This window comes from Lutra lutra, chromosome 17, assembly GCF_902655055.1.
Source record: "Lutra lutra chromosome 17, mLutLut1.2, whole genome shotgun sequence".
NCBI classification, from domain to species: Eukaryota; Metazoa; Chordata; class Mammalia; order Carnivora; family Mustelidae; genus Lutra; species Lutra lutra.
In genome coordinates this window covers 36,773,888-36,845,976 of record NC_062294.1, presented here as the reverse complement: position 1 = coordinate 36,845,976, position 72,089 = coordinate 36,773,888, and the positions used below count along the sequence as shown (strand labels likewise).

General features: G+C 38.8%; 1 pseudogene; it reads right to left on the bottom strand.

Moving 5' to 3' along the window:
* Positions 1 to 42,212: 42,212 nt before the first annotated feature.
* On the bottom strand, positions 42,213 to 71,361 carry LOC125088537 (elongation factor 1-alpha 1-like; annotated as a pseudogene).
* Positions 71,362 to 72,089: the final 728 nt, after the last annotated feature.

Genomic DNA, 72,089 nt, shown 5'->3' with positions numbered 1-72,089 from the left:
TTGTCAATTTCTTCCTGTTTCAGTCTTGGAAGTTTATAGGTTTCCAGGAATGCGTCCATTTCTTCTAGGTTGCTTAACTTATTGGTATATAGCTGTTCGTAATAATTTCTGATGATTATTTCTATTTCCTTGGTGTTGGTTGTGATCTCTCCCCTTTAATTCATAATTTTATTAATTTGGGTCCTCTCTCTTTTCTTTTCGATTAGACTGGCCAGTGGTTTATCAATCTTTTTAATTCTTTCAAAGAAGCAGTTTCTAGATTCGTTGATGTATTCTACTATCTCTCTAGTTTCTAATTCACTGATTTCTGCTCTAATTTTAATTATTTTCCTTCTCGTGCATGGGTTAGGCTTAATTTATTGTTGGTTATCCAGTTCTTTAAGGTGTAAAGAGAGTTTCTGTATTCAGGATTTTTCTTTTCTTTCTTTCTTTCTTCTTCTTCTTCTTTTTTTTTTTTTTTTTTTCCTGAGTGACTCTTGCATGGCTATATATTTCCCCCTTAGTATCACCATTGCCATATCCCATAGGTTTTGGACTGATGTGTCTTTAGTCTCACTGGTTTCCATGATTTTTTTAAGTTCTTCTCTGATTTCCTGATTGACCCTTTCTTGACCAGGATGTTCTTTAGCTTCCAGGTGTTTGAATTCCTTCCAAACTTTCTATTGTGATTGAGTTCTAGCTTCAAAGCATTGTGGTCTGAAAATATGCAAGGAATAATCAGAATCTTTTGGTATTGATTGAGGCCTGATTTGTGACCCAGCATGTGGTCTATTCTGGAGAAAGTTCCATGTGCACTCAAGAAGAATGAGTATTCTGTTGTTTTAGAGTGGAATGTTTTATATATATCCATGAAGTCCATTTGTTCCAGTGTGTCATCTACAGCTCTTATTTCTTTATGATTTTCTGTTTAGATGATCTGTGTATTGCTGACAGTGGCATGTTAAAGATCTCCTACAATTCATGTGTTATCATCAATATGTCTCTTTATTTTGGTTAAAACTTGGCTTATGTAGTTGGCTGCTCCTGTATTGGGAGCATAGATATTTACAATTGTTAGATCTTCTTTTTGATAGGCCCTTTAAGAATGATATTGTGTCCTTCTGTATCTCTGACTATAGTCTTTAGCTTAAAATCTGATTTTTCTGAAATGAGAATTGTTACCCCAGCTTTCTTTTGTGGTCTGTTGGCATGAAAGATGGTTCTTCCTCCCTTCATTTCCATTCTGGTTTTAACTTTAGGTTCAAAAAGAGTCTCTTATAAACAGCATATATATGGGTCCTGTCTTTCTATCCAAACTTCAACCCTGTGCCATTTTTATGGAAGCATTTAGACCATTCACATTGTGAATGATCATTGAAAGATATGATTTTATTGTCATCATATTGCTTGTGAGGTCCTTGTTTCTATATATTGCCTCTGTAAATTTCTGTTCCATATCACTCTTGGGGTTTTGTTCCTTTTATAGAACCCTCCCTTAATATTTCTTGCAGGGCCAGCTTAGTGGTCACATATTCTTTCAGTCTTTAGCCAGTCTTAGAAGCTCTTTATCTCCCCATCCATTCTGAATATCAGCCTTTCCAGGTAAAGTATTCTTGGTTGCATGTTCTTGTCATTTAGTATCCTGAATATGTATTGCCAGCCCTTTCTGGCTTGCCAGGTTTCTGTGGACAGGTCTGACATTATTCTGATGTTCTTCCCTCTGTACATAAGTAATCTCTTCCCCCAACTGTTCTTAAGATGTTTTTCCTGAGTTTAACATTAGCAGGATTTACTACTACATGCCAGAACATTTGTCTGGTCTCCTTGATCTTGGGAGGTGTTCTGACTTCCTCTAGGACATGAATGCTTGTTCCATTCCCCAGATTAGGGAAGTTCTCAGCAAGGATTTGCACAAATATATCTTCTAGTCCTCTTTCTCTCTCCACCCCCTCAGGGATCCCAATAATTCTGACACTGGAACATTTCATGGCATCATTTATTTCTCTAATTCTGCTTTCATGGATTCTATTCTGTTTGTTTTAGCCTCCTCCTGATCCTTTTTTTCTATCAGTTTGTCTTATAAATCACTAATTCATTCTTCTGCCTCATTTACCCTAGCTGTTAAGAGTATCTAGTTTAGATTGAATCTCATTGATAGCATCTTTAAGTTCTGCCAGATAAACTTTCACTTCACCCTTAAAGAATCTATGTTGCCATTAATGGTTTTCTCTGTCCTGGCTATTGTCTGCATAGCACTTACTCTGAATTCTATTTCTGATATCTTCTTATATCTATACCCATTAGATCTGTGACAAAGGTCACAGTCTCTGAATTTTTCTTCTGTTGGGTGTCCCTCTTCCTAGACATTCTGTTGAGGAGTGGCAGAGGGAATGTACAGAATCCAAACTATTGATCACAACCCAAGAAAGATGCACCTGTTTTATAGGGACCTTAGGGTTGTCAGCCTCATTTCTTTCAGCCTGTCTTCTGGGGGAGGATTCAGCCATGCTGTTACTCAGGCAACCCTGTTTGAGCAGAATTGCCTTGTCCCCCTGTTGGGGGGGGTGGTCTCAGTGAAAACTGGTTTTAGGGAGCTTTTGTTCTCCAGCAGTTTTCCCTGGCATCTTTCTGCATCTCTTCTGAGAGTCAGAGAAGACATGTCGATATCCAAACTTCTGTCTCAGAACAGAGAGATCACCCTCCATTCTCCAGAAAGCCCACCAGGCCGCACTGACTCCATTTTTGTCTGTACTGCTAAAAACTGCAGCATCTTGTGTTCTGTGCCCCCACAGCAGCACTCCCAACCCTCATTTCCAGGTCAGGCATGTTTCTGCCTTTTCTGTTCCTAAAACCACCAGCTGCCTCCAGTTTGCACGTACACACCGGCAGCTACAGGGTTCAGTCTGGAGGGCTGCCCTAAAGTCCTTTTCCCACTGCAACCAGTTTGATAATCTGTGCCTGGTCCCCAGCGCAGGAGGCTTTTGAATTCTGGTGGCACACAGGATCCTGGAGGCTCCCTCCCCCTTCCATTTAACTTCCAATATCTGCTTGCAGAATCACCATTCCCCACTTCATACCTAAAAACCCACCACCATAGATATTTTGTTGGTATAGATCATGATATATCTTCTTACATCTCAGGCTGATTTTGTGGGTGTTTAGTGTGGTCCAGTAGTTTTACAACTCAATTCAGGGGACTTCTGGAAATAGGGTCCCCTACTCCTCTGCTAACTGGACCCCCTCTGAACTTTTAAAAATTTTTAAATTTTATAAATTTTACTATTGCGTCTCATTTTGGCTTTGTTTTTTCAGTGGTGGTTTCTGACCACTGTGGATTTTTCTATGGTACATCTTGCTTGGGTCGTGGTTGATATTTTGGATTCTGTTCATTTGGCCACCCATCATTCTCTGAACAGAATGACTAGAAGGAGGAACTCAAAAAAAAAAAAAAACAAAAAAACAAAAAACAAAAAAACAAAACAAAAACAAAAACAACAACAACAAAAAAAAAAAAAAAAAAAAAAAACCAGAGGCAGTGTTCTCTGCCACGGAGCAAACTGATATGGATATTAAAAAAGATATCAGACATAGAATTCAGGATAGCAATCATAAAGCTAATAGCTAGACTGGAAGAAAGCATAAGTGACATTATAAAATATCTAAGGGCAGAAATGAGCTCTAACGAGGCCAAACTTAAAAATGCTATGAATGAGATGCAGTCTAAAGTGGATTCTCTAACAGCTGGAACAATGAGGCAAAAGAGAGAATAAGTGGTCTAGAAAATAAGCTGATGGAAAGGAAGGAAGTTGAGGAAAACAGAGATAGGAAGCTAGCAGCCCATGAAAAAAGACTTGGAGAGATTAATGATGACATGAAATATTCCAAAAGATCAACACCCCAACATATAATAATGAAGCTTATAAATCTTACAGCTGAGAAACTACCATGAGAATAGCTAGGGAGAGGAGGTTCCTTACATCTGTAAGGAAGAACATCAGAATAACATCAAAACTATCCACAGAAAACTGGCAAGCCAGAAAGAGCTGGCAAGACATATTCATGGTACTAAATGAGAGGAACATGCAGCCAAAAATACTCTATCTTGTAAGGCTGTCATTCAGAATGGATGGAGAGATAAAGAGCTTTCAGGACAGGCAGAAACTGAAAGAATATGTGAGTCAGCACTGGAAGAAATATTAAGAGGGATTCTGTAAGCCAAGAAATACCCCAATAGTAACATAAACCAGAAAGAAACAAAGACAATCTACAGAAACTGGGACTTTATAGGCAATACAATAAAACTAAATCCATATCTTTCAATAGTTACTCTGAATGTGAACAGGTTGAATGTTCACATCAAAAGACACAGTGTTTCAGATTGGATAAAAAAGCAAGCCCCTCCCATATGTTGTCCACAAGAGACTTATTTTAGACCTTAAGGCAGCTCCAGATAGAAAATGAGGGGCTGCAGAACCATTTACCTTGACAATGGACATCAAAAGAAAGTTAGGCCTGGGTGTGGTGCACACACACTGAATTCTGGAACACTGAAAATAAATTAAAAAAAATAATAAAAATATTTTAAAAATAACTAAAGAAGTATTAAGAAGGGCATGTATTTCACGGAGCATTGGGTGTGGTGCATAAACAATGAATCTTGGAACACAGAAAAATAAAATAAAATAATAAAATAAAAAATAAAAATGTGTTACAAACTTATGAAAGATAGGCCCCAAGAACTGTAAGATACCTGGGAATAAACCTAACCAAACAGGTAAAGGATCTGTACTGGAGGAACTACAGAATACTCATAAAAGAAATTGAATAAGACAAAAAGAGATGGAAGACAATTCCATGCTCATGGACCGGAAAGATAAACATGTTAAAATGTCTATACTGCCTAGAGCAATCTATACTTTCAATAGCATTCCAAACAAAATTCCTCCGGCATTTTTCAAAGAGCTGAAATTTCTATGGAATCAGAAGAGACCCCAAATTGCTAAGGAAAGGTTGAAAAAGGAAAACAAAATTGAGGGCATCACGTTGTGTGATTTCAAGCTTTACTACAAAGCTGTGAACATCAAGACAGCATGGTACTGGCATAAAAACAGACACACAGACCAGTGGAACAGAGTAAAGAGCCCAGATATGGACCCTCAACTTTATGGTCAACTAATCTCGACAAAGCAGGAAAAAATATACAGTGGAAAAAAGTCTCTTCAATAAATGGTGCTGGGAAAATTGGACAGCTATGTGTGGAAGTATGAAACCCAACTATTCTCTTACACTATACACAAAGATAAACTCGAAATGCACAAAAGACCTCATCATGATGCAGGAATCACAGAAGAACATAGGCAATAACCTCTTTGACATTGGCCACAGCAACTTCTTTCAAGATATGTCTCCAAAGGCAAAGGAAACAAAAGGGAAAATGAACTTTTGGGACTTCATCAAGGTCAAAGCTTCTGCACAGCAAAGGAAACAGTCAACAAAACAAAGGGGCCACCCACGGATTGGGAGAGGATATTCCCAAATGTCAGTACAGACAAAGGGCTGATAGCCAAGATCTATAAAGAACTCCCCAAAGTCAACACACACAAAACAGAGAATCACGTCAAAAAAATGAGCAGAAGACAGGAACAGACACTTCTCCAAAGAAGACATACAAATGGCTAACAGACACATGAAAACGTGTTCATCATCACTAGCCATCAGGGAGATTCAAATCAAAACCACATTGAGATACCACCTTACACCAGTTAAAATAGCCAAAGTTAACAAGACAGGAAACAACATGTGTTGGAGAGGATGTACACCGTTGCTGGGAATGCAAGCTGGTGCAGCCACTTTGGAAAACAGTGTGGAGATTCCTTAAGAAATTAAAAATAGAGCTTCCCTATGACCCTGCAATTGCACTGCTGGGTATTTACCCCAAAGATACAGATACTGATGTAGTGAAAAGTAGGGCCATCTGTACCCCAGTGTTCATAGCAGTAATGGCCACAGTCGCCAAACTGTGGAAAGAACCAAGATGCCCTTCAACGGACAAATGGATAAAGAAGATGTGGTCCATATATACTATGAAGTATTATGCCTCCATCAGAAAGGATGAATACCCAACTCTTGTATCAACATGGACGGGACTGGAAGAGATCATGCTGAGTGAAATAAGTCAAGCAGAGAGAGTCAATTATCCTATGGTTTTGCTTATTTGTGGAGCCTAAGGAATAACATGGAGGACATGGGGAGATGGAGGAGAGAAGTGAGTTTGGGGAAATTGGAGGAGGAGACAAACCATGAGAGACTATGGACTCTGAGGAACTAACTGAGGGTTTTGGAGGGGAGGGAGGCGGGAGGTTGGGTGAGTCTGGTGGTGGGTATTATGGAGGGCATGTATTGCATGGAGAACTGGGTGTGATGCATAAACAATGAATTCTGGAACACTGAAAAGAAATTTTTAAAAATTAAAATTAAAAAAAAAAAGAAACACAAAGGTAAGAGAAAAAAAAAGAGGTCACTGCCTATGTTCTTCTAGAGGATTTTGATGGATTCCTGTCCCACATTTAGGTCTTTTCATCCATTTTGAGTTGATCTTTGTATATGGTATAAGAGAATGGTCCATATTTATGCTTCTGCATGTGGCTGCCCAATTTTCCCAGCACCATTTACTCTTTTTCCATTGGATATTCTTTACTGTCTTTCTCCATTGGATATTCTTTACTGATTTGTTGAATACTAGCTGACCATAGAGTTAAGGATACAATTCTGGATCTCTATTCTGTTCCATTGATCTACGTGTCTGTTTTTGTGTTAATACCATGCTGTCTTGATGATCACAGCTTTTTTTTTAAAGGTTTTATTTATTTATTTGACAGAGGGATCACAAGTAGGCAGAGAGGCAGGCAGAGAGAGAGGGTGTAGCAAGCTCCCTGCTGAGCAGAAAGCCCAATGTGGGGCTCAGTCCCGCAATGCGGTCCCTCAGTCCCCCGAGATCATGACCTAAGCAAAAGGTACAGGCTCAACCCATTGAACCACCCAGGCGCCCCAATTGCAGCTTTGTAGTATAGCTTGAAGTCAAGCATTTTGATGTCCCAGCTTTAGTTTTCTTTTTCAACATTTCTCTGGATATTCAGGATTTTTTCTGGTTCCATATAAATTTTAGGATTGTTTATTCCAGGTCTATGAAAAATGTTGATGGTATTTTTTTTTAATTTCTTTTCAACATAACAGTATTCATTGTTTTTGCACCACACTCAGTGCTCCATGCAATCCGTGCCCTCTCTAATACCCACCACCTGGTTCCCCCAACCTCCCACCCCCCCGCCGCTTCAAACCCTTAGATTGTTTTTCAGATGACGATGGTATTTTGATAGAGATTGTATTCAAAGTGTAGATTGCTCTGAGCAACATAGACACCTTAACAATGTTTATTCTTCCAATCCATGAGCATGGAATGTTTTTCCATTTCTTTATGTCTTTCTCAATTTCTTTCATAAGTGTTCTATAGTTTTTCTAAATACACACCCTTTGCCTCTTTGGTTAGGTTTATTCCTAGATATCTCGTGGTTTTGGGTGCAATTGTAAATGAAATTTACTCCTTAATTTCTCTTTCTTCTGCTCATTGTCAGTGTATAGAAATGCAACTAATTTCTGTGCATTGATTATATATCCTGTCACTTTGCTGAATTCATGTATGAGTTCTAGTAATTTTGGGGTAATGTCTTTTGGGTTTTCCACATGGATATCATGTCATCTGCAAAGAGTGAGAATTTGATTTTTTCTTTGCAGATTTGGATGCCTTTTTTTCTTCTTGTTGTCTGCTGAAGCTAGGACTTCTGGTACTATGTTGGACAACAGTGGTGGGGGTGGACATCCTACATTTTTTCTGACTGAGAGCTTTTCCCCACTGAGAATGATGTTCGCTGTGGGCTCTTCAGAGATGGCTTTCATGGTATTGAGGTATGTTCCATTTATCCCTTAACTTTGAAGTTTTAACCAATAAAGGATACTGTGCTTTGTCAAATGCTTTTCTGCATCTATTGAGAGGAGCATATGGTTCTTGCCTTTCTTTTACATATGTAGTGTATTACATTGATTGATTTGCAGATGTTCAACAACCATTGAAGCCTAGGAATAAATACTCCCTACATTTCTTACAACAATCTTTTGTTTAAAATCTAATTTGTCTGATATGAGAATTGCTACCCTAACTTTCTCTATTTTAAATTTTAATTTTTAAAAATTTCTTTTCAGTGTTCCAGAATTCATTGTTTATGCATCACACCCAGTTCTCCATGCAATACATGCCCTCCATAATACCCACCACCAGACTCACCCAACCTCCCGCCTCCCTCCCCTCCAAAACCCTCAGTTAGTTCCTCAGAGTCCATAGTCTCTCATGGTTTGTCTCCTCCAATTTCCCCAAACTCACTTCTCTCCTCCATCTCCCCATGTCCTCCATGTTATTCCTTAGGCTCCACAAATAAGCAAAACCATAGGATAATTGACTCTCTCTGCTTGACTTATTTCACTCAGCATGATCTCTTCCAGTCCCGTCCATGTTGATACAAGAGTTGGGTATTCATCCTTTCTGATGGAGGCATAATACTTCATAGTATATATGGACCACATCTTCTTTATCCATTTGTCCGTTGAAGGGCATCTTGGTTCTTTCCACAGTTTGGCGACTGTGGCCATTACTGCTATGAACACTGGGGTACAGATGGCCCTACTTTTCACTACATCAGTATCTGTATCTTTGGGGTAAATACCCAGCAGTGCAATTGCAGGGTCATAGGGAAGCTCTATTTTTAATTTCTTAAGGAATCTCCACACTGTTTTCCAAAGTGGCTGCACCAGCTTGCATTCCCAGCAACGGTGTACATCCTCTCCAACACATGTTGTTTCCTGTCTTGTTAACTTTGGCTATTTTAACTGGTGTAAGGTGGTATCTCAATGTGGTTTTGATTTGAATCTCCCTGATGGCTAGTGATGATGAACACGTTTTCATGTGTCTGTTAGCCATTTGTATGTCTTCTTTGGAGAAGTGTCTGTTCCTGTCTTCTGCTCATTTTTTTGACGTGATTCTCTGTTTTGTGTGTGTTGACTTTGGGGAGTTCTTTATAGATCTTGGCTATCAGCCCTTTGTCTGTACTGACATTTGGGAATATCCTCTCCCAATCCGTGGGTGGCCCCTTTGTTTTGTTGACTGTTTCCTTTGCTGTGCAGAAGCTTTGACCTTGATGAAGTCCCAAAAGTTCATTTTCCCTTTTGTTTCCTTTGCCTTTGGAGACATATCTTGAAAGAAATTGTTGTGGCTGATTCAGTAACCTCTTTAACATGAACCACAGCAGGTTTTTTCAAGACACGTCTCCAAATGCAAGGAAAACAAAATTAAAAATGAGCTTTTGGGACCTCATCAAAATAAAAGCTTCTGCACAGCAAAGGACACACTCAACTACACCAATAGACAACCCATGGAATGGGAGAAGATATTTGCAAATGACATTACAGAGGGGCTGGTATCGAAGATCTATAAAGAACTTCTCAGAGACCAAAAAACCCCCAAATAATCCATTCAAGAAATATGCAGAAGACATGAACAGATACTTCTCCAAGGAAGATATCCAAATGGCTAACAGACACATGAAGAAATGTTTCACATCACTTGGGATCAGGGAAATACAAATCAAAACCACAAGGAGATACCACCTTATACTATTCAGAATGGCAAAAATTAACAATACAGGAAAAAACAACTGTTACTGAGGATGTAGAGTAAGAGAAACCCACTTACACTGTTGGTGGGAATACAAGCTGGTACAGTCACTTTGGAAAACAGTGTTAAGATTCCTCAATAAGTTAAAAATAGAACTACCCTATGAACCAGCAATTACACTGCTAGGTATTTACCCCAAAGATACAGATGTGGTAAAAAGAAGAGTCACTTGAACCCCAATGCTCAAACCAGTAATGTCCACAATAGCCAAATTGTGGAAGGAGCAGGATGTACTTCAACAGATGAATGGATAAAGATGTGGTTCATATATACAATGGAATATTACTCAGCCATCAGAAAGGATGAATACTGGGATGACTGGGTGCCTCAGGGGGTTAAGCCTTTGCCTTCAGCTCAGGTCATGATCTCAGGGTCCTGGGATCAAGCCCCATGTTGGGCTCTCTGCTCAGCAGGATGCCTGCTTCTCTCTCTCTCTGCCTGCCTGTCTGCCTGCTTGTGATCTCTCTCTCTGTCAAATAAATAAATAAAATCTTTTAAAAAAAAAGGATGAATACTTACCATTTACATTGACATGTTTGGAACTGGAGGGGATTATGCTAAATGTAATAAGTCAAGCAAAGAAAGACAATTATCATAGGGTTTCTCGCATATGTGGAGCATAAAGAATAGCACAGAGTACCATAGGCGAAGGGAGGGAAAAGTGAATAGGAAGAAATCAGAGAGTGAAACAAAGCACGAGAGACTCTGAACTCCAGGAAACAAATTTAGGATTACAGAAGGGAAGCGGGTGGGTGAATGGAGTAACCAGGTGATGGGTATTAAAGGAGGACACATGCTATAATGAGCATCGGGTGTTATACACAACTAATGAATCATTGAACACTACTTCAAAACCTAATGATGTACTATATGTTGGCTAATTATTTTTTTATATGTTGGCTAATTAAACATAATAATAAAAAAGGGCATATCCCTGGTCCTAAAGGAAAAAAAGAGAGACTGTTATATTTCACTAGCAGTTGAGAGAATATCTTTTGCCCTAATATCCCTCTATTCCTTGGCATCTTAAGCCCCAACGGGAGGCATGGGATGCCTCTCCTACCAACAACAGTATGGTAATTATTACAGCCAAGCTCAGGTCTCCCTGCTGCTAAAATTCCACCCAATAGCTGACTTTCTCTACTTTTTAGCACTTGCAAGCATAGTAATTGATCAATGTTTGCACATATTGATGTAACCAGAAACTCTTTTGAATGACAGATTTCCAGTTCCACAGCGACTATAAATTGTGCCAAAATAAAATGGAAGAATCTTTAGATTAGAGACTAGACAACAATGTGATGTGTTGCCATCAACAGCTGAATGTGGAGCTGCACATGTGGCCAAGGAGGACTGTAGAAATTTTGAGAAAATAAAGCTTAACATAAGATATGAGTCATCCACTACAGTTACCACAGTGTGGGACCCTCTTTTTTGATGTTTATAATAGACCAGCAATTAAAAGGGTTTTTTGCTTAGAAGTAATAGTTCTCCTTTGTACCATGGCTGGAATTGTTACTTTTGCTTTTGGAAATCTCATGAAGGAAGCATGAAATTGTTTTCATTCATATAGTCAATATTTATTGAACTCTGTCAAGTACTCTTATATGTGCCATGAAGCCATGGATTCGTGGATAGAAATCCTGGTTTCATGGAGTTTAAATGCTAACTGAGGAGGATGGACAGTAAAAGCAAAAAAAAAAAAAAAAAAAGTTCACATAATGGCAAGAGTGCTGAAGCAAACTAAAATAAGAAAATGAGAAATAGGGTAGGGCAACAGGATCAAGAAGTGGGTGGTGTACTTAAGTGAGGCCCCTAGGAAAGCTCTCTTTGAAAAAAGCAACTCTGGAAGACCAGAAGGAAGAAGGAAGAAGAGCCAGCTATAAATGCCACCATCTGCCCAATAAAAGCATTAATCATATCCAGTTCTTTATGTTGATTAGTTGCACATGTTGATTCTCTCATTATCCCATCTCCTTGAGGGCAAGGATCACATCCACAGTGTGTCTCCATAGCACCCAGGTCAAAACAGAGCAGAGGATTGGACAACATTTTGCATTGAAAGAACAAATAATGATGGGTTAAATGTGTGTCTATTTGAATGAATGAATAAATGAATGAATACATAAATGAATACATGAATGCATGAATACATGAATAAACAAATTCCTAATCCTTACTGGATTTATAGATAGGAAACGAGTTATGATTCAAAATCCTTTCTATAACTATAAATAAGCTTTAAGTTTCAATGGATATTTGAACTTTAAGTAATCAGAAAAGACATGTAAGAAACAATTAAAATGTCCAGTCACTTTAAAACAGTTAACTAACAACTACTATATCAAAGCTATTGTTTTAGGTTCTGAATAGTGAACAAAATAGTTTTTGTTATGTTGATTATAAAGTTAGAGTAATTTCTGTTCGAAAATATAAATTTGATATGGTGACAATTTTGTAGAATTTTGTACTTGGAAACCATGATTATTTCTGCATGATAAAAAAAATAATTCTTACTTTATTCTTTCTGTGGTTGTTAAAAATGTTCTAAAATTCAGTAAAACTATTGTTACAAAAAAATTTAAAAAACTATTTTAAAACCTTAAAAATAAATAAATAAAACAGTTAATGAAACAATCCCAAGACAGCAATCCAGCAGAGACCAAGCCCTCTTCCTTCTGATTCATCCAAAACAGGTCTAGAGAATGCACTTAGAAATAGCAGTATGCCTCCTACAGGAACCCTGACTGGAGTTCTCGCCCTGAACACCCCCATCCTTAGCACCCACTTATATTTGAGTACATGCAGTTGATCTCTTTGACCTATGGAGGATTCCAGTGATTTTTAAACACAAGAATAAAGTCCTCGCCCAACACTTCCCTGCCACTTCAGGGCCCAGCAATCCATGAGAAATTGATGATGCCTACCTTCCATGCTGTATCAGGAGCTTGTCAAATACTAGAGTCAGGAATGCAGAGAACTTGAAGCCATTTCTGACAGCTTTGATATGATATTCTTCATTAACCTTTCTAAGCCTTCCCTCCAGTTTTGAGGTTACCTGGATATCAGCCTCATACATACTGTCCCTTCTCTTACATGTCTTACAAAGATGTAGATTATGGCCAGCTCCACCAAGAAAGCACACTGGCAGATGGTGGCTACACTTGTAGTGAGCACAGCATAGCATAATATATAAATTTACTGAAGAGCTATGTTTTACACCTGAAACTAATGTATCATTGTATTTCAACTATAGTCACATTAAAAAAATTAAATTGAAAGAAAGTGCACCTGTACTCCCAACCTTACCACTGTTTGCTCGTGTCTGCTTGGAACATAGGGAAGGAGGGTCATGGCTTCTGTGGTAGAAGAGATGCCATGGATGCCCAACTGGCATTGTACTGACCAGGATCAAGGTAGGAGTTTCCCCATCCATGTGATGTCCCAAGGGAAACCAACCATGTTCCTAAATTATATTCTCCATCCATAGCTGAAATTATTGTGACTTAGGGTTTGTGGAACTTATTTTATTCATTTGACTCATATATTGTACACCAAACACTGCTCTTAGCATTTTATAAGTATTAACTCATTTAATTCTCATAAAACCCTATGAAGTAGGTACTATTGTTATTTTTATTTTACATACGAAAAACTTGGGCCCAAATAGGTTAAGTCACTCACTTATGGTAATTCAGCTAATAAGTGTCAGAACCTGGATTTGGACCCAGTCAGTCTGTGCTGTTAACTCCATCTGATTCTGCCTACATAAATTAAGAGCAAAAACTTCCTGGTGCAAGACCCAAGGCCCAGAAATTATCCCTCCTATTTCCTTCTCTCCTCCAAAAGTCCTGTTAGTCTGGGACATTCTAGTGTTCATGGGAACACTAAAGACTTTGTGACCTAGTTAGTACAGAAACCAATGTAGGACTGCCTAGCTTTGGAAGCATGTTTCTTTCCCACAGGTTTCTCTGAGTCGCTGTACCTTAGTTAGTACTGTTAACTGTACAAAAGTAAAATAAAAATAAGTCCTATGTGGGATGACTGTAGTATTCCACAGAAACAGCAATGGAATTTCTCCAAGGTAATACATGTAAATAAAGTACTTAAGGCAAGGCCTAGAATCCAGTAAATGTGAGATTAATGTTAATTGTTGTTGTTTGCCTGCAACTTCTAAATATAAGGGCACTTAATCTGGTGGTCCATGCACCTTACAAAACATAAGAATAACCATGGGAGTTTGATAGATGTACATTCCTGAGTCCTACTCCCTGAAATTATGATTCAGAAGGCTTCAGGGAGTAGGAGGGAGCAGGAATTTATGGATCTTGATGTAGTAGTTCTCAGATTCTATAGATTCTCTGAAACTATAGAAACAAACAGCAACAGCAAAACAGAATGAATTAATGAAATTAAGAGCTGGTTCCTCAAAGGAATTAATAAATTGGCAAACCCATAGCCAGACTTATCAGAAAGAAATAACCTAAATAGATATAATTATGAATAAAAGATTAGAGATCACAACCAATACCACAGAAATACAAACAATTATAAGAGAATACTGTGAAAAATTATATACCAACAAACTGGGCAAGGAAGAAATGAACAAATTCCTAGAAACCTACAACCTACCAAAACTAAAACAGGAAGAAACAGAAAATTGGAATAGACCCATAACCAGAAATAAATTGAGTCAGTAATCAAAAATCTCCCAACAAGCAAGTCTTGAGTCAGATGGCTTCCCAGGAGAATTCTACCAGAAATTTAAAGAAGAGTTAATACCTATTCTCCAACTGTTCCAAAAAAATAGAAATGGAAGAAAAACTTCCAAACTCATTCTATGAAGCCAGCATTACCTTGATTCCAAAACCAAAGACCCCAGTAAAGAAGAGAATTACAGGCCAATATCCCTGATGAACATAGATGCAAAAATTCTCCATAAAATACTGGCAAATTAAGTTCAACAGGACATTAGAGAATTATTTATCACATTAAAAGAATCAAGTGGGATTTATTCCTCAGCTGCAGGAATGGTTCAGTGTACACAAACCAATCAATGTGATACACCACATTAATGAAAGAATGGATGAAAACCATATGACACTCTCAGAGGCAGAAAAAATGTTTGACAAAATATAGCATCCATTCTTGATAAAAAAAAAAAACCCTCAGCAAAGTAGGGATATATGGAACATACCTCAACATCATAAAGCCATATATGAAAGACTCACACCTAATATCATCCTCAATGGGGGAAAACTGAGATCCTTTCCCAGTTTTTTGTTCTAATTCAGGAACAATAAAAAGATGTCCACTCACCATTACTATTTATCATAGTACTGAAAGTCAGCCTCAGCAACCAAACAATGAAAAATTAAAAGACACCCAAATCAATAAGGAAGAAGTCCAACTTCCACTATTTGCAGATGACATAATACCTATGTAGAAAACCCAAGACTCCAACAAAAAAATTGCTAGAACTAATACATGAATTCATCAAAGTCACAAGATATAAAATCAATGTTCCAGAAATCTGTTGCATTTCTACACACCAATAATGAAGCAGTATAAAAAGAAACCAATGAATTGATCCCATTTGCAATTACACAAAAAACCAACAAGATACCTAGGAATAAACCTAGCCAAAGAGATAAAAGATATGTATCCTGAAAACTATGAAAGAAATTGAAGAGGACACAAGGAAATGGAAAGACATTTCATGGTCATGGATTGAAAGAACAAATATTGTTAAAATATTTATACTACCGGGGCACCTGGGTGGCTCAGTGGGTTAAGCTGCTGCCTTCGGCTCAGGTCATGATCCCAGGTCCTGGGTTCGAGCCCCGCATCGGGCTTTCTGCTCAGCAGGAAGCCTGCTTCCTCCTCTCTCTCTGCCTGCCTCTCTGCCTACTTGTGATTTCTCTCTGTCAAATAAATAAATAAAATCTTTAAAAAAAAATATTTATACTACCCAAAGCAATCTACACATTCAATGCAATCCTTATCATAACACCACCAGCATTTTTCATAAACATGGAACAAACAATCCTAAAATTTAAATGGAACCAGAAAAGACCCTGAATAGCCAAAGAAATCCTGAAAAAGAAAAATAAAGCTGGAGGCATTACAATTTGGGATTTAAAGCTATATTACAAAGTTGTATTCATTAAGACAGTGTGGTCTTATATAGAGAGATATAGACAAATATAGACAGAGAGATCAATGGAACAGAAAAGAAAACCCAGGAATGGACACACAACCATACGGTCAACTAATCTGTGACAAAATAGGAAAGAATATCCCATGGGAAAAGACAGTTTCTTCAACAAATGGTGCTGGGAAAACTGAGAGTCACATGCAGAAAAATTAAACTGGACCACTTTCTTGCACCAAACATAAGATTAACTTCAAAATGGTGAAAGACTTAAATGTGAGACAGGAATCCATCAAAATTCTAGAGGAAAATACAGGCAGTAACCTCTTTGACTTTGGCCATAGCAACTTCTTACTAGACACGTCACTGGAAGCAAGAGAAACAAAAGGAAAAATGAAAAAAGCTTTGAACACCAAAGAAAACAATCAACAAAACTAAAAGACAATTTATGGAATGGGAGAAGATATTTGCAAATGACATATCCAGTAAGGGTTAGTATCTAAAATTTGTAAGTGTTTATCAAAATCAACACCCAAAAAACAAATGATCCAGCTAAGAATGGATAGAAGACATGAATGGACATTTTTCCAAATAAGACACCCAGATGGCCAACAGATACATGAAAAGATGCTCAGCATCATTCATCATGAGGGAAAAACAAATCAAAACCACAATAAGATACCACCTCACAGCTGTCAGAATGGCTCAAAATAACACACAGGAAACAACAGGTATTGTTAAGGATGCAGAGAAAAGGGAACCCTCTTGCACTATTGGTGGGAATGCAAACTGGTACAGCCACTCTGGAGAACATTATAGAGTTTCCTCAAAAAGTTAAAAATAGAACTACCCTATGATGCAGCAATTACATTACTAAGTATTTACCTAAAGAATACAAAAATTCAGGGGTGCCTGGGTGGCTCAATGGGTTAAAGCCTCTGCCTTCAGCTCAGGTCATGATCCCAGGGTCCTGGGATCGAGTCCCGCATCGGACTCTCTGCTCAGCAGGGAGCCTGCTTCCTCCTCTCTCTCTGCCTGCTTCTCTGCCTACTTGTGATCTCCATCTGTCAAATAAATAAATAAAATCTTAAAAAAAAAAGAATACAAAAATACAGATTCAAAGGGGTACATACACTCTGATGTTTATAGCAGCATTATCAACAATAGCCAAACTATGTAGAGAGTCCAAATGTCCATTGACAGATTAATGGGTAAAGAAGATATAGTATGTATGCATGTAGTATGTATATGTACATGTATATGTCTCATATTTATATGAGATATATGATATATAATGGAATATTACTCAGTCATCAAAAAATGAAACCTTATCATTTGCAGCGATATGGATGCATCTAGAGCATATTATGCTAAGTGATATAAGTCAGTCAGAGAAAGACAAATACCATATGATCTCACTCATACGTGGAATTTAAGGAAAAAAATAGATGAACATATGGAAAGGGGGGAATGAAAAAAAAGAGAGAGAGAAACAATCCATAAGAGACTCTAAGCGATATATAACAAACAGGGTTAATGGAGGGAATTGGGTGGGGGATGTGCTAGATGGGTGATGAGTATTAAAGTAAAGTGAGTTTGGGGAAATTGGAGGGGGAGAAGAACCATGGGAAACTGCGGACTTTGAGAAACTGACTACTCACCAAAATGACTAGGAGAAGGAACATTCAACAGAGGAAAAATTCAGAAACTATGCTCTCTGCCACAGAACTATTGGATATGGACATAAACAGTATGTTGGAAAGGGAATTCAGGGTAACAATTATCAAGGCAATGGCTAGATTGGAGAAAACCGTTAGTGGCAATATAGATCCTCTAAGTACACAAGTGAGAGCCGAGCTGGCAGAAGTTAAAAATGCTATCAATGAGATCAATCTAATCTAAATACCTTAACAACTAAGGTAACCAAGACAGAAGATCAAATTAGTGATCTAGAAGACAAACTGATAGAAAAGAAGGATCAGGAGGAGATACCTGGAACAAACAGCTTAGAAGCCATGAAAACAGAATTAGGGAAATAAATGATGCCATGAAACGTTTCAACATCAGAATTATTTGGATCCCTGAGGGGGTGGAGAAAGAAATAAGACTAGAAGATATAGTTGAACAAATTCTGGATGAAAATTTCCCCAATCTGGGAATGGAACAAGTATTCATGTCCTAGAGACAGAAAAGATACCCCCCAAGTTCAATGAATCTAGAAAGACATCCAGACACTTAATTGTGAAATTCACAAATCATAATTTTAGACAAGCATTCCTAAGGGTAGCTAGAAGGAAGAGATTCCTTACATACAGAGGAAGGTCCATTAAATTAATATCAGATCTGTCCACAGAAACCTGGCAAGCCAGAATGTACTGGCGAAACATACTCTGCACTAAATGAGAAGAACATGCAGCCAAGAATACTTTATCCAGCAAGGTTGACATTCAAAATGGATGGAGAGATAAAGATCTTCCAAGACTGGCATGGTTTAAAAGAGTATGTGACCACCAAGCGGGCACTATAAGAAATATTAAAAGAGGTTCTATAAAAGAAAAAAGAACCCAAGAGTGACATAGAAATTTACAGAGACAATCTATAGATACAAGGAGTTCACAGCCAACATGATGTCAATAAAAACTTATCTTTCAATAATCACTTTCAACCTGAACAACCTAAGTTGTTCCCATAAAATGGCACAGGGTTGCAGACTAGATAAAACGACAGGACTTGTCCATATGCTGTCTACAAGAGACCCGTTTGGAACCTAAAGATACACTGAGACTGAAAGTGAAGGAATGGAGACACATCTTTCATACCAACAGGCCTCAAAAGAATGCTGGTGTAGTGATTCTCATATCAGATAAATTAGATTTTAAGCTAAAGACTGTAGTCAGAGATACAGAAGGACACTACATCATTCCAAAAGTATCTACCAAGAAAAAAGATCTAACAATTGTAAATATTTATGCCCCCAACATGGGAGCAGCCAACTACATGAGACAAAAGTTAATCAAAATAAAGAGTCATATTGATATGAATACATTCATTGTAGGGGATCTTAACATGCCACTCTCAGTAATAGATCATCCAAGCAGAAAATCAATAAAGAAACAAGAGCTCTGAATAACACATTGGACCAGATGGACCTCATAGATATATACAAAACCTTCCACCCTAAAACAACAGAATACCCCTTCTTCTCGAGTGCACATGAAACTTTATCCAGATTAGACCACATACTGGGTCACAAATCAGGGCTCAACCAATAGCAAAAGACTGAGATTATTCTCTGCATATTCTCAGACCACAATCCTTTGAAACTGGAAATCAACCACAAGAAAAAGTTTGGAAGGAATTCAAACAGTTGGAAGCTAAAGACCATCCAGATCAAGAATGTTTGGATCAACCAGGAAATCAAAGAAGAACTTAAACTCTTCATGGAAACCAAGGAAAATGAAGACACATTGTTCCAAAACCTATAGGATATGGCAAAGACAGTCCTAAGGGGGAAATCTATAACCATCCAAGCCTCATTCAAATAGCCTGAAAAATCCCAAATACACCAGCAATCTTTTCACCTCAAAGAACTGGAAAATTAACAACAAATTAAACCAACCCCACCCACAAGAAGGGTAGTAAGATTAGAGCAGAGATCAATGAGTTAGAAACTAGAGATATAGTAAAACACATCAAGAAACTAGAAGCTGGTTCTTTGAAAGAATCAATAAGATGATAAACCATTGGCCAAACTAATCCAAAAGACAAGAGAGAGGACCCATATTAATAAAATTATGGATGAAAAGGGAGAGATCACAACTAATACCAAGGAAATAGAAACAAACATCAGAAACTATTATCAACTGTTATATGCCAATAAGTTAAGCAAACTAGAAGAAATGGATGTATTCCTGGAAACCTATACACTTACAAGACTGAAAAAGGAAGAAATTGACAATCTGAATAGACCAATATCTAATGACAAGACTGAAGAAGTGATCATAATCCTCTCAGAAAACAAGGGCCCAGGACCTGACAGATTCCCTGGAGAATTCTAATAAACATTCAAAAAAGAAATAATACTTTTCTCCTGAAGCTATTTCAAAAAATAGAAACAGAAGGAAAACTTCTAGACTCTTTTTATGAAGCCAGCATTACATTGATCCCCAAATCAGGCAAAGACACCAACAAAAAGCAGAATTTCAGACCAATATCCCTGATGACTATGGATGGATGCCAAGATTCTCAACAAGATCTTAGCTAAGTGGATCCAACAGCACATTAAAAAGATTACCCACCATGACCAGGTGGGATTCATCCCTGGGTTGCAAGCGTGGTTCAACATCACAAATCAATCAATGCAATAGAACAAACCAATAAGAGAAGCGAGAAGAACCACATGGTCCCCTCAATTGATACAGAAAAAGCATTCGATGAAATCCAGCATCCATTCCTGATTAAAACGTTTCAAAGTATAGGGAGAGAGGGAACATTCCTCAACTTCATAAAATCTAAGTATGAAAAGCCCACCAGGAATATCATTCTCAATGGGGAAACCTGACAGCTTTCCCTTTGAGATCAGGAAGACGACAAAGATGACCGCTCTCACCACTGTTGTTCAACATAGTACTAGAAATCTTAGTAACAGCAATCAGAAAACGAAAAGAAATAAAAGGTATTCAATTTGGCAAAGAAGTCAAACTCTCTCTCTTCACAGATGACATGATACTTTATATGGAAAATCCAAAGACTCTACCCCTAAACTATTAGAATTCATACAGCAATTCAGTAAAATAACAGGATTCAAAATCAATGTACACAAATCAGTTGCTTTCTTATACACTAACAATGAAAATATAGAAAGGGAAATGAGAGAATCAATTCCATTTACTATAGCACCAAAAACCATAAGAGACCTGGGAATAAACCTAACTAAAGTGGTAAAGGATCTGTACTTAAGGAACTACAGAACAGTCATGAAATAAATAGAAGATGCAAAAAGATGGAAAAGCAGTCCATGCTCCTGGATAAGAGGAATAAATATTGTTAAAATATCTATACTCCCTAGAGCAATCTATGCTTTCAATGCCATCCCAATCAAATTTCCAGTGGCATCTTTCAAAGAGCTGGGGCAAACAATCCTAAAATTTGTATGGAATCAGAAGAGACCCCAAATTGCTTAGGAAATGTTGAAGTAGAAAAACAAAATTGAGAGAGTAAATTATCATATGGTTTTCTTATTTGTGGAGCATAAGGAATAACACGGTGGACATGGGGAGATGGAGAGGAGAAGGAAGTTGGGGGAAATTGGAGGGGGAGACAAACCATGAGAGACTGTGGACTCTGAGAAACAATCTGAGGGTTTTGGAGGGGAGGGGAGTGGGAGGTTGGGTGAGCCTGGTGGTGGGTATTATGGAAGGCACGTATTGCATGGAGCGCTGGGTGTCATACATAAACAAGGAATTCTGGAACATTGAAAGGAAATTTAAAAAATAAATAAAAATTTTTAAAAAGAAAACAAAATTGGGGCATCATGTTGCCTGATTTCAAGGTTCAGTACAAAGCGGTAATCACCAAGACACCATGGTACTGGCACAAAAACAGACACATAGGCCAGTGGAACAGAGTAGAGAGCCCAGATATGGACTTGCACCTGTAGGGTCAAATAATCTTTGACAAAGCAGGAAAAAGTATCCAGTGGATAAAAGACAGTCTCTTCAATAAATGGTGCTGGGAAAATTGGACAGCTACAATGAGAAGAATGAAACTCGACCATTATCTTATACCATATACAAACATTAACTCAAAAATGCATAAAAGACCACAATGTGAATCAGGAATCTACCAAAATCCTAGAGGAGAACATTGGCAGTAACCTCTTTGACAACGGCCACAGCAACTTCTTTCAAGATATGTCTCCAAAGGCAAAGGAAACAAAAGGAAAAATGAACTTTTGGGACTTCATCAAGATCAAAAGCTTCTACACAGCAAATGAAACAGTTAACAAAACAAAGAGGCAACCCACAGTATGAGAGAAGAAACTACATGTAGAAGACACATGACACTACAGACAAAGGGCTGATATCCAAGATCTATACAGAACTCCTCAAACTCGGGGCGCCTGGGTGGCTCAGTGGGTTAAGCTGCTGCCTTCGGCTCAGGTCATGATCCCAGGTCCTGGGTTCGAGCCCCACATCGGGCTTACTGCTCAGCGGGGAGCCTGCTTCCTCCTCTCTCTCTGCCTGCCTCTCTGTTTACTTGTGATTTCTCTCTGTCAAATAAATAAATAAAATCTTTAAAAAAAATAAAAATAAAAAAATAATAAAAAAAAGAACTCCTCAAACTCAACACTCAAAAACCAGATAATCACTTCAAAAAATGGGCAGAAGACTGAACAAACACTTCTTCAAAGAAGATTTACAAATGGCTTATAGACACATGAAAAAATGTTCATTATCATTAGCCATCATGGATATTCAAATCAAAACCACATTGAGATACCAACTTACACCAGTTAGAATGGCCAAAATGAACAAAACAGGAAACAAAAAGTGTTGGAGAGAATGTGGAGAAAGGGAAACCCTCTTACACTGTTGGTGGGAATGCAAGTTGGTACAGCCACTTTGGAAAACAGTGTGGAGATTCCTTATGAAAGTAAAAATAGAGCTACACTATGCCCCGACATTTGCTCTACTAGGTATTTACCCCAAGGAAATAGATACAGTGAAAAAAAGGGCCATCTGTACCCCAAAGTTCATAGCAGCAATGGCCACTATCGCCAAACTGTGGAAAGAGCCAAGATGCCCTTCAACAGATGAATGGATAAAGAAAATATGATTCATATATACAGTGGAATATTACACAGCTACCAGAAAGGATGAATACCCAACTTTTGTATCAACATGGATGGGACTGGAGGAGATTATGCTGAGTGAAATAAGTCAAGCAGAGAGAGTCCATTATCCTATGGTTTCACTTACTTGTGGAACATAAGGAGTAACATGGAGGACATTAGGAGAAGAAAAGGAAAAGTGAATTGGGGGAAATCAGAAGGGGAGATGATGCATGAGAGACTGTGGACTGAGAAACAACCTGAGGGTTTTTGAGAGGAGGGTAGTGGATGGATAGGTGAACTTGGTGGTGGGTATTAAGGAGGGCATGTATTGCATGGAGCACTGGGTGTGGTGCATTAACAATGAATCTTAGAACAGAAAAGAAAAGATAAAAAGAAAAGAAGAGGACAAGCATCAATATCATCTACAGGATTTGCAGAGAGAATCTGTTTGTCTGAGCTTATATTCAGTGCCTAAGTGCCCACTAGAGCAGGGTAGGACACCCTGAATCAAAGCCCCCTCAAGACTGCCTGCAAGGATTGAGAAGTGATTCTGCAATAGGAAAGTAGGAGATTGGTGCAAAAGAAGGAAGTTGGAGACCAGGAAGCCCCACATAACTAATAGTCAATACAAATACCAAAGAGCCTTGTCTGGGAGGGCAGATCCTGCCCACACTGACAATAGATCTAATCTTGGGACATGAGAAGATTAGGGTGTCAGGATTATCAGGATTAACCAAACCTTTTTTTTTTTCCCAGCTCCAGAGACTGACCATCAGTTTTCCAGAAATCCTGCTTGGTAGATGCTGTTGACCCTGGGGCCACTCCCTTATCAGGGCAGTGCAACTACATCACTGCTTCCAGCTGGGCTCTTCTTTGGAGAGCATCCTTGTCCAGTGGGGTTCTCCTGACCCAGAAATGCCAGAGTAGTTATACCCTGTCCTTGGATGCATTCATGTAATTCTGTGGAAAGAGAGAAGTGAAAGACCTTTTAAACATTTATACCTAGTGAGGAAGAAAATAGAACCTATAGTTTTCTTTAAGAATCAATGAATTAAATAAAATATTTATAATCCTATAGGGATGTTTTCACATTCCAAATATCATGAAAGAGGCTAAAAGCTAACATTTTGACCCATTTGCCCAGCAGTGAATGGAATAACCAAGTAACTGTCACTTTGGGAAGTAGCACAGAAGACCATCACATAACTGATCTGATAACCAGAGCAACCTAGATACACCTCACCCCAAATTTCACTAAATAGTAATTTGAACAAGATAAAAATAATTATGATATTTCCTTTAAAATCAAGAAACAAACAGTTCTTTCTTTCAACTTTGAAAATAGTCCTTTTTTTGCATATTTTTAATTATTTTTTATTTTGTTATGTTAGTCACTATACAGTGCATCATTAGTTTTTGATGTTAAAAGCTTAAGAAGGGACACAAGAAATTGGTTTTTATGAGAATGACCTCCAAGGACAGACATTTTTTTAGAAGTTAAAAGTAGGGCAACAGATTACCTCGTGCCTGACCCATAGCCCCTCAAAAGTGCAAAGCATTTAGTACATGCTGAGAGAGACTTATTTTTTAAATATCCCAGGAAACCAATAGAGTTCTCCACTCCATGTTCCCTCTCCTCGAGGTAAAAATTCAACTATTTTGGCATCAAAAAAGAACATCCTGAATTATCCACTTGGCACATTCAAGATATTAATTTTCCAGAGGAAAAATAATTCCCAACCCTCTTGCTACAATAATAAAGGAGTCTGTTGTTTCAGCTGGAATGGATTCCATGAAAGTTTGATGTTTCTGACTTAGCTAATGGCATGAGAGGGCAGCAGTTCTTTGCTGGTAAAGTGAAGCAACACTGCCACCATCATTCAGTCTGAGTCAGAGCCAGGCCACAGAGCTCCCTAAGGCTGCTTGCCAAGGCCAGGAATAAATGATTTTCCCTCTTTATTTTCTATGCCAAAGAAAGATAATGCAACACATTCTGTTAACATTTGTCACTGAAGCACAGTCCCCTCCAGGGACAATATATGGGAGTATCAAGGACTAGGTGTTTCCAAATAATCAGGGTCAGAATTATTCACTCAAAAAAATGAAAGGAAAATTTTAATATTTGGAAATGGAGTGAAAGCAGTAACCAGGCCTAATTAAAGTATCCTGTTGTTTTGCACATCAAGCACTGTTGTTCATTCTCAAATGCAGCACCTAGAACTCTGCTGTTGTTTCAAGGTGCAAACCTGACAACCCTTAGGCCAGGGCACTGTTTGTGATAAATGGGTGGATTGAAGTAGGCTTTTGCCTTGAATGCAGTATTCCTTTCACTGGGACCCTGGGGATTGCAGCAATGTCATGCCATAGCCAAGAGGCTCCTACCAAGAGGCAAACTAGTATACAATATGTAGTCCTGAGCAAACTAAGCATAGACAGGATTTGTTGTAGCTAATTAGTTTTATTACTTCATAAAATAAAAGCCTAGGTCCATGGTTTTCAGGGAAATAATAACAGTTGCAAATGATGTGACAAAGGTCTTCAATGCAAAAGTAACTACAGATTCCTCAGCACGGCCATTCTGGTTCAAGTCCTGACAGAGCTCAGCTTTTGGCATTTGGAAGCCCTATTATCCCCTGGGGTGCCAAAATATGTAGTGGATGATGTACATATGCATATCCATTAGCCTTGTCTTTCTCTGAGTTCACAAAAGATGTCTCAGAAGGTCAAATCTTTAATACAGAACTGGACCAGATACACTAGTAGATCCTGATTGATCTTCCAGAGCCTCAAAACACAATGGGCATCTACAGATATGTTCAAATGGAAGATTCTGGCCTTGGGAAAGATACAGAAATTTCAGGCAGTCATAAACCAAGGCCAGGGTCATTTCTACTGTGACCTATGAAGTTTTCTGAACTTTCTGGATGTTAAGGAGTAAAGAAAAGATAAAAAAGAAAAAAGAAATAGGCTTTTTTTCTGAGTAAATTCAGACATTTAAAAAATACTCTGGGGTGCCTGGGCCGCTCAATCAGTTGAAAATTTGTATTGGACTCAGGTCATGATCTGAGAGTCCTGGGATGGAGGCCTGAATCAGGTTTCCTGCTTAGTGGGGAGTCTGATTCTGTCTCTGCCTCCCCCTACCTGTGCCCATGCTCTCTATCATAAATAAATAAATAAATAAATAAATAAATAAATAAATAAATAAAATCTTTAAAAAATAACTAATAATAAAAAATAATAAATACTCTGATTATAAATACTTGGAGTATTTATATGGAGTTAAATAATAACTTAAAGTGAGTTTTTACTTTTCAACTGATGCAATGACTAGTAGAGAGGGAAGGAGAGTAGGGATACCTCTAGACATCTAATTATATCTCTATGTAGACATATATCTGTATCTATATGTATATATCTACATAGCTTTATGGGTATAGATAGAGATCCATTTCCATTTCCATCTCAATATAACTGTGTGGACCCTCTCAATTAAAATTATTGTCGCTGCTTCCAGGCCATCTTTAATGATGCCTGAATTCGAGAACACAGAGACACTGTCAAATAGTCCAGTGTGGGTGCAGCATTACATTAGATTATAATTTAAAATGAGTCATTGTCATCTATTTTTCTCTCAGAATCTTAGGAGAAGCTCCTTTGTTTTTTATTCTGACCTAGCCCCAACCTACTCTCCACCCTAGCTTTGAGCAGTAACATCAGACTTTTGGACCACTGCTTCTCCCTCACAAAGAACACAAGTTGAAGACTGTAGTTTTTTGTTGTTGTTGTTTTGTTTTTTGTTTTTTAACATACAATGTATTATTTGTTTCAGGCGTACAGGTCTGTGATTCATCAGTCTTACACAATTCACAGCACTCATCATAGCATGTAGCCATCACCCCTCCATCCCATCCCTCCTAGGGCCCCACTCCAGGAACCCTCAGTTTGTTTCCTGAGACCAGGGTCTCTTAAGGTTTGTCTCCATCTCTGGTTTTGTCTTGTCACTTTTCCCTCTCTCCCCCATGATACTCTGTCTTGTTTGTCAAATTCCTTGTATTGGTGAGATCATATGATAATTGCCCTTCTCTGATTGACATATTTCATTTAGCATAATACCCTCTAGTTCCATCCATATCATTGCAAATGACAAGATTTCATTTCTTTTTACGGCTGCTATATATATATGTATATATATATATATACATATATATGTATATATATATATATTCACATCTTCTTTATCCATTCATATGTTGATGGATATCTAGGCTCTTTCCATAGTTTGGCTATTGTAGACATTGCTGCTATAAACATTGGGGTGCATGTGTCCCTTCAGATCACTGTATTTGTATCTTTGGGGTAAATACCCAGTACTGCAATTGCTGAGTCATAGGGTAGCACTATTTTCAACTTTTTGAGGAACCTCCACACTGCTTTCTAGAGGGGCTGTACCAGCCTGCATTCACACTGTGTAAGAGGGTTCCCCTTTCTCTGCATCCTCAACATCTGTCATTTCCTGACTTGTTAATTTTAGCCATTCTGACTGGTGTGAGGTGGTATCTCATTGTGGTTTTGATTTGTATTTTCCTGATGTTGAGTGATGTTGAGCATTTTTTCATGTGGAAGACTGTAGTTTTAACAGCCCAGCAGACAACTTGACCCACCCTGGTCAGATAGGGACAGAACTGGTTCATTAGAGAAGGTCAGCCAGGAATCTGCTTGTCTCATGGGTGGCAGAAAGAGCCGTATTGACTACACATTACCACAGATTAGAGAAAACCCATCATTCATTTGAAGTTTGAAATTTGAATTCATTTGAAAAGGGGAAAATAAGGACATTGACATTCAATAGCCCCACTGGGAAAGGGCACTTACTTTTCCTCTGTTTTCCCCAGATAAGAAGCAACTCCCTTCTTGACCTTTTTGTAATTAGAAGTGCCCTTCCTCACACAAGATTGCTTTGGCTGCCTGTGCCCATCACCTAAGGCCTCAGACCTGACTCTTTCTCAAAGTAAAGTTCAAAGTAAAGTAATAAAGTTCCCAAAGTAAATTTCCTTTTGCCCCAAACCTACCAGCTGCTTGGCACCAAATCTCCAGTGGCTGCTATTTCCTAACATCATAGGAACCATCGTCTCATCACCCTATTTGCTCTACCCAAATAGATAGCACCTGAGACAGAGCAAGGGATCATGACTTCCTCAGGATGTGCCCTCAGGGAGCACAGATCTTAAGGTTGAGCTCTGAGTATCACCCCAAATCCTGCCTGCTCCAGGGAACAACAGACAGAGAAAGCAGATGAAATTTACTCTTGGCATGTATCTCTGAAACTTCCCACTAGAGAACACTTCTTAGAGGGGAAAATGAAAAATATATAAACTTGAAGGTTGGAGTTTAAAATCTGAATATTGTAAAAAAAAAAAAAGTTGGAAAAACTGTTTATTCATAGCACTCATTCTGATTACTCTCATTACCTCAAAGCAGCCAATATTATCCTCCTTAACCTTTCAGTGTCTGGACATAGATCTCTGTGGGGATTTTAGAGTGCTGATGTCAAAGTCACCAGGTGATGTTCACTGGGGCATATAGAAGTTAAATTCTTCCCCACATTTTCATAGATGTCAGTCCTTGACTATGCCTGTTGTATAGTTCATCAGCAGTACCTTCCCACCCTGGGAATGTCTTGACCAACATGACTCCATCCATCCCTGTCAAGGGGAGGTAGCAGACTGGTCCTCTGTGGTGAGCTTTATACCAAAACGATTTCTTTTTTCACATTCTCTGGATAAAACAATTTGAATTCATTTCAATAGTTTGTACTTCCTAGTCCATGCAGACTGCTTATAAATCAGAATGCTGTGAGGAGAGGAGAGAGAGCTTTTCTGAAATCAAAATAAATTTCATCTATAATTTCACCTTTCTTTACACATTTAATAATGTGCTCCCCACACCTGATCACACAGACCACACTGCAGCATCCATCACCCATAACTCTGCCATGGTCCACTTTATTTACAAACAGATCCCATTTCTTGTTTTTGTTAAGTGTACCCATCCTCCTCCATGTACTGTTCCCACCTGATAGACCTCAGAGAGGTGGTGCCTGAGAGCTGACCTTTCCCATATGATACCCACCTCTCTTGCTCTGCCATTTCCTTCTTCCTCAAAGTATGTTTTATCTCTCAGGCTGAGATGCATGGCAGCCCACACCAGCCCTAGAGTTTCCTACTAGGTCACCTACACACTCTGACCTCATCTAGAATTTCTATGGTGTCTGTCATCTGACCATGTACACCCCTACGGTTTTGCACCATATTCCATAACATGCAGAAAAGATCATATAATGAAAAAGGACATGTGAGGGGCACCTGGGTGGCTCAGTGGGTTAAAGCCTCTGCCTTCGGCTCAGATCATGATCCCAGAGTCCTGGGATCGAGCCCCGCATCGGGCTCTCTGCTCAGCAGGGAGCCTACTTCCCTTCCTCTCTCTCTCTGCCTAATTGTGATCTCTGCCTGTCAAATAAATAAATCTTTAAAAAAAAAAAGGACATGTGAAATATGGCAAAAGTATGTAGGACCATGCTTATGAGGTCTGAAGTACTTCTCAGAAAGTTGCCACCATCACACCTTCTAGGCTACTGCAATGATTGCATCTTCTTCAGCTATGTCTCTTTCTCATCACCAAGCATGGAGTTTAATTGATACCAGCTGTTCAGTAGGAATTTACTGAGTGAATGAGCCAATGAGAATATTGGACTGGAGTGGCATGTCTGTCCTTTCATTGGTAATTATGGAAATTATAAGTTTGGAGCACCCTCTACTTGAGGTTTAATTTAGGGTTATGTTTCTCTCTCATAAATTGATTGTAAGCTAAAAGTCAGTTTTGTTTTGGAGATTTCCTTGCACCTTCATGAGATGGTAAGATACAGGTGGCTTCAACTTGTAGCCAAAATCAGTGTTTTATCACTCTCACTGGCCTAAACTGACAAGATCTCTGGTCCTATGTAGACTTGTCCCCAACATGACCAGAAAGGGTCATAGATAGATCAAAAGGAAGAGAGTAGGTGAACATCAGTGAAAATGATAGAATATAGTCCTCTGACAAGTATAGAAGTCACTATTCCATAAAAACAATGAAAAAATGGGCAAACATTGTCAGAATCAAATTTTTCAGACCTCTAAAAACTAACCCAAAGCTTATAGCAACTCACAGCTGAATCTCAGTAAGAAGAGGAAGCTTTGTAGCATTTTAACTTACCTTAGTAGCCAACTCCCTTTCCAGCTCAGTAGAAGACTTGAAAATTGTTTGCATTCCCTGTACTGGAGGGAGCAGAACAGATCTCAGTCCCCAAAAATTGTCATTATATTACCTGTCTGGTGGTTCCCTGAGGCAGACTTGTAACCTGCCTGTCTCAGTGTTGAAGGTGTGCCCTAACACTACCATCTGTAAATGCTAGATGTTTTGGTTCCAGAAATTTTTTTTTTAATTTTAATTTATTTTTTTAAATTTCTTTTCAGTGTTCCAGAATTTATTGTTTATGCACTACACCCAGTGCTCCATGCAATGCATGCTCTCCATAATACCCACCACCAGGCTCACCCAACCTCCCACCCCTCTCCCCTCCAAAACCCTCAGTTTGTTTCTCAGAGTCCACAGTCTCTCATGGTTCATCTCCCCCTCCAATTTCCCCCAACTCCCTTCTCCTCTGCAGCTCCTCATGTCCTCCGTATTATTCCTTATGCTCCACAAATAAGCAAAACTATATGATAATTGACTCTCTCTGCTTGACTTATTTCACTCAGCATAATCTCTTCCAGTGCCATCCATGTTGATACAAGAGTTGGGTATTCATCCTTTCTGAGGGAGGCATAATACTCCATAGTATATATGGACCACATCTTCTCTATCCCTTTGTCCATTGAAGGGCATCTTGGTTCTTTCCACAGTTTGGTGACTGTGGCCATTGCTGCTATAAACATTGGAGTACAGATGGCCCTTCTTTCACTACATCTGTATATTTGGGGTAAATACCCAGTAGTGCAACGGCAGGGTCATAGGGTAGCTCTATATTTAATTTCTTAAGGAATTTTCACACTGTTCTCCAAAGTGGCTGCACCAACTTGCATCCCCACCAACAGTGTAAGAGGGTTCCCCTTTCTCCACATCCTCTCCAACATAAGTTCTTTACAGTCTTGTTAATTTTGGCCATTCTAACTGGTGTAAGGTGGTATTTCAATGTGGTTTTGATTTGAATCTCTCTGTGTTCCAGAAATTTAAGGAAATCTCTTTCCAATAATTAGCTACCAATAAACAGAGTCTCTTCTTTGTTATGTGGCAGCACATAACAAAAAATAAAAATTATATAGAATTAATTCAGAAAAGTCACTAGACAAAAACAACTACAACAAACCACAGCAACAAATCCTAGGGTGAGGGAAGAATCTGGTTTCCAAAGTTGTCACATTGTGTTATGTTATTTAAAAATCTGACTTTCAACAGCAATAAAATATTTGACATACAAAGAAATGAGACAGTATGGCCCATGAATAAGAAAAAAAAAACTTAAGAAAAAAAAGAAAAGAAAACTTAATCAATAGAAATTATCCTCAAGAAAACTCAAACATTGGACTCACTAGACAAAGATTTTGTCAACAATTTAAAATGTATTCAAAAACCTAAAGAATATAATGTCAAATTATATATATACACACATTTAAATGTTATCAAATAGAAAATATTGATAAAGAAGCACAATAACTAAATGGGAAAATCCACTAGAGGGATTTGAGCAGGCAAAAGGAAAAATCAGCAATCTTGAAGACAGATCAACTGAAATGATCCAGCCTGAGAAACAGAAAGGAAAAAGAATAAAGAAAAATAAACCTCTGAGATCTGCCAGACATCATCCAGTGTATGGAGTTTTGTTTTGGAATGATGAAAATGTTCTGGAATTAGATAACAATAAGGGTTACACACCTCTGTGAACATACTAAATTGTACATTTTAAAAATGGTGAATTTTATGGCATATGAATTATATCACAATAAAAAGTAACTTTTAAAGTGAGCAAATATTTTGATTTCACAATACCTGCAAATGTGAAAACACATCATGGCAGGTGTGTCCTTTACTCCCTTCCCCTGCAAGTTTTCTGGCTTGTAAACTTGTACAATAAATTCCTAGTTTACTATTACTGATTGTACTTTTCCTTTCTATTCTCACTTTTAAAGAATTGGATGGTAAAATACAATAGGAAAACTTACCTAGAATAATGGCAATTATACTTATATTAACATAGTATTGGCAATTCACAATGCTTTCACCTTTATTTATACTCCTCCCTGTGGAAAGATGAATTTTCCTTTGTTCAAAAGCAAGAAACAAAAGCGCAGAGTGGTGATTTGACAGGCCCAAGATCACACAACTGGTAAATGGCTTAGCAGGGACTTATTTGATGCAGGCCCACAGACTTCACAGCCCAATGGGGTCTTATAACACCCCCATTTTGATAAGGCAGAGTAGACAGTAAGTTGCTTTTCAAAGTACAGAAAATTGTTCCAGGAATGCTGGTTCTAGGGCTATAGGGACACAAAAGCCATGCTCAAACTGGAGGACAGGTTGATGATACTTATAGGTTACAGTCTGTGCCACAGGACAGAGACTGGTTTCCATAGAAGGGGAGCAAAATTTTAAAATGGGACTCACCTTAGCTTAAAGGTTTGCACTAGCAGTCATATGCAACCCCTTCAATCACCAGAACCTCTGCAGAACCCAAGTCCTTCCATGGCAATAGTGGCATAAGTTAAATAAGATATTAAGATGACTTGGGAATGATCTAACCCAGAGAGTGAAAGCAATCTTCCCCATAGCAGTCAGTTCTCAGGGTTTATTGAAAGGTAGGTAGGTATCTTATTAATTTTGTTGCCATCATGCCTACTTTTCCAGAAAAGATCTTTCCAGCCTTTGTCATTCCCCAGAAACCAACATGAGCAATGTTGCAGGGGTGAGGTGAGCCACTTGGCAGCTACACTGAGACAAAAAAATTTAGGAACTTTGGGGGTTCCAGAATCATAGTCTGGATGGCCCCTTCTGTGGCAACCCTTTTCTAGGTTTGAAATGAAAGTAATCCTTCCTTTTGAAAAAAAGTTGGAAAAAAACTTCCCCAATAGCAAAACTGCTTAGTATGACAAGCAATGGTAGTCACAGCCTCAAAAAGACAAAATTTCATTTCTACTCTCCAACACAAGTATGGACAGAAACCTAGCAAAATTACATGGTGCAACAATGCCATCCAGTGACCAAATGAGAAAAATAGCCAACCCTGAAAAAAAAAATCTTTCCAAGAGTAAAATTCTGAGTGAAAATGCTTAGAAGAGAATCATTTCTATCACCCTGATTCTCCTCTTTGTCCAGGTAAACATATCTAAACTCCATATTTTTAACTCTAAGTCACTCAGTTTCTTTCAAGAAGTCAACCACAATCTCAACTCAGGGCCTTTGCACTTAGCTTGACCTCTATTTGGAAGGCACTTTTCTCAGAACTTTTAATAAGGCATCATTCTTGTCATTCAGATATTGGCTGAAAGTCCATCTCCTCCAAATATTCTCCTCTACTCATTCCATTTAGAGTGCAACCCCACCCACAAGTCACTTTCTCATAAGACAAAGCTTTAATTTTTATTCAAAGCTCTTTTCACATTCTGAAATTAGCTTATTTATTTACTTACTTACTTATTTACTTGTTTCTTACATACATACCTTCAAACCCCACACCTTCATCATACCCCAGAATGAAATTTCATGACAGTAGGGTTTTGTCTGTCCTCATCAACCTACCATCTGGAACAGTGCCTGGATGAGAGGATTCTCCAATGCAACACATGCTGCTTGGATGGATGGATGGATGAATGGATGGATGAGGGACATATAAATAGATGGGCAGGCAGATGGACAGATGGTTGGATGAATGGATGAGTAAATGAATAGGTTATATGGGTAGTCAAGTGAGTGGAAGGATGGATGGGAGGATGGAAAGAAGTATAGACAAATGAGAAAGGAAAAAGGCCAGTATTTTACACTGAAAGACCAAGTAATACCACCTCCATTAGCAGTTCCATGACCAACATTTGGGTTTTTTTTTTTTTAAGATTTAATGATCTTGAATGCTAGGATTGTCTGAATTACTTATTCATATTTAGAGAACACCTGCAATCAGTTAACTTGGCTTTTTAAAAAAACTCATGCTTTCTACCAAGGTTCAGAATTACCCCAGGTATTGTACACAGGCTGTGCTTTCCTTTCAATTGCCTCTATACTCAGAAAGTTGGTATTAACACAAGAAGTCTTTAAATTATTCTTTCCTGTGTCAATTGAGAGCACTTGTGCTAAAATGTAGATGATCTCCTGCAACTAAAAAATAATGCACATTTGCCTACTGAATATGGCAATTTTCTAGAGTCAAAGGCCTCTCTCATGGTAGTTTGCTGATGTTTTATGCCTGTAGATTCAACTTACAGATATGGGCTCATCAATGTACCCTGTCAACAATAAACAATAAAATCAAAACCTATAGGCAAAGTTGCCAGAAGTAGCATTTTTCAGGGGCCTTGTCCCTACTGTTGATGTTGAATTATGTTCTTATTCATATATAAATAGCTTTGGCAGGTCATAGCAGAGGTGGCATTGCTAAGGGACTGGGCAGTGTCTCCTCAAATTATCACAACACCATCTTAAGAGGCAGACAGATAGTCTGTAGTAACTGTGCAGAAAACTTCAAGCTTCTGCTTAGATCCTTAGCCACAGCTCTGGATAAGCAGTTTGGAAAATTTTCCTTCTGATGCAGATAAAGGTGGAGTTTTCTGGGTGAATTACATGGCAAATCTGGGTGAAATCTCCCAGTAGATAAGAGAAAGTTCTTTTAGACTAGTTGCCAAGCAGAATTTTCAGGAAAGGTTTGGGAAAAAAAAACATGCAAACTTGCAAAGATGGTATTTAGCCTCAAGACTAGAGAAATACCCTCTTATCTAGTGACAACCTTTCTGGCTTCACTGTAAGCACTCATGACTTGCTTTTTAGCTTACATCCAAAACTATAACATCTGCCTTATTCTCCTCCAATCTTTCCAAGTAAATATGAACTGTGAATACATCCCATCTTCAGATTCATGTGTTTATTCCTTCATTCAACAAATGTTTTACTATGCCAGGGGAGACAGGTGATACTGAGATAATACCCAGCCCTTGAGGTCTAGAGGAGTTACGACACAAGGAAGACTATAACTAAAAAAGAAAATCTGAATCACAGTTAAGTGCTCTACCACTACCTATGTTTGCAAAGTAACTTAAACTCTGTAAGCCTCAGTTTCCTTATCTATAAAATGGGGGTAATAGCAGAACCTACCACTTGGGGATGCTATAATCCATGTAAACTCTTCAGGACATGTCTGCGCTATAGGAAGCACTTAAACTGGGATCTTCAAGGATTCAGATTAGAGACAGGGAACACTTCCAGGGATCCCTGGTCATACAGCTGGTAGGTAGGATCAGAAATGCCTTATGAATGTCTAATTCTTTGACTGAGTCATTGCCTGGATCCAGGACTAAGTTTCCTCTTTTTTTAAGATGAGGAAACTGCATTATAGATGATCTTCTCCAGGTCTTATTTTCAGCTGTTTGATCTGGGTCACTGAAAAAAATGAGTAAGATTTAGACTTGCAGAGATAAAGGAGAGAAGATATTCTCAGTGGAGACTAGAAGAGAGTATGCTTTAACTTAAAATATCACCCTTGCTGACCTCTATCCATAGAACATTTAATTCAATAATTATTTCCTGGGTACCTGCTCTGTACCCTGGAATGATTTTCAAAATACTTAACAATCAGCCATGGGCTCCCACTGACCTACAGGAAAGGATAGATGTTAGCCAATGGACTTAGGATCCAAAGGCTTCTTATGGGCCAGCATTTCCTAATGGTAGATTTTGGAGAGGTTCTGATAAAGGAGCAGGTATAGCTGGGACAAGAAGTTAGGAAAGGGTGTGATACTTTGTTAGTTCATGACAATAGCCTATTACTAATCAACACGGAGAAATTTCAGTACTCACCTTCCTATGTGTCAGAGTTGAATAAAACTCAGCCCCTGTCTTCAAAGATCTCTCAGACAAGTAATGCCCCCCATGGGCAGGTAAGTTCAGCAGTGAAAATTGTGATAAGTTTGATTTGGCTAGCTAGCCCATTAGAGGTTGGGGTCAGCTCTCTCCAAGCTCTCAGCAAAGTGGGATCAGAAACAGTCTTCCTCTACAGCTCTACTCCTACCTAACCTAGTCACAGCTGTGTGCTTGGGGAATAGGACAGAAATTTCCCTCTGTGTGGAGCCAAGGGGCAGACTGAGGACCAGAGGTCTCACTATCTCAAACACAAATGCAGAATGGCAAATGGAGGCAAGGCCAAGATTGTGTGCCAGTGGATCCTCAGTGATAGATCTCCTGCGTCCAGATGACCCAGTCTTAATCTGCTAGAACTGCTATACAAGATATCATAAACTGGGTGGCTTATAACAGCAGAAATTTATTTATCACAGTTCTGGAGGCTGTGCACCCAAGATTCAGGATGCCAGGTTGATCAGGTTTGGCAAGGTCCTACTTCCCAGCTGTAAACTAGAAATTTCTCATTGCATCCTTACATGGTGGAAAGAGTACAGAGAAGCAAGCTCTCTTCCATCTCTTCTTATAAGGGCATTCCATTCATGAGGGCTCTAACCTCATGACCTAACCTCCTAATCACCTCCCAAAGATCCCACATCTAATATTGTCATATTGGGGGTTAGAACTTCAACATATGCATTTGGGGAGACACAAACATTCAGTTAATAACATACATCTACTCCCATTAATAACAATAATCTGAAAAGACGGTGGCCATAAACAACTAACACATATCAGCTGAAAATGGGCTGTATCCAACACTGATAGAAGAGTCACTGTGGGCCTGATGTTGTCTGTGCCAATGCATTATCCAAATGTGTTATCTCATTTGATCTTCAGAACAACTCTACAAGGAAGGTATTTTATATTCTTACATTAGAGAAAAAGAAACTGAGGCTTTGGGGTTTGTGTATCTTGCCCTAGTTCACAGAGCAAGTAATAGCTTGAGCCAGGGCTTGCACTAAGGCCCAACTTACTTGAGCCTACTTCTTAACCACAATGCTAAGCTGCATTCATAAACCTGGAAAGTGAATGTGTAACCCTGCCTTTAACTGAGAACACACCCACCCATGTGCTGGCTGACAGATCCTTGCTCCTGCAGGCACCGTGAACATTTGCTCATTCTGTAGTTTTTCCAGACTCTAAGATCAGAAAATGGAAACACAGTGCTCCTGCCCATAAAAGATGTTAGTCCCCAATAACTAAGATTACTGGGATAACACTTTAACATATTAAGTGAACATTTTTTCCACAGAACTTTATTTTATCTCTTTCCTTTCTCCCATTCCAACTAGTAGGTCATTTTCTGCTATTTGCCTGAGGGTATAACAGACAGATGAATGAGAAAGACCAAGGCTGTTAAAGTACGTGCTATAGGTACTGTATCCATCCATCTTTCGAGGCCTTACCTTTTCCACTGTTGGTCCCATAATTGCATTTCTTTACCTGACAGCTGAATACCAGGGAAGCCCCAAGTGTTGAGGAACAACTTTCCACCTAACAATGAATAGAACCCATGGATAAATTCCCCAGCTGCCTCCCTTGGGCCCCAGTGTTCTCTAGTAGGAGTAAACTCCAGTTACTTACAGTGGTTCCTGGTTTGACAATGTATTTTGTTGACTTCCCATTTCACTTCCCCTCTACTCTATGGTACTTCCTGGAATCATCTCCCAAATAAACTACAACTGATCTTTGAACTGCATGGTTCCACTTACTGTTGGGTTTGTTTGTTTTTATATAAATACAGTAGAGTACTGTAAATGTATTTTTTCTTCCTTATGATTTTCTGAATAACATAGAATATGTGTTAATCAACTTTACGTTATCATTAAAGCTTCTGGTCAACAGCAGTTGAGTTTCATTTAGTTTTGGGGAAGTCAAAAGGTACACATGGATTTTTGAATGCAGGTGGTGGGAGGAGGCACCTCTAACTCCTGCATTGTTCAGGGTCAACTGTATTTGCATTTTTTTTAAGATTTTATTTATTTGACAGAGATCACAAGCAAGCAGAGAGGCAGGCAGAGAGAGAGGAGGGGAAGCAGGCTCCCCACTGAGTAGAGAGCCATATGGGGCTCAATCCCATGACCCTGGGATCATGACCTGGCCTGAGCTGAAGGCAGAGGTTTTAACCCACTGAGCCACTCAGGTGCCCCTGTATTTGCATTTAAATCCTGGTGTCAGAGTCTGCTTCTATGAGGAAGCTAGCCCAAGGCAGGGGTGAATTCTTCATTTTTGAATCTTAATGTTTAAGCCACAAGGAAGTCAAGGCATGGAATAATAGCAATGGGAGAAGGGAGTTTGTTTTGTTTTGTTTTGTTTTTTAATCCTCAGAACTTAGATATTTAGGAAAGATCCTTGATTTTAAATAAAGAAACACCAGGAGCACCAGGACCTTGGGATAGCTAAGATAGTACCAGGACACTCTGTCACAACCTCCCTACTTCCTGTTCTGATCCAAGTAGAGAGAAAACTAGATGCCAGAGATTGGGGGGTTTCCAGAAGAAAGGTGGCCTGAGCTGCCTCCTCTGGTGAGAACCAGGATACCTCAGGACAATAGAAAAGAAATAACATTACCTGGAATGTCCAGCCTGACTACCAGATAGCCTTGTAGAGCTCAGCCTTATTGTGCTCAGTAAGCACAAAACCACAACCAGAATAGAGCATTCTCCTGCCTTTGGCAGGATTTGGCACAAGAGACCTGAGACCAGAGACAGGGCCTAGACAGGGTAATTTGTCACGTATGCTGAATAGGATACCCTGTGTGCCTGTCTCAGACCCTCTTGGCCACACCTCTTGTTTCACTGCAGCTTTGACCCACTTGGGGCTGAAAGCATTTTGGCCCAAGTGCACACTGTACTTCCTTAATTTTGTGTGCTTCTCCAACACTGCCAGCAGGGGGAGTATGAGGGCTGGCAGAAGTGTGGTCCTGCTTGAAAGCATGAACAAGGAGTAGCATAGAAGTGGAAGAGAGACTTGCACACACACTCAAGACAAGCCTCAACCAATGTAGAGAGACAGAAATTAAGAAATGGTTAGTGTTCAAATGGATAATTCATGGAAGCCTTCCTCACATTCTTCAAAGTGTCCTGATGGGATTGAGCTCTACTGCCTACAATGTGACCAACTCAATAATACACCATGCTCTGATCCTTTGCTATGTTATTCATTCCTTGACATCAGCTCCCAAATAAACCACCTACACACACTTCCTTATCTCAAGTCTCCTTCCAGGGGGAACCCATGCTAAAATATATGCTCAGAAGAGGCCAAACAGACAGTGGCCACAGTGAGGACCTTATCTCTTAACACTATAGAAGCCCCTCTGAACCAGATTCAACCCTTGAAAGTGCAAAAACCCTGATTGACTGGAATTTCCATTAGCTTCAAAAATGGGGACTCACAAAATAAAGTTTAATTATTTTAAAAAGACAAAATTGCATTTATAACACATATGAAAAAAAGACCTGCAATCCAACCATGAAACAAGACTAGACAGCATTCCTGCTCATCCCTCCCATGAAGAGTCAGTTACACAGACTTTAGTGAAGACCTGGAATACTTGTTCTAATTCTTCATTCACAAGTGACTCTGAACATGATGAGCTAAGTCAGCTGCACCTGTACATAGGCAATTAAGGGGACATTTGAGGCACCTGGCTGAGTTCTTCCAGAGGCACTGGCTGGCTGCCACCACCCAGTTTTCCTGGCCCACTCAACCAACCCCAGCACAGTATCTTTACCCAGCTTATCAGCAAGGCTGCCTTACCATGCCTCATCCGTGGGGAGCTGTACAACATCTACTTTGTCTCCATGTGACACTGAGGCCACCAAGGCTTCCAATGGTTTAGTCCTCAGCTTTTCACTTTTATAGGATCCTTAGAAAGAGTTGATGAGGCCCCAAGGACCCTGCAGTCGGATCTAGGGCTTTCAGGGTGCTGATATGGGGCCAACTTCTGGCATAGGTGGGGAGGAGAGATTCCTTCTGTCTAAACTTTGCTTCTAAGAAAAAATCTTCCCATTGTCCTGTCCCTGCCTGAACCCCCAGTTGCCTGCTTCTTGCCTAGTCATAGATGCTGAGCATTGCCCATTTGTGTGGGCACGTTGTGTGTTGGAGAGACTAGGGACATGGGTAGGGAAGCCAGTTACCTCAGACCTAAATTCTCAGGGCTCCACCCCCTTTTCCTGGTCCCAGGTAGCTAGTGGGATGAAGATCATTTGGGTCAAATTTGGGGGGGTCAGGAAGTAGCTGGTCAATTCTGTGGCCCCGTACCTCCCAACCCCCCCCCCAACTCTGATCTGGAGATAGGTCCATGGTTGCACCCCTCATGGAAGACATGAGATTGGGTTTTCTTTTTTTTTTTTTTTTTAAAGATTTTTTATTTATTTATTTGACAGAGAGAGATCACAAGCAGGCAGAGAGGCAGGCAGAGAGAGAGGAGGAAGCAGGCTCCCTGCTGAGCAGAGAGCCCGATGCGGGGCTCGATCCCAGGACTCTGAGATCATGACCTGAGCCGAAGGCAGCGGCTTAACCCACTGAGCCACCCAGGCGCCCCGAGATTGGGTTTTCTGATTTAACTTCATTTCTGTCTCTTCCACACACACAACAAAGGAGGGTATATGAGTATAGTCTCCAAGTATATCTGGATAGAAAAGATATTTTTTTAAGTTTTAATTTTAATTCCAATTAGTTAACATGCAGTGTTATATTTGTTTCAGGTATACAATGTAGCGATTCAACAAGTGGATGCAACAATTCCATATCACTCTGCACTCCACACAGTAAGTTCACTCCTTAATACTCATCACCTGTTTCACCCATTCCCCCCCCACCTCCCTTCTGGTAACCATCAGTTTGTTCTCTATAGTTAAGAATCTGTTTCCTGAGTTCTCTCTCTTTTTTTTCCTTTTGCTTGTTTGTTTTGCTTCTTAAATTCCACATATGAATAAAATCATAAGGTATTTTTCTTTCTCTGACTTATTTAACTTGCCACTGTACTCTGTAGTTCCCAGAGGGAAAAGATATTGATGAAGCAAGCAGGTCAAGGGACATTGCTGCCTACGTAATGTAAAAATTTGACCAGGTTTTCCCTTTCTCTTTATTTATGTCAGGGGCTCACATGAACTAGTCTCCAGAAATCTCCATTTCTACACAATAAAGGGTCCTGGTGCTTGGGTTTTTCATCTGGCCCTAGCATTAACTGAAACAGACTCTGGTGAAAACCAGGGGCTCTGTCAGTAATAGGTTGTCATGGCTTTCCTGCTTTTCCATGTGAAAATGGAAGAGATAGAGGAGCAAATGATGAATGAAAAATGGCCTATAGTATTTATAGCCAAATTCTGGGTAACTGAGCCAAAGATGGAGGAAAAACATGTTCTTAAAGATGCTTTAGGGGCGCCTGGGTGACTCAGTGGGTTAAGCCTCTGCCTTCGGCTCAGGTCATGATCCCAGGGTCCTAGGATCGAGCCCCGAATTGGGCTCTCTGCTCAGTGGGGAGCCTGCTTCCCCATGTCTCTCTGCCTGCCTCTCTGCCTACTTGTGATCTCTCTCTGTCAAATAAATAAATAAAACCTTAAAAAAAAAGAAAGAAAATGGTAAGTGATTCTATAGCTCCAGAGGGTGATTGATATCACCCAGTCATAATTATTTCACTTACCTTTTCAGATATTAGTTAGAAGTAGGTCAAATGCCCACCCTTAAACAAATAAGTGATGGAGAAGCTTGTGACCCAGTTCTTAACAATAGTATGTGAGAAATCTGTTAGGTTGCTTTTGAGGAAAGTTACAAAGAAATATGCTTAAAAATCCCTTCTTGCAGCTGAAAAATATTGTCTATGTGTGGTACCTGGAATACCAGCATTTTTGTGTCCTTGATGAGGGAAACCTAAGGAGTAAGCCAATATTCTCTGGATGACATAACAAAGGTTTAAAAAAAAAAAAAAAGCCTGTATTCTTGAAACCATTGTTGAGCCACTGAATTATTCTATAACTGCCCTATTTTTTTATTTTATCATTAACATAACAAGTCCTGTATTGCTTAAACAATTTTTTTTTCTCATAAAACTTCTGTTTTAATGGATCTCAAAATTCTGTGACAGATTTTTGGTCAAGTTGTTTCCATTAAAAAGTGCTGATTTTAAAAACTAATAACTTAAAACTGCCATACACACACACACACACACACACACACACACACACACACACAAAATGTTCCACAAAACATTCTCCTTTCCTTCTGAAGGTTTTACAGTGCATTGTTATCACTAACTAGTCTTTTACTATTAAACTTAAATGGCTAATTGACACAAACAGTTCTGAGACCGTTCTTCCACCACTCATTAAGACTGGGGTGGCAGGTATTGGGGATAATATTCATTTAGCCTTCTTAGCTCTCTGGGCAGACATGGTGACCTTGCCAGCTCCAACTGCCTTCTTGTCCACTGCTTTGATGACACCCACAGCAACTCTCTCTCTCACGTCATGAATAGCAAAATGGCCCAGAGGAGAATAGTCAGAGAAGCTATCAACACATGTAGGCTTGCCAGGAACCATATCAACGATGGCAATATCATCAGATTTCAAGAACTTAGGACCATCTTCCAGCTTTTTTCCAGAACTACAATCTATCTTCTCCTCAGCTCAGCAAACTTGCAAGCAATATAAGCTGTGTGACAATCCAGCACAGGTGCATATCCAGCACTGATTTGGCCTGGATGGTTCAGGATAATCACCTGAGGCATGAAGCCAACTGCTTCCATTGGTGGGTCATTTTTCCTGTCACCAGCCACATTGCCACAACGAACATCTTTAACAGATACGTTCTTGACATTGAAGCCCACATTGTCCCCAGGAAGAGCCTCACTCAAAGCTTCATGGCACATTTCAACAAACTTTACTTCAGTTGTTACACTGACTGAAGCAAAAATGACCAGCATGCCAGGTGCTTAAACCATTTGTAATTGAGATTTCAGTTTCATGTATGATCAGATGAATTAAAAAAATAGTAGTTTAATAAAATTGAACAATTTATGACTACTGGTATTTCAGAAGCTAAGTATTAAACACAAATGTACATCATGAATTTTCAAGAATAAAGCACATCTAGCTTGGGATGATATTAGGTTACTGGGTTTTCTAGGCCAGTGGAAATTATTGTATTGATTTCCCAAGACATCTTAATTTCAGATATATAGATAGATAGATAGATAGATACATATTTTTTAAAACTACAGTATTATTTAAACAGAAATTCTCAATTTTCTTAGAAAGCTTTTTATACTGAAATAATTATAACAAATTATAATTTTTAAATGTTAAAAGTTAAATTCACTTTTTAAAATTCACTTTTAAATGTAAAAAAAACAGTATTTTAATATAAATAACATTCAATCACCAAAAATTTTTAAGTTAAAATAAATGTTGGAGGAGGGTTAAGATGGTGGAGGAGTAGGGTGACCCTAAGCTTGTCTCTCCTTCCTCGAACACAGCTAAATAAATATCAAATCATGCTTAACACCCAATAAATCAATCTGAGGACTGAAAGAATAAAGCTGCATGTCTATAAGCAGAAAAAATGACCACCTCATGGAAGTTGGGAACTGTGGAGAGATCTGGAAAAGAACCATGGGCATTCAGAAGACAAGAACCCAGGACCTCCAAAGAGAGGAGTGAGATAAAAAGAGAGGGAATAAAAGTGAAAACACGTGCAGCAGATTGCACAGGAAAACTCTCCCTCAAAACCATTGACTGGGGAAAAAGAGAGGATTGAAATACCAGCAGAGCACTGATTCTGAAGTTTTGAAGGTTGCACCTGGCAAGCTGAGTGGGTTCCAGTGGGGAAGGAGGGCAGAGACTCAAGAGCAAGAAGAATGGTCTGAGGATTGTGAGTCACATGGAAATTTGAAAGAGTTCCCTTGCTTGGAGTGAGCTTGGTAGAGGTGACATGGGCTCTCCAGGGGCAAAAATCCTGGCAGGTGCCATTGACCTGCCCCCAGGATAGGAACAAAGACACTGGCTGAGAGCAGCAAATGTTGGCACTGGCATTGTGCTGCATAAACCGTAAACTCCAGGCCACTGCATGGTCATGTAATCATTTTCTGGGAAAGGCTGACATGAGCCACAGCTCAGTGAGGCCCTACCCTCAGAGGATCAGTGTGGGTCCACAACACAACACAGAAGTCTCTGAAGTTTGAGGCTTTGAAAAACAGACACACCTGAGATAAAACACAGGACTGCTATCCACCTGGCAGGCAGACAGTTTTTTCACAGACTGGATGAACTGGGTATTTAACAGAACCCTAGAACACAGGATGGGTGATTATTTACTCATCTGTGAGGTATTACTGAGGAGTGGAGGCATGAGCTCCCCACTCCAGAGACAAGAGAGTGGGGCAAAGCCATTTTCACCCTTCACTCACCAGTGCTGACCTAACTCAGTGAGAGTGACAACAGCACCAAGTGGAGACCAGAGTTTGTTACACCAAGCCCCACCCCCACACACACACTCTGCAGGTGCATCTCCACTAGGGCAAGCCCACCTGAGAATCAGAAAAGCAGGCCCAATCTGCAGAATATGAACACAAACCCCTCACTCATACCAAATCTACTGACCATAGAAAGCTGCAAAGTTTCAGCAGCACTGGGGAAAAAAACAAAAAAAAAAAACAAAAAAAACTACCTCCCTTTGTTGGGAGGAGGGACAGAGAGGAAATACAGAAAAGTAATTTCTTATTTTATTATTTTTTTAATTTTAAAAATTTTTCATCTTATTTATTTTTGTTATTTATTTTTTGGATCAAGCTTCTCTTAACAAGTGGACCAAAACACACATAGGATCTACCTTACTTCTTTTTTTATTTTTCATTTTTTAATTTACTTTTTATGATTTACTTTTTAATGTTTACTTCTTAACCTCCAAAATGACATGAATTCACCCCAAAACTAAGAACAGGAAGAAGTCATGCCCAGGGATTTAATCAATATAGATATAAGTAACATGTCTGGACCAGAATTTAAAACAATTATAAGGATAATAGCTGAACTTGAAAAACAACATAGAAGACACAAGAGAATCCCTTACTGTAGAGATAAAAGAACACAAAACTAGTCAGGCCAAATTAAAAGTGCTACAGTTGAGATGCAAAATTGAATGGATGCAATGACAACAAGGATGGACAAAGCAGAAGAGTAAATAAGTGAAGGAGAAGATGAAATTATGGAAAATATAATGAAGCTGCAAAAAAAAAAAAAAAGGTAAAAAGGTATCAGATCACAAATGTGTGCTTAGGGAAATAAATGACTCCTTAAAGTGTAAAACTATTTCTATCCTATTGGTGCCAGAGAAAAAAAGAAAGGGAAAGGAGCAGGTTTAATTGAGCAAATTATAGCTGAAAACTTTCCTAATCTGGGGAAGGAAACACACATTGAAACCCAAAAAACACAGAGAACTCCCATTAAATTCAACAAAAGCCAGCCATCACCAAGACATACTATAACCAAATTCACAAAATACACAGACAAGGAAAGAATCCTGAAAGCAGCAAGGGGGAAAATGTCCTTAACCTGCAAGAGAAGACTACTAAGGTTGGACAAGCTGTGAACAACAGATCTGTCCAGAGAAACATGGCAGACCAGAAGAGAGGAGCAAGATGTATTCAACATGCTGAATGGGAAAAATATGCAGCCAAGAATACTTTTTCCAGCAAGGTTGTTATTCTGAATGGAAGGACAGAGTTTCCCAGACAAACAAAAACTAAAGAAATTCATGACCACTAAGCCAGTCCTGCAAGAAATATGGAAGGGGATTCTGGGTAGGGGAAAAAAGACCAAAAACAACAAAGACTAGGAAGTGATCAGAGAACATCACCAGAAACACCAACATTACAGGCAACACAATGGCACTAAATTCATATCTACCAATAACTAATCTGAATGTTAAATGGACTAAGTGCTCCAATCAAAAGACACAGGGCACCAGAATGGCAGAATGGATTAAAGACAAGAAAAACAAACAAAAAAAAACAAGAACCTTCTATGTGCTGCTTACAAGAGACTCATTTCAGACATAAAGAAACTTGCAGATTGAAAGTGAGGGGATAGAGAACTATCTATCATGTGAATGAATGTGACAAGAAAGCTGGAGTAGCCATGTTTATATCAGACAAACTAGATTTTAACCCACAAATTGTAAAAAAGAAATGAAGAAGGGCATTATGTCATAATTAAGGGGCTTATTCATCAAGAAGACTTTATAATTGTAAATATTTATGCCTCCAACTTGGTAGTGCCTGAATATATAATTCAATTAATAACAAACATAAAGAAACTACAATAGTAGGGGACCTTAACAGCACTTAAAACAGTGGACAGATCATCTAAGCAGAAAATCAACAAGGAAACAATGGCTTTGAATGACACACTGGATGGGTTGGACTTAACAGATGTATTCAGAACATTTCCTCCTAAAACAGCAGGATACACATTCTTTTCGAGTGCACATGACACTGCCTCCAGAACAGATCACATACTGGGTCATAAATCAGCCCTCAACAAGTACAGAAAGATCAAGTTCATTCCATGCATATTTTCAGACCACAATGCTATGCATCTTGAAGTGAACCAAAAGAAAAAATTGGAAAGACCATGAATACATGGAGGCTAAAGAACATCCTACTAAGGAATGAATGGGTTAACCAAGAAATTAAAGAAAAAAACCAGAAAATACATGGAAGCAAATGAAAATGAAAACACGACAGTCCAAAACATATGGGATGCAGCAAAGGCAGTCCTAAGAAGGAAGTATACTGAGTACAGGGGTACCTCAAGAAGCAAGAAAAGTCTCAAACACACAACCTAACCTTACACTTAAAGGAGCTAGAGAAGGAACAGCAAATAAGCTGAAAGCCACCAGAAGAAAGGAAATAATAAAGCACAGAGCAGAAATAAATGATATAGAAACAAATAAACAAAAGAGCACAGTAGAACAGATAGACAAAATTGGAAGAATCACTAAAATTGCTAAAGCCCTAGCCAGACTTATCAAAAAGAAGAGAAAGAACCCAAATACATAAAATCATGAATGAAAGAGGAGAGATCACAACCAACACCACAGAAATACAAACAGTTATAGAGAATATTATGAAAAATTATATGTCAATGAACTGGGAAGTCTGGAAGAAATGAACAAATTCCTAGAGACCTACAAACTACCAAAACTGAAACATGAAGAAATAGAAAATGTGAACAGTTCCACAACCAACAAAGAAATTGAATCAGTAATCAAAAATCTCCAAGTGAACAGAAGTCCTGGACCAGATGGCTTCTCAGAGGAATTCTACCAGGCATTTATTATTATTATTATTATTATTATTATTACTATTATTATTATTATTATTATTTTACATGGGGAAAGATATGTAAGCCTGCTTCTTTTTTTTCATTTAATTTTATTTTTTCAGTGTTCCAAGATTCATTGTTTATATACCACACCCAGTGATTCATGCAATATGTGCCCTCAGACATTTAAAGAAGAGTTAATACTTATTCTTCTCCAACTCTTACAAAAAAATAGAAATGGAAGGAGAACTTCCAAACTCATTCTATGTGGCCAGCACCACTACTTTGATTCAAAAATGAGACAAAAACCCCCTAAAAAGAAGAATTACAGGCTAATATCCTTGATCAACATGGATGTAAAACTTCCCAACAAGACACTAGCAAATCAAATCCAACAATACATTACAAGAGTTCCTCATCAGGATCAAGTGGAATTTATTCGTGGGCTGCAGGGGTGTTTCACTATTTGCAAATCAATCAGTGGGATACACCACATTAATAAAAGAAAGGATAAGAAACATACAATCCTCTCACTAGACACAGAAAAAGCATTTGAAACTAATGAGGTACTATATGGTGGTTAACCAAATATAAATTAAAAAAAAAAAAGAAATTACAGGAGAAACTCCATGTGATATCAATAAATTCAGAAAAAGAAAAAAAAGAAAAAGCATCTGACAAAATATATCATCCATTCTTGATTTAAAAAAAAAAAGGCCTCAACAAAGTAGGGATAGATGGAAAATACCTCGACATCATATGCAAATATCCTCTTCAGTGGGGGGACACTGAGAACCTTTCCCCAATGGTCAGGAACAAGACAGGGACATCCACTCTCACCATCACTATTTAACAATACTGGAAGTCTTAACCTCAGCAACCAAACAAAGAAAAAATAAAAGGCATCCAAGTCAGCAAGAAAGAAGACAAATTTTCACTATTTCACAAGATACTCTATGTAGAAAACTCACACAGCTCCACCAGAAAATTGCTAGAATAAGAGAATTCAGCAGTCACAGGATATAAAATCAATGTGCAGAAATCTGTTGCATTTCTATACACTAATAATGCAGCAGAAAAAGAAATCAAGGAATTGGTCCTATCTGTAATTGCATCAAAAACCATAAGATAGATACCTAGGAATAGAACTAATGAAAGAGGTGAAAAATCTGTACTCTAAAAACTATGAAAGAATCTGAAGAGGACATAAGGAAATTAATAGACATTTCATGTTCATGGATTAGAAGAACAAATATTGTTAAAATATCTATACTACCCAAAGCAATCTACACATTTAATGCAATCCCTATCATAAGAACACCAGCATTTTTCACAGATCTAGAACAAACCATCCTAAAATTTGTATGGAACCAGAAAAGGCCCTAAATAGCTGAAAACAATCCTGAAAAAGGAAAAACAAACCTGGAGGTATCTCAATTCCAGATTTGACGCTATATTATGAAGCTGTAGTTGTTAAGATAGTATTGTGCTGTCACATAAACAGACATACAGATTATTGGAAAACAGGAGAAAACCTACAAATGGACTCACAACTATATGGTCAAGTACTCTTCCACAAAGCAGGAAAGAATATTCACTGGGAAAAGTCTCCTCAACAAATGGTGGTGGGAAAACTGACAGCCACATGCAGAAGATTGAAACTGGACCACTTTCTTATACCACACAGAAAAATTACCTCAAAATTGATGAAAGACCTAAATGTGAACCAGAAGTCTATCAAAATCCTAGAGGAGAACAAAGGCAGCAACCTCTTTGACCTTCATAGCAATGAAGGTCATGCTATGACCTGTCATAGCAACTTTTTACAAACACATCACTGGAAACAAGGGAAAGAAAAGCAAAAACGAACTATGGGGACTTCATCAAGGTAAAAAGCATTTGCACCCTTGAGAAGAACAAAGGCATTAACCTCTTTGACTTCAGCCACAGCAATTTCTTCCTAGATACATTGCCAAAGGCAAGGGAAGCAAGGGCAAAAAGGAACTAATGGACCTTCATCAAGATCAAAAGCTTTTGCATAGCAACGGAAACAGTCAACAAAACCAAAAGACAACTGACAGAATGGGAGAAGATATTTGCAAATGGCATATCAAATAAAAGGCTAGTATCCAAAATCTATAAAGAACTTATCAAACTCAATTCCTGAGGAACAAATAATCAAGAAGTAGACAGAAGACATGAACAGACATTTCTGCAAAGAAAATATCCAAACGGCTAACAGACACATGAAAAAATGTTCAATATCACTCAACATCAGGGAAATACAAATCAAAACCACAGTGATATAACACTATAACACTTCACACCAGTCAGAATGGCTAAAATTAACCAGCCAGGAAATAACAGGTGTTGGTGAGGATGTGGAGAAAGGTGAGCCCTCTTACACTGTTGGTGGGAATGCAAAGCTGCTGCAGCCACTCTGGAAAACAGTATGGAGGTTCCTCAAAAAATTGAAAATAGAGCTACCCTATGACCCAGGAATTGCACTTCTTGGTATTTACCCTAAAAAAATAAATGTTTTGATCTGAAGGGCATGTGCACTCAAATGTTTATAGCAGTAATGTCCACAATATCCAAACTATGGAAAGAGCCTAGAATTCCATTAACAGATGAATGGATGAAGAAGATGTAGTGTGTATGTATGTATATATATGTGAGTGTCTGTGTGTGTGTGTGTGTGTGTGTATAATGCAGCCGTCAAAAAAATGAAATCTTGCCATTTGCAATCATGTGGATGGAACTAGAGGCTATTATGATAAATGAAATAAGTCAATTAGAGAAAAAATTATCATATGATCCCACAGATATGAGGAATTTGAGAAACAAGACAGAGGATCATAGGGGAAGGGAGGGAAAAATGAAACAAGATGAAACCAGAGAGGGAGACAAACCATAAGACACTCTTAATCTCAGGAAACCAACTGGGTTGCTGGAGGCGAGGGAGGTGATAGGGATGGGGTGGTGGGGTGATGGACATTGGGAAGGGTATGTGCTATGATGAGTGCTGTCAATTGTGTAAGACTGAGGAATCACAGACCTGTACTCCTGAAACAAATAATACATTATATGTTAATTTTTAAAAAGAGAGAAAAAAATTGTATTTTAAAATACAAATTCTGACTTCAGGAAGAAAAAAAGCTTTTGCACAATATAGGAACCAATCAACAAAACTAAAAGGCAGCCTATGGAATGGAAAAGATATTTGCAAATAACATATCTGATAAATGATTAGTATCCAAAATCTATAAAGAACTTATCAAAATCAACACCTACAAAAGAAATGATCCAGTTAAGAAATGGGCAGACGACATGAATAGACACTTTTCCAAAGAAGACAACCAGATGGTAACAGACACATGAAAAGATGCTCAACAAATCAAAACCACGATGAGATACCACCTCAGAGCTGTCAGAGTGCCTCAAATTAACAACAAAGAAATAACAGATGTTAGTAAGGGGATCCCTTTTAAACTGCTGATGGGATGCAAACTGGTACAGCCACTCTGGAGAACAGTACAGAGGTCCCTCAGAAAGTTAAAAATAAAATTATCCTATGATCCAGCAACTATACTACTAGTTATTTACACAAAAGATACAAAATACAGATTTGAAGGGACACAGACACCCCAATGTTTATAGCAACATTATCAACAATAGCCAAACAATGGAGAGATTCCAAATGTCCATTAACTAATAAATAGGAAAAGAACAAGTGGTAGATATATATATGTGTGTGTGTGTGTGTGTATTAATATATATATATGGCTAACTATATATATAGTTAGAAAGAATGAAAACTTGTCATTTGCAATGATGTGGATGGAACTAAGAGTGCATTGCGTTAAGCAAAATAATTCAGTCAGAGAAAGACAAATACCATATGATTTCACTCATGTTCAATTTAAGAAACAAACATGAACATATGGGAAGAGGAAAAATAGAAAGGGAAACAAACCATAAGAGATTCAACAATGGAAAACAAACAGAGTTGATGGAGGGAGGTAGGTGGGTAATGGGTTAGAAGGATGATGGGTATTAAAGAGGGCACTTATTGTGATGAACACTGGCTATTGGATATAAGCGAAGAATCACTGAATTCTACTCCAGAAGCCAATAGTGCACTGTATGTTAACTAACTAAAATTTAAATTTAAAAAATTTTAAAAAATAAATGGCAACATAAATAGCCATGAGTTGGACTAAGAAGGTAATTTGAGTAAAGTTCTAGATCTTCCGAACTGCTATTAAAATAGGGGAAGGAATTTAAAATGGGCAAAAATGTACATTGAAGCCAAAATAAAGGAGGATGCCATTCATATTCTTAATACCTCAAGGAATTTCTGGAGTTGGATTAAAAGAAGATATGCTAGAATCCATCCTTTACTGATAAAGATGTCCAGCATTATAACAATAAGGAAAAGAGACTCTGACCAAGTCCCATTAACAGTCCTAACTTAGGTGAGAGCTATCATTGAAGAATAGACATGTTAGAGTATGTTATCCAATTCAAAGTATGATTTTTATAGCAACAACCAGCAAACTTTTTTGTAAACATGGTAGGTTTTACTGGTCACACAGTCTCTGCTGCAATGACTCACCTCTGCCACTGTAGCATGAAAGCAGCCATAGTTGACATGCAAATGAATGTGTATAGCTGTGTTCCAATAAAATTCTATTAATGGGGGGAAAGGAAACAAAACAGATGAGCATATGGGAGGGAGGGAAATAAACCATAGGAGACTCTTAATGATAGAGAACAAACTGAGGGGAGTAGGAGGGAGATGGGTGGGGGATGGGCTAGATGGGTGATGGGGATCAAGGAGAGCACTTGTTATGATGTTATGATGAGCACCAGGTGTTGTATGTAAGTGATAAATCACTGAACTCGACTCCTGAAACCAATATTGCACTACATGTTAACTAAGTCAAATTTAAATAAAAATTAATAAAATAAAATAACCATCAAGCCTGTCACATCCTCAGCCAAGAGCCAGGATCATTATTGTTGTCATAAACCTTGAACCAAAGTTGTTGCAGAAGCTGAGCATGCAGCAGTAGATAATGTTCAGGTCACTGGTTTTGGCTCTGTCATTACTATCTGGGTGTCCTTAATGTTTCTGAGTCCAGACCCTCATTTGCAAATTGAGGGTGTCATTAGTATTGACTCCCTACAGGTGCAGAGTAGAGAAAATAAGAGAATGCATGGGAAGATGTATAGTGCTTAGCAGTGCCTGGCACATAGTGAAGATGCACCCATGGTAAATGTCACTCTTTCTTAACCATCTTTCCACTCTCTCTGTTAAGCCTTCCTTTCCACCTCTAATAAACTTGCTTCCTCCCTTCAAAGAGGGCTAAGAGCTAAATTGTCAATAAGAGCTTACATCATGCCCCAACACTGAGGCTGCTGGGGTAGCAGTCCGTCTCAGAGTTCTGAACCCAAGAGGGAAGGTAAAGGATATTTTCACTTCCTGCAGTGGACATCCACTGGTTTGGGTGATCCAGCCTTGTTACAGCACTTCAGTTTTCTTTTTGGGGAACACCTCTCCCCATGTGAATGGACTCTCCTCCCCTCTCACATCCAGAGATGAACATGTGATCCAAACAAAGCCAAGTCACACCAAATGCAACTAAGTGCAGGGGCAAATGCAACGAAGTGCAGTGCTCCCAAGAAGCACTCCCTTTACTGTAATTGGAGATTGCAGAGGTCACCATGTGCGGAGAAGCTTCCCTTGAAGGAAGCACAGGAGAGGGAAACAACCAATCAGGTCAGAGCCCTCGAGTTTTCAATTACCTTTGCAATCAAATTCCTTCTCATGCTTTCTCTTAAATTTTTATAGTAATTTAAGACATTTTGAAAGAGCTTCCTGTCACCTGAAACTTAGAGTCTGAGTAACAAAACTTCCAAATAAATAGAATATAAATTTCAGTTAGTAACAAAACATTACAAAATCACCCTTTATTTTGTGAAGCTATCTTCTATGTATTGTCTCATTTCATCCTTGGGCAGTACATCAGGGGTTTAGAGCCTTTATTTTACAGGTGAAGGACCTGAGGTCCAGAAGGCTAAGTGAGTTATGCAAGATCCCTTGGTGTTGGCTAAAGAGCCAGCCACGCTTTAGGGTTATGTGTACCAGGTAATTCTCACCTCTGTAATTTCTACAAAGCATCACCTTCAAGATTTACAAGGTCAAGATGAATTTATTCCTTATCAGTAACACCACTCAGAGCACCATTTTTCTATTATGGCAACTGAATTGAGATAAAGCATAGGTGAAATCTTCACAAGCAGCTTCTTTTCTAACATATCGCTCTCACAACCATGTGCTGTGCAGTGCTTCACTCACTGATTTCTTGAATTCACTGGGAGAATAAGAGGATTAGTAAGAGATTAGTTTAGAGATCTTGAATTTCTGTAGAAGAAACAAAACAAATCAAAACACAGTCATTCATTCTTTAAGTTCCTAAAGATCCCATATCTGGGGAGGGAGAGGAACATCAGGATCTGGCCAATGTTTTGTTTCACTATCCTTCTTGGCTTCAACTTGCAATTGAAAAGGTTTTACAAATTTTGGGTGATTGCTAAATGTGCTTTGAACTCTACAGTTCAAAACTAGTCTTCAGGGAATTATTCTTACTAGGTTTCCAGGGGTATGGGCTTCAGCAACTCTAGAAATGAGGAAGAAGTTTCATGGATAATGTGGATGATGTTTGTTGTCACTAGACAACACTGTACTAGTTAGGATGGTCTAGGTCTTGCTGTAATAACAAACTTAATATCTCAGGCCTTAACACAACAAACCTTTATTTATTGATTGATTTTATTAAGCTCCAGGACAGTTTGGTTTTGCCAAGGTCTCTGCTCATAATCTTCACTGTTAAACCCAGGCTGACCAGGAGGTGATTTTTAAATGTGCTTCCACAGTCACTGCAGCAAGGGAGAAAGAATGTAATGAATTGTGCACTGACTCTTAAAATTTCCACTTAGAAATGATACGTATCACTTCCACAGACATATCATTGGTTAGTAAGGCACATGGCTATGCCCAGCTTCAAAAGAGACAGGGAAGTTGACCTACTGTTTCTGGAAAGAGAAAAGAGGAACACACACACACAGTTTTAACATCTAGTGATACCCCACCGCCAAACAACTCTACAAAGTTGGAGAATCAGAGATAATTCTTTCCATTTTAGATGGAGAAACTAACAGAAAGGCTATATATAACAGGAAGAGGGCATAGGTAATAGTGTCTTTGCTCTAAATCCACTTTTCTTTTCAGTATGTCATGAACCCTTTATCATCAAAAACTGGGATTTCCAGCCATCAGTCAATTATAGGCAAGCTAGCTAAGGGAGATGAAAATGAATTTTAAATATATCATTTTAGTTTACAGAAAAACAAAGCTGTGTGGGATAAAAGGAGCAGTGCTTGAAAAGAACTAGATCATTTCACAATGTATGTAAATCACATTCTTATGCTTTACGCCTTAATATTTACAGTGCTAGATTTCAATTATACCTCAATAAAACTGAAAATAAGAAAGAAAAAAAGGAAAACCACTGTACTAGATGACATCTGTGTTTCTCAGAAAGCAAAATAGAATGACCTGTTGAGATTCTGAGGGAGAAGGAGTTACCTTGACATACAACCCTCTCACCAGGTCAACTCAGAATAGCTTTGCCTTAGCAGTTTCTAGGTTAAAGGTTTTATTTAACTTTCTTTTTTTTTTTTTTTTTTTTTAAGATTTCAGGAGCACCTGGGTGGGTCAGTTGGTAAAGTGATTGCCTTCTGCTCAGGTCATGATCCTGGGGTCCTGGGATAGAGTCCTGAACTGGGGTCCCTGCTCAATGGGGACCCTGCTTCTCCCTTTGCTCCCAATCTTGTGCCCTCGTGCTCTCTGTCTCAAATAAATAAATAAAATCTAATAAATAAATAAATAAATAATAAATTATTTAGGGTGCCTGGATGGCTCAGTTGGTTAAACACCTGTCTTCAGCCCAGGTCATGATCCCAGAGTACTGGGATCAAGTCCCACATTGGGCTCCCTGCTGAGCAGGAGTCTGCTTCTCCTTCTCCCTCTCTCCCTCCCCCTGCTTGTTTTCTCTTTGTCTATCTCTCTCTCAAATAAATAAATAAAATATTTTAAATAAGTAAATATTTTATTTATTTGAGAGGGAGACAGCATGAGTAGGACAGAGGGGCAGAGAGAGAAGCAGACTCCCTGCTGAGCAGGGAACCTGATGTGGGGCCCAATCCCAGGACCTTGAGATCATGACCTGAGCCAAAGGCAGATGTTTTAAGCAACTGAGCCATCCAAGAGCCCCTCTAGGTTGAGTTTTAGCACAAGATTCACTGGAAGAAAATTTTCTTCAACTTAATTATACTTTAAAATTAAAACTACTGATTCCAGTCTGAGTACTTCATTATGCAGATGGAAAGAATGAGGCTCAAGGAAATGAGACTCCCCAAAGTGAGATGGTGGCAGAGTGGGGGCTAATCCTTAACTTGCACAAGTCTGGAGGGAGAGTCAGGATCCCACTCCCCAGCTGTGCCACCACAGGCAAGACACTTAAATTCTCTGAACCTGTTTTCTCATTTGCAAAAGGAGCATATAAATGTCTGTCCTGTCAAATGTAACTAGAAAGTAAACATAGAGAAAAAATTAAGTAATAAGACTTTAAATGAGAATAAAAATGAAAAATCATTTTTTCTGTATTAAATTAGTAATTTCTAAAAAATCACATTTCCTGGGGCGCCTCAGCCAGTTAATTGTCCAACTTTGGCTCATGTCATGATCTCAGGGTCTTGAGATAAAGACCTGCATTGGGTCTGTGCTTAGCAAAGAGTCTGCTTCTCCCTCTCCCTCTCCTTCTGGTCCTCCCCTGTTCATGCATGTGCTCTTTCTCCTTCTCAAATAAATAGACAAAATCTTTTTTTAAAAAATGATTTTTTAAATTTCTGATAAGCATGCAGAGAATTGGTACATACAAACCAGTATGTATGCTGCCTGCACAACCCTTTGAGAAGCACTTTGATAATAAAAATCAAAAGTCACTAGAAATGTTCATTTCTTTTGCCCAATTTCCATTTCTAGGAATTCAGCCATGGGGTAAAAAATTTTAAATACCAAAATTATGTCTACAAAAATTTTCTTCTTGATATTGTTTAATATAACAGAAAAATTGGAAATGAACAAAATGTAGAGTAAAATAAAAGTACATAAAAAATTATGACTACAGAGAGCATAGAAAAACACAAGCAAATGCTTATGTGACCACATTAGGTTAAGAAAACAAGATTCTGGGGTGTCTGAATGGCTCAGTTGGTTAAGCGTCTGCCTTGGGCTCAGGTCATGATCTCAGGATCCCGGGATCAAGCCCCGAATCAGCCTCAAAGGAATTACATTCTTTCTCCATTTTTTTGAGGTATAATTGAAATCTAGCTGAGCAGGGAGTCTGCTTCTCCCTCTCCCCCTGTCAGTCCCCACCCACTAATGTTCTCTCTCTGTCTCAAATGCATAAAATCTTGAAAAAAAGAAAGCAAGATTCAAATGATTACAATATAATAAGAAACATTAAATTTTTAAAAACTAAATTAAAATAATGAAATGCTGCTTTATTTACCCTGTCCCCTATTTTACACATTTTCTTGTATGCAAATACATTGCTTTTATAATAAAATATATATGTAATAAAAATTTCTTAATATTTATTCTTCTATGAAGGTCCTGGCAGAAATAAATTATATAATGGGTGTGAAAGTACTTTGTCCTTTCTTAAAATGTGGTCTGTGAGTAAGAGATCATTATGATCAGTGTTAAATTATGTTTGGTTCCGAATTGTTCACTTTAAGTAGAACACTGCCATCTCATTTTTTTCTTTTCTGGAATTAAACTAACACCATAAGAAAATAGATTCTCACCCAATTCTATATTTAATTAAGCTCTTAGGGTACATTCTTTTTCCTGTACGTTTGATTAACTGCAATTCACTGGAGGCTGATCCTTCTGTAGAACACAGTACAGGAGATAATTCTTTATGGTTATAATTTGTGTGATTAAAAGGATTTGTAAGTAACCTAAGTATTTGCAGCATGAGGAAGAGGGTCCTCCAGGCATTTCCTCAAGTCAGGGTCAGCACATACATCGATGCTGGGCCTTCACTTTCTGAAGTTCAGAACAAGTCAAAATGCTCTGAATAGCTCTATATTTTGGAGGCAAATAGAATATTGGCAGAGCAAGCTTGTTACAACTAGGTGCTGGCACGAGGTTGTTCCTCTGTCAACTGGAGAGTCTCAATCCAGACATATATGTACTTTGCTTTCCCCCCCATAACTGTCCATTCACTCTAGTTTTTTGTTTGTGTGTTTGTTTGTTTGCCTCCAAGCATCTGAAGAGCTTCATTTGTGTTTCTCATAATGGCTTCATTTTCACTTAAATAATACTCTAAAAAAATTATCTAAATATTTAGGATTTACCATACAGCAAGTAAGCCCGAGAATGAAGAAATGCCCAAATTATTGCCCCCAGGTGTTTCCATCCATGTATAGTTCACACTGCATCAAATGTTTTATATCAAACACAGTCTAGGAAATTTTTATACTGTTTTTTTTTTAACTTTTTATATACATACTTAGATTTTCTAGAAAAATGGAGCAGAGATCCTACTAATGAACGGGTTAGCTCTTGAGTCAACAACCAAGCACCAAGCTACTCGTCTGGCACTATGCTAGGTGTTATGTAAGTTACAAAAGAAGGGAGACAAATGGTCTTCACCTGCTAAGAGTTTATAATTAGCAAAAATATAAAACATTTACATATAAATAAAGGGAAATAATATGACAGAGTTTTAGCTACACAATTTGACACCTGAGGAAAAAAATCAAAGTGTTAGAAAAGATCAGAAGGGCACCTGGGTGGTTCAGTGGATTAAGCATTAAACTCTTGATTTCAACTCAGGTTATGATTTCAGGGTCAAGAGATCAAGCCCTGTTGGGCCCTGCACTGGGTATAAAACCTGCTTAAGATTCTCCCCTCCCCCTCTCTCTCAGTCCCCCAGCTCACACTATCTCTGTCTCTCTCAAAAATGAACAAATCTTTTTTTAAAAAATCAGAGTGAGGAAGAAACATTTAGAGCTAGAAAGATTATGGAGGGTTTTCTGGAAGAGGTGGAAGTGTAGTTGGGCATAGGCGAATGAAGTTTGGCTGACAGAGGATGGGAAGAGGTTGGAACATAAGAACCAGCCTGTAGGAACAGGGGTTGAATGTAAACTTGGGAGATGGGTGTGCTACTTAGAGGGGAGTAGATGATTTAAAGAAGTTCAAGAGATTGGACTTAAAATAAACAGAAGCCAAAATGCTCCTGGGATTTTTTTCTTAAATGAAATACCGCATCTCAGCTTGTGTTTGATATAAGAACAAATTAGCCCTAGCAAAGTGTAGTGGGAAGATGGAAATGGTTCAGACTTGAAAGCCAAGAGAGCCAAGCACCCAAGACAAAAAGAAGCAGCATGATTACCAAAAGGCTGGCAGGCACAGTAATGAGAAACTATGCTTCACCAAAACTACCTCTAATTATTTTTTGAAACTATACCTTTCCTCCTGCCCATCTTCCAGCATGTAAAGAGAATGTTAACTTTCTGTAGCCCTAACCCTCATGACCCCTCCCAAGAGGAAAGCAAGCTCACCAAACTCAGCAGCACTAGGGAAATTTTAGGGAAATAGGGTCTCTAAACAGAAGAATCCCTCCTATGAAATGTTCCTATTCAGGAAACTCTTAGATGAAGAGCAAGTAACAACAAAGATAAGCTGAGATCAGGGATTTTATTGTAGAAAGAAATTTACAGAATTATTTTGGTGCACATTTCCAGTAAGTCCAATCTCTTTAACATTTTCATTTAAATCTACACAACTGGACAAACCCGTTGATTTCCTTAGTGATAATCAAGAGACCCTGGAAGAAGGAAATGTCTGCTATAGAAGAAAGAATTTTTATAACATGGTTTAGACAGCAGGGATTCCATCTAAATTATCTAGAACTCCAGGAAATTTGGAAAGCTGATTCCTTCATCTGATCCTCTGTGTGAAAGTGTGATCCCTTTGCGTCAGGTACAATATTTGCTACAAAGAGTAACTCACTTGATCTGCACAAGTTCAGAGATGAGAAGGCTGTGAATAGTAGTGATAGACAAAAATATAACTTGACTCCTTTTTTTTTATCTAGCTACATGGGTCAGTTTCTCAACAGGAAATAATTTATCCCAAATGTCCCCAATGGAGAAATGACCATTTGTGAAGTTACGGTTTTCTTTTGATTAAGAAAATAAACAAGAAAGATTGAGGGAAACAGAGACTAAAAGGAGCTGGGAGTTGTTCCCAGACCTAAGGCTGTAGAGGCAAAGGGGGGAAACTGATGTTACCTGACATTAGGAGCCATGGTGAAGGGGCTGTCCAGAAGAAGCTATAGATATGGAAGGACACAAACTGCTGCCAGAGACATGACATTGAGCAAGAAGGAAGCAGGGACATTATACGTTTCTTACCTCTCTTCATTCTACACTCTGGTTCTTTGCTGATACCTCCCATTGGCCAAATATAACCAGAAACCAGAGGTAAGGGGAATCCCAGGTAATGATATTGACAAGGGTTAGAGTCCCAGGGCACAAAGCAGAGCCAAAAAATGGAGTAGAAGAGATTTATGGGTGTTGATGGAGAATAACCAGATCATTATTAAGAGATCAATTTTCCGCTCAGAACCTACTAAGAATATTTATCTTGTAACCAAGGAGAGAGCAGTACAAAAGGCATTTCCTTTGCTCCAGATGTTAAAAAAAAAAAGAAAGAAAGAAAAAGAAAAAATAAAGGCCCCAATGTTCCTAACATAAAGCATGTACACACACACACACACACACACACACACACAGTTCAAGTTGAGTTTCAATAAAGAAAACAGGAGAAGTATATGAGTTAACATTCTAAATATTAAGGACCTCAGCATTCTTTCTTTCCTGCACCCTCAGAAAACTGGTCACCATGATTATACTCTTAGAAAATTGAAAGATCCTTCTCTGGGGCGTCTGACTACCCCAAGAAAAGATACCTAAAGATACAGACATAGAGGTTCCTGAATGAAATGGTTTACCATTTAATTAAATCCCTGCATTAAAGTCCAAATGCAAAAAGCAGGAGGGAGTCAAGATGGCAGAGGAGTAGGGGACCCTATTTCAACCAGTCCCCTGAATTGAGCTAGATATCTGCTAGACCACCCTGAACACCCACAAAATCAGCCTGAGATATAAGAAGATATATCTGGATGTATACCAACAGAATACCTCTGAAGACAGTTTTTGAGGTATGAAGCAGGGAGCCATAATTCTGAAGGCAGATATCTAAAGGGAGGGAGAAGCCATAAGCACTGTCACTGGGAACGTGACATAACACAGAAGTGCAAAAGCATCCCACACTAGGGCCCAGATACAGACTCACAGACCAGTAGCCATGGGGAAAGGAATTTAGGGCAGGGCTCCAGGCTGAAACCTGGGGCTGTGGGGGCACACGTGTGAACTGGGGGCAGCTGGCAGTTTCAGAAGCACATAGGCAGAGACATGTCTGGACCTAGAAGTGAGGGCTGGGAGTGCTTCTGTGATGTGCACAACTCAGATCATTACACTTTTTCAGCAGCACAGACAAAAACGGAGTCAGTGTAACTTAGAGGGCTTTCTGGGGAACTCTGTGATCTCTCTGCTCAGAAGTTCGGACACAGTCACATCTGCTCTGACTCGTGGAAGGGACACAGAAACCCACCAGGGAAAGCTGCCAGAAAACAAAAGCCCCCAAAACCGGTTTTCACTGAGCCTATCCCCCACCACAGGTGGCAAGGCAATTCTGCCTAAACAGGGTTGCCTGAGTAACAGCACCTGGCAGTCCCCTCCCCTTAGAAGACAGGATAAAAGAAAGAGAGGCAAAGAACCCTGAAGTCCCAATTAAAACAGGTCTATCTTGCTTGTATTGTGGTCAATATTTTGGACTCTGTACATTCCTTCAACCATCTCTCACCAGAATGACTAAAAGAAACCTCCAATAGAGGAAAAATTCAGAGACTGTGACCTCTGCCACAGAACTATTGGATATGGACATAAGAAAGACATCAGAAATAGAATTCAGGGTAACAGTTATCCAGACAATGGCTGGGTTGGAGAAAACCATTAGTGGCAACATAGAAATTCTAAGGGCAGAAGTGAGAGCTGATCTGGAAGAACTTAAAAATGCTATCAATGAGATCCAATCTAATCTAGATACTCTTAACAACTAGGGTAAATGAAGCAGAAGATCGAATTAGTGATATGGAAGACAAACTGATAGAAAAGAAGGACCAGGAGGAGGCCTGGAACAAACAGCTTAGAATCCATGAAAACAGAATTAGACAAATAAGTGACACCATGAAAAATTCCAATGTCAGAATTATTGGGATCCCTGAAGGGGTGGAGAGAGATAGAGGACTAGAAGATAAATTGAGCAAATCCTAATGAGAATTTCCCTAATCTGGAGAATGGAACAAGTGTTTTTGTCCTAGAGGCAGAGAGGATATCCCCAAGATCAATGAGGGTAAAAAGAACTCAAGACATGTGATTGTGAAATTCATGATTCATAAACTCAGAGAAATTATCTTAAGTGCAGCTAGGTACAGAGGGAGGAATATCAGAATAATGTCAAACCTGTCCACAGAAACCTGGCAAGCCAGAAAGGTCTGGCAAGACATATTCAGGGCACTAAATGAGAAGAACATGCAGCCAAGAATAACTTATCTTCCATAAAATGACTGTGATAGGAATGTCCCTTAGTGTGTACGACGATACACCACCTGGAGCAGACATCCTGGAATATTACATCATTTTAAGTGCAGTACAGGGCAGCTGAGTTCAAATCCAACTTGGCTGATGTGGGCTCCCATAAAAGCTCATTCTCAGTTACGGATGGCAAGATAAAGAGCTTCCAAGAGCAGCAAAGACTAAAAGATTATGTGACTACCAAGCTGGCCCTACAATAAATATTAAGGGGGTGTTCTATAAAGGAAGAAGGATGGAGGAGGGGCAAGATGGTGGAGAAGTAGGAGACCCTCTTTCAACTGATCCTCTAAAGTGTAATATCTACCAGAACACTCTGAACACCCTTGAAATCAGCCTGATATGTAAGATTATACACTTCTGGATCTCTATGGGGACAGAAGACATCAGTGGGGAGGTAAAGTGGAGTGGTAACACTTAGACTGTTATCAGAGGAGAAGCAGAAGGAGGAAGTAGCCACTAGAAGTGACCCATTGTAAAGTAATACCCCAATATGAAAGTACCCTGCAGCTGGGGACCAGCATTAACTTGATGTCTGGTTAAAAGCACTCAAAAAGAGCAAAAGAGCTTAAGGGGTAACTGGTGGAATTGAGTGGTCATGGACACCAGCTTAAGCACACAGACCCAGGACAGCCACCGCCAGCGACCCCCCATGCCAGAGAGTGTGACAGAGCCTCTGTGGTACCTGAATTCATGGTTTTCTGCTGCTTTCACCACTGCTTGGCTGGGCACACCCCCACCCACACATGAGAGCTTCTGCTGTATGCACCAGCTGGCACTCTCTAGTCCACAGCCTTCTGTGCTCTGCAGGTCCTGTGGAGTGCACTCCCCCCCCCATGCCTGAGAGAGCTTGGCATGGGCGCAGGCCAGCTCTCTTTTGGATCTTGGCCTTCTGCCACTCCCCAAGAGTCTGGAACCTCCCCAAGGGTCTGTGTAGCAATTTCTGGTTGGGATCCCTCAGTGGCAGCCTTCTGTGACCTGTGAAACCATGGGAATTGAGTGCATTCTGCATGGGCCTGGGCCCAGACAGTGGTCCTGCCAAAGGCAACTACCAGAAACAGGCTCCCTGGACCAATATCACTCGCAGTTCTAGTGGCACAGGGGTGCAGAGACAAACGGACGCCTCCGGTGAACACTGAGATGGCTGGGGGCACACACCACCTGTGGCAGCCTGTGCTGTCCAGCAGAGTTTGCAGAGGGGGAGTCTGTGTGTTCTGGACCACCCAAAGGAGAGCAGACTGAGGCTTCTCTCTGAGGTGAGGGCTGGGTGCAGTTTGCTTTCCAGTAAACCTCTGAAAAACTGCAAAAAGCTGCCAAAGAACAAAAATATCCAGAGAACAAAAGCCTAAAAAACCAGTTTCCACAGAGCCCAGCCCCTTGATAGGAGGTAGGGCAGAAGAACAATGTGGCAGTCCCCTCCCCCAGAAGGCAAGCCAAAAGAACAAGAGGACAACCACCACTGGGTCCCCATAAAACTGTAAAACCCCAACATCAGGGGAAAATAATATATGAAGCTCCCAGTTTCCCTAAAGCCTGTATATTTCAAAGATACAACTTTAAAAAAAAATCATTTCTCACAATTCTTGTTCTTTTTCAATTTTTTAACCTACTTACCATTACAACTAGAGGTTAAATACAACGTATTCCATAATAACCTTTTAACTTGAACTTCTTTCATACATATACATGTGTTTTTCTTTTTCTTTTCTATTATTTAATATACATATGGATATACACTTCAGAATAATCCTCTTTCCTAAGCAATACTACCCCAATATGTAAAAACCAGCTTTCATCTCCTTTTATCTCTGGAAAGTTGAGTCCTTTAACAAAAATATCAAGATACAACCAGGAAGAACCAAAATAAACTTCCTCACTCACATCGAGGATTTATAACGACCCTCCCATCTTTCTCTTCTCTCACTGTTTCTGTGTATTTGTTTTTGTTCTGGTGTTATATAATCTTCTCCTTAGGGTTCATTTTGGGTGGGTTCTTCTTTTCTTTGTTGTTTTTTACTTTTGTTGGTCTTTTTGTTTGTCTGTTTTTGTTTATATACCTAATGAATCTTATTTTGGGGGTTCATTTTGGCTGGGTTTTCTCTTTCTTTCTCTCTCTCTCTCTTTTCTTTTTTCTTTTCTTTTGGTGGTGACTTCCAATGGTTCTGAAATGTACCAGGGTGCACCTTGACTGGATCATGGTTGATATATGCAGCTATACATCCTCTCAACCACGTCTCACTAAAATGACTAGGAGGAGGAGCACCCAACAGAAGAAAAATTCAGAAACGGTGATGTCTCCATCAGAACTATTGGATATGGACATAAACAGTATGTCAGAAAGAGAATTCAGGGTAACAATTAACCAGGCAATGGCTAGGTTGGAGAAAATCATTAGTGACAACATAGAATCTCTAAGGGCAGAAGTGAGAGCCACCAGGCCAGAAGTTAAAAATACTATCAATGATATCTAATCTAATCTGAATACTCTAACAACTGGGCAACCGAGGCAGAAGATAGAATTAGTGATCAAGAGGACAAAATAATAGAATAAAAGAATCAAGAGAAGGCCTGGAAGAAACAGCTTAGAAGCCATGAAAACAGAATTAGGGAAATAAATGACACCATGGAATGTCCCAATGTAAGAATTACTAGGATCCCTGTGGGGGTGGAAAAAGACAGAAGACAGGATGATATAGTTGAACAAATTCGGGATGAAAATGTTTCCAATCAGGGGAACAGAACAAGTGTTTGTGTCCTAGAGGCAGAAAAAACACCCACTAAGGTCAATGAATCCAGAAAGACTTCAAGGCACCTTATTGTGAAACTGACAAATCTTAATTTTAGACAAGAGTTTCTGAGGGCAGCTACAGGAAAGAGATTCCTTACCTACAGAGGAAGGCACATCAGAATAATGTCAGACCTGTCCATGGAAATCTGGCAAGCCAGAAAGGGCTACTGAGACATATTCAGGGCACTAAATGAAAAGAACATGCAGCCAAGAGTACTTTATCCAGCAAGGTTGACATTCAAAATGGATGGAGAGATAAAGAGCTTCCGAGACTGGCAAGGTTTAAAAGAGCTTGTGACCACCACACTGGCACTACAGGAAATATTAAGGGGGCTTCTATAAAAGAAGAAAGAACCCAAGAGTGACAAAGACAGAAATTTGTGGAGACAATTCATAGAAACAAGGACTTCACAGACAACATTATGTCAATGAAAACATATCTTTCAATAATGACTCTCGATGTGAATGGTCTAAATGCTCCCATAAAATGGCACAGGGTTGCAGATTGGAAAAAAATGACAAGACCTATCCATATAATGTCTACAAGAGACAAAATTGGAACCCAAAGATACATCCAAACTGAAAGTGAAGGGATGGAGAGCCATATTTCATGCCAATGAGCCTCAAAAGAAAGCTGGGGTAGTGATTCTTATATCAGATAAATTCGATATTAAGCTAAAGACTGTAGTCAGAGATAAGGAAGGACACTACATCATCCTTAAAGGGTCGATCCATGAAAAAGATCTAACAATTGTAAATATTTATGCCCCCAATATGGGAGGAGCTTACTACATAAACCAACTGTTAATCAAAATAAAAAGTCATATTGATATGAATACATTAATAGTAGGGAATCTAACATGTCACTCTCAGTAATAAACAGATCATCTAAGCAGAAAATCTATAAAGGAACAAGAGCTCCAAATGACACATTGGACCAGATGGACCTCACAGATATATACAGAACATTCCAACCTAAAGCAACAGATTACTCATTCTTCATGCACACACATGGAACTTTCTCCAGAATAGACCATATATTGGTTCATAAATCAGGGCTCAACCAATACCAAAAGACAGAGATTATTCTTTGCATATTCTCAGACCACAATGCTTTGAAACTGGAACTCAACCACAAGAAAAAATTTGGAAGGAATTCAACTCTTGGGACCTAAAGACAATCCTGCTGAAGAATGTTTGGGTCAACCAGGAAATCAGAGAACTTAAACAATTCATGGAAACCAATGAGAATGAAGATATGAAAATAAAATGAAAATGAAAATCTAGGGGATATGGCAAAAGCTGTCCTAAGGGAGAAATACATAGCCATTCAAGCCACACTCAAAATTATTGAAAAATCCAGAATACACTAGCTCTCTTTATACCTTAAAGAACTGGAGAATCAACAACAAATTAGGCCAACCACACACACAAGAAGGGAAATAATCAAGATTAGAGTGGAGATCAATGAGATAGAAACTACAGATACAGTAGAACACATCAGCAAAACTAGAAGCTGTTTTTTTAAAGAATCAATAAGATCAATAAACCAATGGCCAAACTAATCCAAAATACAAGAGAGAGGACCCAGATTAATAAAATTATGAATGAAAAGGGAGAGATCATCACTAACACTAAGGAAATAGAAATAATCATCAGAAATTATTATCAACAGCTATATGCCAATAAGTTAAGGAACCTAGAAGAAATGGATGAATTTCTGGAAAGCTATAAACTTCTAAAACTGAATCAGGAAGAAATTGACAACCTGAACAGACCATGTCTAGTAATGAGATTGAAGCAGTGATCAAAAACCTCCCAGAAAACAAGAGCTCAGGACCTGACGGATTCCCTGGGGAATTCTACCAAACATTCAAAGAAGAAATAATACCTATTCTCCTGAAGCTGTTTCAAAAAATTGAAGCAGAAGGAAAATGTCTAGGTTCTTTTTATGAAGCCAGTATTACCCTGATCCCCAAACCAGGCAGAGACCCCACTAAAAAGGAGAATTTCAGATCAATAACCTGATGAATATGCCAAGATTCTCAACAAGATCCTAGCTAATAGGATCCAACAGTACATTAAAAAGACTATCCACTATGACCAGGTGTGATTTATTTTGGGGATGCAGGGGTGGTTCAACTTTCACAAATCAATCAATGTGATAGAACAAATCAATAAGAGAAGAGAGAAGAACCACATGGTCCTCTCAATTGATGTAGAAAAAGTATTTGACAAGATATAGCATCTATTCCTGATTAAAACGCTTCAAAGTATAGGGATAGAGGGAACATTCCGCAATTTCATAAAGCCTATCTATGAAAAACCCATTGGGAATATCATCCTCAGTAGGGAAAATCTCACAGCCTTCCCTTTGAGATCAGGAACATGACAAGGATGCCCACTCTCACCACTCTTGTTCAACATAGTGTTAGAAGTCCTAGCAACAGCAATTAGACAACAAAGAGAAATAAAAGGTATTCAAATTGGCAGTGAAGAAGTAAAAAACTCTCTTCACAGATGACATGATACTTTATATGGAAAGCCCAAAACACTCCACCCCCAAACTACTAGAACTCATACAACAATTCAGTAATGTGGCAGGATACAAAGTCAATGTACAGAAATCAGTTGCTTTCTTATACACTAACAATGAAAATACAGAAAGGGAAATTAGAGAATTGGTTCCATTTACTATAGCACCAAGAACCATAAGATACCTGGGAATAAACCTAACCAAAGAGGTAAAGGATCTGTGCTCAAGAAACTACAGAACCCCCATGAAAGAAATTGAAGAAGACACAAAAAGATGGAAGACCTTCCTATGCTCATGGATCGGAAAAATAAACATTGTTAAAAGGTCTATGGTGCCTAGAGCAATCTATACTTTCAATACCCTTCCAATCAAAATTCCACTGGCATTTTTCAAAGAGCTGGAACAAACAATCCTAAAATTTGTATGGAACCCAAAGAGACCAGGAATTGCTAAGGAAATGTTGAAAAAGAAGAAAAAAAAAAAACTAGTTGCATCACATTGCCTGATTTCAAGCTTTACTACAAAGCTGTGATCACCAAGACAGCATGGTACTAGCACAAAAACAGACACATAAACCAGTGGAACAGAGATTCAAATCAAAACCACGTTGAAATACCACCTTACACCTATTAGAATGGCCAAAATTAACAAGACAGGAAACAGCAAGTGTTGGAGAAGATGTGCAGAAAGGGGAACCTTCTTACACTGTTCTTGGGAATGCAGATTGGTGCAGCCACTTTGGAAAACAGTGTGGAGATTCCTAAGAAATTAAAAATAGAGCTACCCTATGACCCTGCTATTGCACTACTGGGTATTTACCCCAAAGATACAGGTGTACTGAACAGAAGGGCCACCTCTACCCCAGTGTTCATAGCAGCAATAGCCACAGTCGCCACACTGTGGAAAGAACCGAGATGTCCTTCAATGGATGAATGGATAAAGAAGGTATGGTCCATATATACTATGGAGTATTATGCCTGCATCAGAAAAGATCAATACCCAACTTTTGTATCAACATGGACGGGACTGGAGGAGGTTAGGTTTAGTGAAGCAAGTCAAGCTGAGAGAATCACGTATCATATGGTTTCACTTACCTGTGGAGCATAAGAAATAACTCAGAGGACATTGGGTGAAGGAGAGGAGACATAGTGGGGAGGAGTCAGAGGGTAAAACAAACCATGAGAGACTGTAGACTCTGAAAAACAAACAGGGTTTTGGAAGGGAGGGTGTTGGGTATTAAGGAGGGTATGTATTGCATGGAGCACTGGGTGTGGTACATAAGCAATAAATCTTGGAACCCTGAAAAAATAAAATAAAATAAAATTAATTAATTAAATTAAATAGAAATTCCCAGAGGTCCCAGAGACTTTGAAGAGTTTTAACCAGGAAAGTTGTTGTATTTTGTCAAATGCTTTTTCTGCAACAATTGAGAGGATCATAAGGTTCTTGTCTCTTCTTTTGTTAATGTGATCTATCACGGTGATTGATTTGCGAATGTTGAACCATTCTTGCCTCTCAGGAATAAATCATACCTGGTCATGGTGAATAATTCTTTTAATGAACTGTTGATCCTATTAGCTAGGGTCTTGGTGAGTATTTTGACATCCATATTCAACAGGGATATTGGTCTGTAAGTCTCCTTTTTGATAGGGTCTTTTCCTGGTTTCTGGATCAGGGTAATGCTGGCTTCATAGAATGAGTTTGGAAGTTTTCCTTCCATTACTATTTTTGAAAGGTGATATTTCTTCTTTAAATATTTGGTGGAATTACCCTTGGAATCCTTCTGGCCCTAGATTCCTGTTTGTTGGGAGATTTTTGATTGCTGCTTCAATTTCCTTACTGGTTATTTGTCTGTCCAGATTGTCTATTTCTTCCTGTTTCAGTCTTGGTAGTTTGAAAGTTTAAAAGTTTGTTGGCATATAGTTGCTGGTAATAAGTTCTTATAATTGCCTCTATTTCCTTGGAGTTAGTCGTGATCTCTCCGTTTTCATTCATAATTTTAATAATTTGGGTCCTTTCACTTTTCTTTTGGGTAAGTCGGTCCAGAAGTTTATCAATCTTATTAATTGTTTCAAAGAAGTTTCTAGTTTCAGCGGATCTGTTTTACTGTTCTAGTTACTATTTCACTGATTTCTGCTCTATCTTTATTATTTCTCTTCTTCTGCTTGGTTTAGGCTTTCTTTGCTGTTTTTTTCTCCAGGTCCTTTAGGTGTAAAGTAGCTTGTGCATTTGGGATTTTTCCGATGTTTTGAAGGAGGCTTAGATAGCTCTGTACTTCCCTCTAAGGACTGCCTTTGCAGTATCCCACAGGTTTTGGACCAATGAGTTTTTCTTTTCAGTGGTTTGCATGAATTAAGCTCTTTAATTTTCTGGTCAATCCATTCATTCTTTGCAGGATGCTCTTTACCCTCCAAGTGTCCAAGTTCCATCCAAATTTCTTCTTCTAGTTGAGTTCCAGTTTCAAAACATTGTGGTCTGAAAATATGCAGGAAATAATCTCAGTCTTTTGGTATATGTTGAGAACTCATTTGTGAACCAGTATGTGGTCTATTCTGGATAATGTTCCATGTGCATTCATGAAGAATGAGTATTCTATGTTTCAGGGTGGAATGTTCTGTACATACCTGTAAAGTCCATCTGTTCCAATGTGTTATTCAAAACTCTTCTTTGTTGATTTTCTGCTTGATGATCTGCCCATTGCTGTGAATGGAGTGTTGAAGTCTTTTTTATTAATGTATTATTAACAATATGTTTCTTTACTTTGGTTATTAATTGGTTTATAAAATTGGCTGCTCCCATGTTGGGCACAGAGATATTTACAACTGCTATATCTTGTTGGATAGACCCTTTAAGTATGATATAGTGTCCCTCTACATCTCTTACAACAGTCTTCAGTTTAAAATCTAATTTGTCTGATATGAGGATTGTTAGCCCAGCTTTCTTTTGAGGTCCATTGGTGTGATAAATAGTTCTGCATCTCCACATCCCTTCAGTTTCTATCTGGCATGTCTTTGGGTTCAAAATGAGTCTCTTGTAGACAGCATATGGATGTTTCCTGCTTTTTATCCAATCTGATACCCTGTGTCTTTTGATGAGAGTACTCAGCCCATTTACATTCAGAGTAACTATTGAAAGATATGAATTTATCACCTGTATCACCTGTAAAGTCCCTGTTTCTGTAGATCGTCTCTGTTACTTTCTGGTCTATATTATTCTTGGGGGTCTCTCTTTGCTTACAGAGTCCTCCTTAATATTTCTTGCAGGGCTGGTTTGGTAATCACATATTCTTTCAGTTTTTGTCTTTCCTGGAAATTCCTTATCTCTCTATCCATTTTGAAGGACAGTGTTGCTGGATAAAATATTCTTGGCTACAATGTTCTTCTTATTTATTACGGTGAATGTGTCTTGCCAGCCCTTTCTGGTTTGCCAGATTTCTGTAGATAGGCCTGATGTTATTCTGATATTCCTCTCTCCATAGATAAGGAACCTCCTCTCCCTAGCTAATGTCAGGATAGTTTCTTTGGCTGTAAGATTTGGAAGCTTCACTATTCTATGTTTGGGTGTTGATCTATTTTTATTGTTTTTTGGGAAGGGTCTTCTCTATCTATTGGGCATGAATGCTTGTTTCCTCTCCCAGATGAAGGAAGTTGTCTGTTGTTTTTTGCTCAAATATACCTTCTAGTCCTCTCTCTCCACCTCCCTTGGGGATCCCAGTAATTCTGACACTGGAATGTTTCATGGCATCATTAATCTCTCCAAGACTTTTTATTTTTTTCGTGGGCTACTAGCTTTCTATATCTGTTTTCCTCAGCTTTTCCCCTTTCCATCAGCTTACCTTTTTGATCACCACTTCTATCTTCTGCCTCATTTACCCTAGCTGTTAGAGTATCTAGTTTAGACACCATCTCATTCATAGCATTTTTAATAAGATTAGATCTCATTTCTGCCCTTAGAGATTATATGGTGTCACTAACATATATGTTCAAGCCTAGCTATTGACTTTTTCATTGCTATCCTGAATGCTATCTCTGGAATCTTGTTTATATCCGTATCCATTTATTCTGTGGCAGAGGACATTGTCTCTAGTTCTTTTCTTTGTTGAGTGTTCCTCTTCCTAGTCATTCTGTCAAGTGTCAAAATTATCAACCATGACCCAAGCAAGATGCACCCTAGGAAAATCCACAGTGGCTGGAAGCCACCACCAAAAAAACAAAGCCAAAATGAAACACAAGAATAAAATTTAAAAATTTAAAAAAAGAAAGAAGTGGGAGGGGAAGAGGGACTACAATTGCTTAATGTGGACAAAACAGGTGTTCCACATGTTCCTGGATGAATTTCGGTCTGTGTATTAGAATTATCCCCAAATTGCAAGGAAATTATATATGTAACATATTACTCAACCATAAAAAAGAATACACTTTTACCATTTGTTATGATGTGGATGGAGCTTAGAGAGCTTTATGTACACAAAATAAATCAGAAAAAAAAATCTGATTTTACTGATATGTGAAACTGAAGAAACACAAGTGAGCAAAGAGAGAAAAAAGAGAGGCAAATTAAGAAACAGACTATTAACTACAGAGACAAACTAATGGCTACCAAAGGGCAAGTGGATAGAGGATGGGTTAAATAG